At 49.2% G+C, this 69,402-nt stretch overlaps 4 protein-coding genes across 10 annotated transcripts in view; 2 read left to right on the forward strand and 2 right to left on the reverse strand.

Moving 5' to 3' along the window:
- Window positions 1–1,406: 1,406 nt before the first annotated feature.
- LOC146345277 (uncharacterized) lies at window positions 1,407–13,560 on the reverse strand. Its single transcript, XM_084859531.1, has 4 exons — window positions 13,240–13,560; window positions 9,305–9,431; window positions 8,738–8,851; window positions 1,407–8,117 (listed from the first exon to the last, which is right to left on the reverse strand). The coding sequence occupies exons 1-4, from the start codon at window positions 13,261–13,263 to the stop codon at window positions 6,070–6,072; spliced, it is 2,313 nt and encodes a 770-aa protein (XP_084715657.1). The 5' UTR covers window positions 13,264–13,560; the 3' UTR covers window positions 1,407–6,069.
- Window positions 13,320–17,467, forward strand: LOC146345278 (zinc finger protein 746-like). 4 transcript variants are annotated; one of them, XM_084859542.1, is made up of 3 exons: window positions 13,320–14,829; window positions 15,448–15,524; window positions 16,803–17,467. In XM_084859542.1, exons 1-3 carry the CDS (start codon window positions 14,771–14,773, stop codon window positions 17,393–17,395), a joined length of 729 nt encoding a protein of 242 aa, XP_084715668.1. In that variant the 5' UTR covers window positions 13,320–14,770; the 3' UTR covers window positions 17,396–17,467. The 4 variants fall into 4 exon arrangements, with proteins under 4 accessions (XP_084715668.1, XP_084715669.1, XP_084715671.1 ...); XM_084859543.1 differs by having other exon boundaries at window positions 13,327–14,829; window positions 16,612–17,459; XM_084859545.1 differs by having other exon boundaries at window positions 13,395–14,290; window positions 16,803–17,450.
- A 978-nt stretch (window positions 17,468–18,445) lies between these two features.
- On the reverse strand, window positions 18,446–57,719 carry LOC146345279 (uncharacterized). 4 transcript variants are annotated; one of them, XM_084859527.1, is made up of 11 exons: window positions 56,840–57,719; window positions 54,412–54,514; window positions 52,590–52,794; window positions 44,237–44,638; window positions 42,641–42,767; window positions 40,735–40,854; window positions 38,639–38,749; window positions 36,828–36,947; window positions 34,222–34,392; window positions 27,275–27,391; window positions 18,446–21,722 (listed from the first exon to the last, which is right to left on the reverse strand). In XM_084859527.1, the coding sequence occupies exons 2-11, from the start codon at window positions 54,432–54,434 to the stop codon at window positions 20,230–20,232; spliced, it is 2,889 nt and encodes a 962-aa protein (XP_084715653.1). In that variant the 5' UTR covers window positions 54,435–54,514; window positions 56,840–57,719; the 3' UTR covers window positions 18,446–20,229. The 4 variants fall into 4 exon arrangements, with proteins under 4 accessions (XP_084715653.1, XP_084715654.1, XP_084715656.1 ...); XM_084859528.1 differs by lacking the exon at window positions 56,840–57,719 and adding an exon at window positions 55,867–56,075; XM_084859530.1 differs by lacking the exons at window positions 54,412–54,514; window positions 56,840–57,719 and adding an exon at window positions 53,156–53,231.
- A 6,032-nt stretch (window positions 57,720–63,751) lies between these two features.
- The window catches only part of LOC146345280 (protein ZNF767-like), a 7,845-nt gene continuing 2,194 nt past the window's right edge, over window positions 63,752–69,402 (forward strand). Inside the window, exons 1-2 of the mRNA XM_084859838.1 lie at window positions 63,752–63,760; window positions 65,039–65,401. Coding sequence (XP_084715964.1) covers window positions 63,752–63,760; window positions 65,039–65,401 — 372 coding nt within the window. The remainder of the gene's footprint in view (window positions 63,761–65,038; window positions 65,402–69,402) is intronic.

Here is a 69,402-nt window from a genome sequence, read left to right on the forward strand (position 1 = left end):
CTCACAGTGGCCAACCAGCTGCCTCTGGGAAAACCACAGGCAAGACGGGAGCACAACAGCACCCTCCCTTTTTACCTACCTGTGTTCAAATTTCCACTTCAGTCAAAAAAAGTGACTTGGGTGCATCTGAGGTCAGTTCTGGGTAGGGAGGGAATGAAAGTACCAAGGCATGACCCTTTCATTTCATTTTCAAGGACTGGTTTCTAATATGACTGGAGAGTGCTGGACTAAATAATCCTCTGAAATGGCTCTTTTATAAGCCACCAAATTTCCAACAACACCCATTTTATCACAGCAGTTTTCTGTTGTTTATTCGTTCAGTCGCTTCCGACTCTTCGTGACTTCATGGACCAGCCCACGCCAGAGCTTCCTGTCGGCTGTCGCCACCCCCAGCTCCCCCAAGGTTGAGTCCGTCACCTCCAGAACCTCCAGAATATCATCCATAGTTTTCTAACTGTATGTAAAGTGGCAAAGTACAAAAAAGAATATACAGAAGCCTTGATATCTCTAACAGCGCAATCCTATGCATGTCTATACAGAAGTAATTCCCACTGAATTCAGTTAGATTTATTCCCACATAAATATATATAGAATTACAACCTAAGGAAGCTGAGAAAGATGATCAGACCAGGAAGCATTGTTTGAATTAGTAGAAGTTTCAGAGTTTTTCCCTGACCACATAAAATTCCGAGCCCGGACGTTGGTTCATCGGCACACTGTTCTTTCCATACCCCTAACAGAGTCTGCGTTCTGCAAAAACAAAATAAATCAAGTAACAACCCAGTTAACAAAGAAACAAAGCACTTTTAATTCAACATAAGATAATTTACCATCCATTTGCATCGATGTGCATAGTTTCTTTTACAGTGCAGAAGGTGAGTGGTTTGGCATAGCAAACAGCAGTGCAATGCACTATGAAAATTGGAGTGCCCCACACTATTCAAATACATGGGACAGAAGAAACCTTAAGGCACTGTGCTCCTCACACACCTTTTCCCATTTAAAACACTGGATGAAGTTTTATGGGGCGTTCTCAATAGCAACGTAGGTGTGGCAGTGGGGGTTATGCAGAAAATACATATACTTGCTATTTATCAAAGACTGGAAATGAAATTCAGTATATCCAGGATGACCATTAATGCATTTCCACACGTACGCTGGGCAGAATAAAATCTGTATCAGATGTTAAACCCTGCATATTTCAGCATGTTAAAAACATATTTCTACCTTGAGTCTATTTCCCGCCTCCCAGCTGAGTAGAGCAGAGCAGAGCAGAGGAAGCTGCTCCAGGGACTACAGAAGCAAGCAAGCTCCCAGAGAGCCAGTGGACAGGGGGAGCAAACAGGAGTCGGACAGGGGAGTTCGGCAGGGGAGGCCCCTAACATTTTTTTTCATTTATTTTTCTTGTAACACACAATCTATACCAGTGCTACTCTGTTGTTAACCTCCAGTGAAGAAAGGACAGAGCGCAGGCTATTCCAGTCCAATCAGGAACCTAGAAACATAAAAGGAATAGAGACTATGGTAGGAAAAGACTCTCCAGTGGTGGTGACCTGCAAGGTCTGTGCAATGTTAGTTTTCCTGCCTGAGATCAACATGGCCTACACCTGCAACAAGTGCAAGTTGATCACGCTGTTGGAACAGGAAGTAAGAGGACTGGAGCGGCGAGTGTTGACCCTCCAAGGAATAAGAGAACACGAAGAGTTCTTGGACAGAACAGTGGAACTACAGCAGCAAAGTGAAGAACAGAAGCTAGAAGAGCAACAGCAAGCTGAGGCAGAAGAGGAAAATGCTGAGGTGAGGAGAAATGAAGTAGAGGATACTCCTTGGAAAAGGTTGACAGGAGCAGAAGAAGCCACTCTGCACCAGAGGAGGCAGTAGAACTAGGGAACCGTTTCCAGGTACTTGAGGATGAGACTAGAGGACAGCCTGCAGAGGAAGAATTACAGGGGAACCTGCATGAGAGCGAGCAAGAGGCTGAAGGTCACTCAAGCAGAGGTGATGAAACCAAGGTCTACAACAAGAAGAGAACAGTAGTAGTAGTTGGAGACTCCTTGCTGCATGGGATCGAGACCCAGGTATGTTGCGAAGACCCGTAGACTCACCAAGTACTGTATGCTGTCTCCCGGGAGGACGGATTAGAGACGTGACTGAAGGGTTGCCTGCGCTCATAAAGCCCACTGACAGGTATCCCTTTCTTCTCATCCATGTGGGAACAAACGATACCGCCAAGCGGAGCTACGAAGAAATCACGTCAGACTTTGAAGCTTTGGGAAGGAAACTCAGGAACTTTGGGACCCAGATAGTTTTCTCATCCATCCTTACGGTAGTTAGAAAAGGGACAGAAAGGGAAAGAAAAATACTCCGGGTGAATGACTGGCTATGAAGGTGGTGCCGACGAGAGAGGATTCTGGGTCCATGGGCTATACTCCCTGGAAGATGGACTGTTGGCAATGGATGGGTTGCACCTCACAAGGGCTGGGAAGAATGTGTTTGGCCACAGCATGAAGAACTTCATCAGGAGGGCTTTAAACTGAATGCTACAGGGAAGGGAGACGTAAAGTTGGAGGTTAACACTGGACAAAGGCTCATGCCCCACAATGGAGAAAGCAGCTCTAATAGCACCCAATAATAGTCTTCACAAACGTGTAGGAAGAAAGCCAGACCATGAAGCACATGGTCTTCGATGTTGATATACTAATGCCCAGAGTATGGGAAACAAACAGAACGAACTTGAACTCTCAATACAGGAGGGAAATTTATAACTTGATAGGTATCACTGAGACTTGGTGGGATGACTCTCAGGACTGGAATACAGCAATTGAAGGATGTAACTTGTTCAAAAAGAACAGGAGGAACAGAAAGGGAGGTGGGGTTGCACTGTATGTGAAAAATACATATCTCTGCACAGAAATACAGGAGGAGGAGCTTGGTAGCCCCATCAAAAGCATCTGAGTTAAAATAAATGCAGCAAAGAATAAAAGGAACCTGGTGGTCGGAGTGTACTACCGGCCATCCAATCAAGGAGAAGATGAGGATGAAACTTTTGAAAAGCAAATTGCCAATGTTTTAAGGAAGCATGATGTAGTAGTAATGGGGGACTTCAATTTCCCCGATATTTGTTGGGAGACAAATTCTGCAAAACATGACCCCTCCAGGAAATTCCTGACTTGTGTGGCGGATAACTTCCTCCGACAGAAAGTAGAGGAAGGAACTAGAGGATCGGCTATCCTTGACTTGATCCTAACCAACAGAGATGACTTAGTGGATCAAGTAGCAGTTACAGGAACTCTGGGGGAAAGCGACCATGTTAGACTTGAGTTCTTGGTTCTAAAGGAAGCAAAAGCTGAGTGTAGCCAAACACGTACCCTGGATTTTAGGAAAGCTGATTTTAATAAAACTCAGAACAATGATCAGGAAGGTCCCATGGCAAGTGACTCTAACGAGAAAAGGAGGCCAAGATGGGTGGGAGTTTTTAGAAAAGGAAATTCTCAAGGCACAATTACAAACAATTTCAACAAGAAAAAAAGTTGGAAGACAACAGAAGAAGCCTATGTGGCTTCACAAAAAGCTTGGAGATGACCTGAAAACAAAAAAGGACACATATAGGAAGTGGAAAGAAGGCCAAGCAACAAAGGAAGAGTACAGGCAGGTAGCACAGAATTGCAGGGATGGTGTCAGGAAGGCTAAAGCTGGGAACGAGCTGAGGTTAGCGAGGAATGCTAAAAAGCAACAAAATGTTTTCTTTAGCTATGTGCATAGTAAAAGACAGAGGAAAGAAATGGTGGCTCAGCTATTAAATAAGGATGGCAAAATGATAACAGATGACAAAGAAAAGGCAGAAGTGCTCAATTCCTACTTTGGCTCAGTCTTCTCCCAAAAGAGGGTCTATGAGCTCCCTGGCAAAGGCGAAGTACAGGCTGAAGAAGCAGGACTGCAGCTTGAGATCGACAGGCATATGGTCAAGGAACACCTAATTACTTTGAATGAGTTCAAATCTTCAGGGCCAGATGAACTGCACCCTAGAGTAATAAAGGAACTGGCAGAAGAACTCTCAGAGCCACTGTCTATTATCTAAGAAATCATGGAGGACGGGGGAAGTGCCAGATGACTGGAGGAGGGCTAATGTTGTCCCTATCTTCAAAAAGGGTAAAAAGGAGGAACCTGGGAACTACAGACCAGTCAGCCTGACATCAATCCCTGGGAAAATTCTGGAGCCAGTGATACAGCAATCCATCTGTAAGCACCTTGAAAATAATGCAGTGATTACTCGAAGCCAACATGGATTTGTCAAGAACAAATCCTGCCAGACTAATCTCCTCTCATTTTTTGATCAAGTAACCTCCCTTGTGGACCGTAGGAATGCTGTGGACATCATATAACTCAACTTCAGCAAAGCTTTCGACAAAGTGCCCCATGATATCCTGATGAGCAAACTAGCTCAAAGTGGGCTAGATGAGACAACCATCAGGGGGAGCCACAGTTGGCTACAGAATCGGACTCCAAGAGTGCTCATCAATGGGACTTTCTCCAACTGGGGTGAGGTAACAAGTGGGGTACCGCAGGGCTCAGCACTGGGCCCAGTGCTCTTCCACATTTTTATTAATGACTTGGAGGAGGAGGTGCAGGGAATGCTGATCAAATCTGCAGATGACACAAAATTGGGCGGAATAGCTAATACTTTGGAAGACAGAAACAAAATTCAAGGTGATCTTGATAGACTGGAGTGCTGGGCAGAAAACAACAGAATGACATTTAATAGGGATAAATGCCAAGTTCTGCACCTAGGAAAAAGAAACCAAATGCACAGTTACAAGATGGGGGATACGTGGCTCAACAACACTATAAGCAAGAAGGATCTTGGAACTGTTGTCAATCACAAGCTGAATATGAGCCAACAACGTGATGTGGCTGCAAAAAAGGCCAATGCTATTTTGGGCTACATTAATAGAAGCATAGCTTCCAAATCCCAGGAAGTACTAGTTCTCCTCTACTCAGCACTGGTTAGGCCTTATCTGGAGTACTGTGTCCAGTTCTGGGCACCGCACTTTAAGAAGGATGCAGACAGGTTGGAGAGGGTTCAGAGGAGGGCAACAAAGATGATCAGGGGACTGGAAACAAAGCCCTACGAAAAGAGACTAAAAGAACTGGGCATGTTTATCCTTGAGAAGACTGAGGGGAGCTATGATAGCACTCTTCAAGTACTGGAAAGAGAGGAAGGCCAGGATCTCTTCTCGAACATCCCAGAGTGCAGGACACGGAATAATGGGCTCAAGTGACAGGAAGCCAGATTCCGGCTGAAGATCAGGAGAAACTTCCTGACTGTTAGAGCAATACCACAATGGAACCAATTACCTAGGGAGGTGCTGGGCTCTCCCACATTGGAGGCATTCAAGACGAGGCTGGACAGCCATCTGTCAAGGATGCTCTGACTTGGATTCCTGCAATGAGCAGGGGGCTGGACTCAATGGTCTTGTAGGCCCCTTCCAACCCTACTATTCTATGATTCTCTCCTTGTTAAGGAGCACATTAAATTAAAGAGAACTCCAGTATGTCTGTTACATTGAATATTGACATACAGTGAATATTGATAAATGTCAATAATACCAAATGGATTTCAAAAGTCAGTAAGATACACCAGTGAATGCTGACATTCATAAAATTTGTCTAGGATGATCAATGTTCACATGTGTGAACATCAACATTCAAATTTCATTATCCCAGGATAAGCGTTCACAGAATATATCGGAGGAGATGGGACCGTCCTAGAGGCAGCCACGAGTATGTCCATGTGGTGCATTGAGAAACTGAGCACGAACGGCCATTTTTCTTTACAGGAGAGGCACAGGTTGATGGCCACCAACAAGACTGTTGGGGCTTCTGGAGACATTATTCCATTTTGATCACGGCAGTTTGCCCTGAGTAGTCACAGAGGCTTCTGTTCTCACTTCCCCCGTTCCCATGACACCTCTCAGACAGGACGTGGCTCTGTTTCTTTAGCCATCCTCTCTTTCCCCTACTGCATGACGACTTGCCAGCCAGCAAACACCTCCCTTTCTCCAGAGGCAGTCACACACCCTCCTTGGCATGTATTTTCCAGTGTATGTTGAGATAACGACTGTGGATGAAACTCTTGCCACATTCAGCACATTGAAAAGGATATTCGCCTGTGTGCGCCCTGCGGTGCATTATCAGATGACCAAAGTAGGCAAAATCCTTCCCACAGTCTCTGCACTTAAAGGGCTTTGGGAAGCTATTCCGATACATCGGTTTATGCTTCCGTTTCCCTCCTGAGATGTGTTGCTTGAAGTGAAGGCGGCTCTTGGAAGGGATCCTCTCTCCATGCTTTGGATACGGGTACTTGGATGGAAAACCTCTGCCAGGCTGACTCATTTCTTCCTGATCGTGTGGCTGTGCCCCTGGTGTAATGTGAATTCTTTCTATCATGCAGCTGCAAGGCCTGGATCCGCCTATCTCCCTACACTTGAGACATTTGGAGAAATCCCCCTTATCCCTGTGGCTCTTGCAGTGTGAAACTGCTGTACTCTGGAAGTTGCATACCTTTCCACACAGAAGGCATTTGTACCTCACTCCCGCATGAAACGCCTGATGAATACGCAAGTAGCCTTTGGCAAAGCTCTTGCCACATTCACACTGATAAAGCGGATTCATTGTGCATGTTTTCCGAGCCGGCACGTCAAAGTCCTCCTGGGATGTGCCATTTTTACGGGTCTCTTCTTCCATGTGCATTTGACGGTGCTTCCAAAGGTTACTTCTGCTCCCCAATTTTTTCCCACAGTATAGACAATGGTAGCATTTTTCCTTTACGTGGCCCTTCAGGTGAGTGACCAGCTGCCACTTGTAAACAAACTTATCTCCACATTCCAGGCATTTGTGCAGCTTCTTTGTCACATAAGCTGTCTTGCGGCCACCCGAGCGGCCCTCAAGGCTGACACTTGTGCCATGCTTGGCAGCATCTGTTTGCTTCCCTGCTTCGTGCTTCCGCCGATGTTTGTGGAGCTTGAACTGAAGGACGAAGCACTTCCCACAGTCTGTGCAAGCGTGCTGAGCAGAGGTTTGCGAGGGAAGCTGAGAACTCCAGGAGGCACCCCGACTGCCCCCAAGGGCCGCTTGGTTAAGTTTTTGTTCCGCATCAACTTTCTGGGGCCATGAAAGGGGGGCCTGGGGGGTGCAATTTAACTCGCGTTTCAGCAGCCACTCCTTGTGGCAGTACCTGTAATGCACCTCAAGATTCACTTCTAACTTGAAGGGCAACCCACACTGCACACACGAATAGGGCTTCTCCTCTTCACTGTACGTTTCCTGCAACTGCTGCCCGTGGCCCTGTGAACCAGTCTTGCTACCACCCATGCTCTGCCCATGGTGGGATGCAAAATGCAGCAGGAGGGAACACTCACAGATGCAGTTCTTGCCACACGCAGCATGCTCAGGCAGTGCTTCCTCTAGGTGGCTCTCCTCATGCATCGCAAGATCACTTCGGTACATAAACACGTCCCCACACTGAGGACACGGCCAGGGCTTTGCTTCGTCATGGCCTTTCTGGTGTTGGAGGAGACCAAGGTATCTGCGGAAGCTCCCCCCACAGTCTGCACAACGGTGCAACCTGTCCAGTGCTTGACTCCCGTGGTGCATGCTCAGCCGATTCTCCCGAAAAGAGGCCTTCCCTCCCTCTACACACGCATGAAGGTGGGTCCTCTGGTGCATGCTCAGATGCGAGGTGCTAGGAAAACGCAGCCCACATTTAGGGCAAGGAAAGAACTCATTCTTCATGCTGATATTCTGATGTATCTGAAGCAGCGTTTTCAACCGGAACCTCTTGCCACACTCGCCACATTTATACCGCTTTGGTGCTGTGACTGTCCTCTGGGAATGGGTAGAAGTGGCCAAGCCTTGTCCACCTTTTTTATATTCTGTGTGTGGAAAAGGCTCCTCTTTAGTAGGGTTTCCTTGCTTGCCTACTGCCAAGTCCAAATGCTCAGTTTCCCTCACATTGCCATCTTGAGCTGTGCCTTTCTTCACTCTCTCACATATCGTCTTGACAGATCCCAGCCGTTCGGTATGTTTGTTACGGCACGTCTGTGCAGCTCTGCCATTTACTGGAATAAAAGGATAACCTGAAGTTATTACAGAGCTCAAAGGAACAGGCCAGAGCCACTGAGCTGGAATGAAATTGTGAAAGGGGAAGGGCACTGGTTCAGACTACCTTCTTGCATGAGTAAGCACAGCCCTGTGTGTTTAAACTAATTAAAACTTTATTCTGTGAACCTTAAGTCCAGATAGAGGTGGAACCAGTTAGACTTCCACGAGTCCAGTACAGAGGGAATGGGTTAAAGTAGCCTTCCTCAAGCTGGTGCCCTCGAGATGTGGTGGACTGCAACTCCCATCATTCCCAACCAGCATGGCCAATGGCACCACATCTGGAAGGCACCAGCTTCAGGAAGGCACGGTTAGCATATAACAGGAACTCCCTGCTGTCAAGCCCCTCATCCGAGCACCTGCCCCTTAGCCAAACACCTGCACGGTCATATTAAGAAAGCAAGAATTTGGTTGGATTAAGTCATGACATAAGCAGCTACACATTCTTGCAGATAATATGAATATCCGCAATTATAATTTGCAGCCAAGAGTTCCCCCTTTTGGTGTATTTGTGTAGATTTGGAGTGACACTCAGCCCACCCCAGACAGACCTCTTCCAGTTCTTTTCATTTCCACTCACTTGCACAAACAGTCCCAGCAGCGCCATTGGCTCTGGATTCCTGATTTCCTTTGACATTCAGGCGTTCACATTGTTCAACCCATGCCAAGATATCTGATTTGGTGACTGGATGTCCTGCTCACAGGAAAAGAGAGAACACAGTGCGGTAAGCAAAGCAAGATTGTAACAAAGGAGAAAACATTTAAATCAGTGGACCATTTTCTTAGTCTCCTTCTCCAGTTCCTCTTTCTCCTCCAGTTCCTCATTCAAAAATACAGCAAATTCTGAAAACCCAGCTTAGTTACTGCTGCTATATTCCCCAGTGTTACCATTTTATCAACACTGATCTGATATTTTTGGAGTGCAAAAAATTTTTTTTGGGTTGGAGATGAGAAGATTTCTGGCAATCAGCTGAAACAAAGTTCTAGGAACAATTTCCCTAGAGCAGTCATCGGGGGAAGTTGCAGTTACAGCACAAGACAACAAGGCTATTTGAGGACAGAAACGTTTGCAGTTTCTAATTTACAGAAAGCCGAATCACAATAATTGTGGATGTCTTTATTTCAGTGTAGGATTCTCTCTCCTTACCTGTAACGACCAAAGCTTCATAATTATCCGTCAACACTTCCCAGTACAGATCCTTCTGCCACTTCTCCAACATCATCCACTCGTCCTTGGAGAAATAAATAATGACATCCTCAAATTTCACTGGTGCCTGAAACAGAAAATGCTTCCATTTTAAAAGCAGAATGAGTCATTCCACTCTATGGTTGATAAAAACCAATGATTCTCTTTAAAAATCAGTTTTTAAAATTTAAATCAGATTTTGAAATTTTCTTAAAATAATTAGTAAAAAAAAGAGCCTAGGTCAAAGATATCATCATGAATACTAATTATACAACTTCTAATTCTATGAATATGTTAACAGCAGTTTATGGAGATGAGAGATAACCTGATCAGTTCTATTCTGCACTGCAGGTGGTGTAAAGAACTGCATGCTCTTTTGCGCATATGCGTGTGCTCTTGCCCTGTCTCTCGCTCTGTCTCTAGACCTTGGCCTCTAAGTGCAAAGACAGAGAAGGTCAATGAATAGAGAATTGGGGAGATGGAGTAGTTCTGAACGAGGAGGAGGAGTCTGGATATAAATGCAATGGGTAGGGTAGGGGAATAGAAACCAAAAGCGAAAGCAAAAGTGAATGGAACATGTTCATGCAGTCCTGACTCCCAAAGAAGCTTCTGCTGCATGTATCCTCCACTGTGTACCTACCTTCTAATGAAACCTACATCTCTGAATACCTATTATGGTTATATTAAACAATAACTTACTTCTACTAAAAAAGATGATTAAATAAAATCTTCCTCACTAGTGATTTAAACTGTGATCCAAATCATTAAAATTGAGTCCTTCAGAAAAGCGATTTAAAGCAATTTGATTTAAACCAAATCAACCCAGTTCCATTCACTGATCTGAGCTTAAAACAAAAACAAAAAAACACCACCATGGATTTTAAAACACATCCATGATGAAAGGGGGAAATTCCATGGAGCTGTGTTGTAAATAACATATGTGTATTTCTTGCTGAAGCAATAGGTTGAACTCATGAGAGTTTAGGCTGCATGCTGGGGAATCACATGATCGAATCTTTCCTGATAGAAAACATGTAAAATTCTAGCATATCAGGGAAAAAGCTAGGCTAGAATTTTACTAATGTGATTTATTTTTGAATGGGCAAGGAGAATGTCAGTCCTTCACAGTTTAAAAAAGCATACAACCTAGAAACAGCTTTTACCGCCTCATAAATGTTTCTATAGATTAGACCTTAATCATGCTCTAAACCCATGCAATTAGTTCCATGCTCCTGAGGGAAACTGTGACTTCCTTTAAAAGCACCCCCCCCCCCATCCCCTTCTCAATGCCACATAGCAAAGTGATTTGGAAAACCTCAGGGGCTCTTAAATAAGTTATTTGAATCTAGAACTGTATGTTTAAGCCTTAGCATTTTCATCCAACCTGAAGAAATGTTACTTGGAGCAGATTTTTTCAGCCAGGAAGTTGTCTTTGCAGAGTCACTGAAAATCTCCCCTGCCCTATGTACCCCTTGGGCAGAAAACTCATATACCATGACAAAAGGAAATAATTCCTGACCAAACAAAAATGAAGAACCGAGTTTGGTAGTTTAGTGAGAGTTGTAATTTCTGAGTGGTAGTAATTTGTTATCACTTGTACTGAGGCAAACATTTAAAAACAAAACTAACTCGCATAGTCCACATCAATTAGAGTAAACTATTACCTCCTGTTTCCTCATTCAAAATCTCTTGCTGTAAATTAGGATACCCATTTAACATATAGCCACAGAGGGAAGAGGTGTGGGGAAACATCCCTTTAAGTTCCCTGATGTACTCCCCAGAAGAATAGGAAAATGGATTAAATGGCAACTAATTCACACTTGGCCCTGTGAATCATACTTTTCCAGGCATGTTCAAGGATAGAGTGGAGGCTCAAAACAACATTAGAGATTCTAAGAAATTCCACCCAAAACCGCATGAGGTCAGATTGACTTGGTCAGCATTCCCCAACCTGGGGCCCTCATATGTGCTGGACTACAACTTTCATCATCCCAACCAGCATGGCCAATCCTGGACACCCTGAACTCCAACACTGTGCTCCAACACCCTGAGGCAGCATCCTAGAACAAACATTGCCTGAATAAAACATCATGCTCTTGCTGCTAGAAGTTGTCACATTTATCCCTGCCGACCCACCTTTTTCAGCCATTACCTTATGCTGACTGACTTCTTCCCATATTTTTATGTTATTTCCTTGTTATATTTATATCCTTCCTGCATGAGAAAGCATCAAGACAGCATACAGGCAGTTCTCAAAAACCAAAACAAAGTCAGCCATGTTGGCCCATAAGAAAAACGCCAAAATCCACAACTGGGCAATACCTTGAGTAGGACCAACCAGCTTATAAAACAGTGAGCAAGTTTTCAGGTTCTCCAAAACGCTCCTTCAGGCACGATGTTAAGCAATGGGGGGCGGGGGCAGGGGTAGAGGAGGGAGAGGAAACACTGACTTGCATGTTGGAGCGGGACATACTAAAACAAATGACAGTATTTGCCCATAGGGAAACCATGGATGCCCAGAGGGAGATCCTGAATGCCTATAGGGAAACATAGGCTTCTACTTGCCCATAGGGAAACCTGGGCTCCTACCTGCCCATGGGGAGATCCTGAATGCCCATAGGGAAACATAGGCTTCTACCTGCCTACAGCGAGATCCTGAATGCCCACAGGCAAGCCTATGCTTCCCTATGGGCATTCAGGATCTTCCTATGGGCAGGTAGAAGCCTATGCTTCCCTATGGGCATTCATACTTCCCCTATGGGCAAGTAGTGACATATGTTTTAGTACGTCCCTGTTGCAGCCATACAGTCTGTGCTGGTCCCAGTCTTGAGATAAGGTGCAGGAAGAGGTGGCAGCCTTGAAACTTAAATTAGTCTCCCCTAGATGCCTGCTATACAAAATTTCAGGCTGCACCTAGGGATGGTCAGCAGAGAAACACAAAAGGGCCAATTCACCATTTTGGATCTACAAAACCCAGCAGTTGCCCAAAATTGTCTCCAGCCTTTAAGTGCATTTTTCAGTAGTCCCCCATGCGGGGCACTGAATAGACCTGGACTGATTTTACTTAAACAAGATGGGTGCATCCTGTGCCTTCAGGCCAAACTCTGGGACCGAACATCCCTATTTCCCATCGAAGGCCTAAATGAGTAATAAACTAAACTTCCTTTAAAACCCAGCTACAATTCCTCCCCATACACACCTGCTTCTCAGACTGTCACAAAGTGCCATTGTAGGCCTGCTCTAAACATGCGGATGAATGAGGTGGTCAAGTCCTGAGCAAAATGGACAGTCCTGCTTCAAACGTCAGTTTTGGGTGTATGAGTGTGTGTGTGTGTGTGTGTGTGTGGTGGTGGCGGTGGCGTGCCATTTCCAAAACTTCTCCCATGTAAAAATAAAAATAAACCTCCAAGAAAACACACACATCCCCCCACCCCCGGCACACCAGACATGAAGTTTCGAGCCCAGTCACTCCCCGTTGAGCTATTTTTCTTCTTGCAGGGAGGACTAAGACTCCTTCCCCTGCCGCGCTTGTTGCCTCCTTGCAGGGAGTTCGCCTGCGCGTGTTTTTTAGGGCACAATCCTATGCATGTGAGACAGAAAAAAGCCCTGCAACCCCCCGCACCCCCCAGCCAGCTATGCGGTAGGGCTTTTTCTGTCTAAACGCGCCTAGGGTCGAGCCCTTAAAGCCTAAGGACGCACTATCAACCTGACTGCCCCGTCAGCGGTCTGAAACCGCGCAGCCCTCTGCGCCGCCATGGGGCTGTGCCACCCCCTGCCCCGGCTCAGACCAAGCGGCAGACCCGGGAAATCCAGCTCCGGCCGATGCCGGGCAGACAGCTTGCGAAGCGACCATCCCGCCGCCCCGGCGCACGAGGCTGCCCGGGGCGGCACCGTACCTGCGGGCTGCCGCCTCCGGCCATGGCGCCCGCCCGGCAGCCCCCGCCGCTCGCTTCGCTCGGCCGCAGCTCCGCCCGCCGGGGCGCACCGGGGCGTGGCCGGCGGGCGCTGCGCCTCGACGCGCTGCCCGGAGCGGAGGGACGGGCCGCCTCTCGGAGCGGGGCGGGAGGCGAAGCCAGCGCCCGGCCAGGCCGCGCCGCTCTGCGGAGCGCCCTCGGCCCCGAGCGCGCTGTGACGCCGCGCGCTGGCCGAACCGGACGGGGTTTTCGCCCCGTGTTTTTGGCAGCCTCCCATCCAGATCGCGACCCTAGCGTGGGAGGCAAGGGCAGGGGCTTCTAAGATCCAGATCGGGGCCCCTGCGCCTACCGTGGAGTAAAAACCAAGAGAGAGAGAGAGAAAAAGACGGATCTTCCAGACGCGGATTTAGGGCGCAGGCCTGTGCGCGTTTAGGCAGAAAAAAAGCCCTACCGCTCCCAAGATTATGGCTGGGGGATGCTAGGAGTTGTGGGGCGTTTTCTCTCTGAGCATCCTACAACTTTTCTGGCTAAAAGTTTGGAATGCTGGGAGTTGCCGGACTTTTTTCTGTCTAAACGTGCATAGGCTCGCACCCTATCTGTGTCGAGCAGCTGCATCTTTTTCTGCCTTCATTTTTACTCGAGAGTAGGCTCAACCCCCCCCCTCCCAAGCTAGGGTCACGTGGCTGGCTGGAAATGCTTGGGAATTGTAGGTCTTTTTTCTGGCTAAACAGGCATAGGGTTGCGCCCTTAAAGTAATGTCCGTTTTGGCCCCTAATAGTCATCAGGATGGTTACAGAGTGGCATTTCCACCATTCCCAACACCCAGGCCCAAGTTGCGATCCTACACACATGCTTACTTCAGTGGTGAATTCATGCTACACCACTGAATTCAGTGGAGCTTACTTCTGAGTAGACATGCCTGGGTTTGTGCTCCCAGGTCTTGGCAGCAGGGCTACACAGTCGGAGCGCCAACGTGGTATTTCTTCAGCAGTAAAGCGAGCACAGGGTTCCAGACTTTGGGGAACAAGCTGTGGTGTGTATAATGAGGCAGGGAAGGGTCTTGACAATGAGCTTATACTGAGCGGCGGTCAAGTGGCTGTTACTACTGGGCAAATGGTCAGTGGCGCCACTACTGCTGGACTTCAGGGCAGGACTCCAGGGTGCCATGGCCCAGGGGGCCCCAAATGATCACCCAGAGAAGGGCAGGTGATTGGGGGCAGCAGTAAACAGGCCCAACATCCACACCTGGGCCTGCCAAGCCCCACCAGTCCTGATGCAGCACGCCTCAGCATTCGTTCTTTTTATCGTTGGGCAGCCAGCCGAGCATCTACATGGTTACAGATGCTCGTTTCATTACTGTTTGTTTAAATATATCTTATCCTTTCCTGCAACAAAGTGGTGCTTCTTAAGTAAATGTGTTTAGCATCAGGGCAGGAGAATCATAGAATAGTAGGGTTGGAAGGGGCCTACAAGGCCATCGAGTCCAACCCCCTGCTCAGAGCATCCCTGACAAATGGCTGTCCAGCCTCGTCTTGAAGGCCTCCAGTGTGGGAGAGCCCACCACCTCCCCAGGTAATTGGTTCCATTGTCGTATTGCTCTTACAGTCAGGAAGTTTTTCCTGATGTTCAGCCGGAATCTGGCTTCCTGTCACTTGAGCCCATTCTTCCGTGTCCTGCACTCTGGGATGATCAAGAAGAGATCCTGGCCTTCTTCTCTGTGACAACCTTTCAAGTACTTGAAGAGTGCTATCGTATCTCCCCTCAGTCTTCTCTTCTCAAGGCTAAACATGCCCAGTTCTTTCAGTCTCTCTTCATAGGGCTTTGTTTCCAGTCCCCTGATCATCTTTGTTGCCCTCCTCTGAACCCTCTCCAGTTTGTCTGCATCCTTCTTAAAGTGTGGCGCCCAGAACTGGACACAGTAGTCCAGATGAGGCCTAACCAGTGCTGAGTAGAGGGGAACTAGGACTTCCCAGGATTTGGAAGGTATGCTTCTATTAATGCAGCCCAAAAGAGCATTTGCCTTTTTTGCAGCCATATCACATTGTTGGCTCATTGTTGGCTCCCTCTCTCAATCTCTCGCTCTGTTTTTGCCGTTCCCTGGACCAGCCCTTTTCCCGGCTCCCAGAGACCGCTTGGTGCTTCCCGCTTTCCATCCACTGATCCTTTCTTTGCATTTGTGTTTCCCTACAGAGTGGGACCCTGCCCCCCGTCCCTCCTACACAACCCAACACCAAGCAAAGGCTCAGCACCATGGCTAAATGGTCCAGGTGAGGACTGGCTTGCGTGAGGCAGAAGGTAGCAGGGGGCGGGGTGGTTGTTGCTGGGGGAAAACACAGAACCCAAAACTGAACCAGGGAAAGTGATGTCGACCTTGCCCCATCAGTGTGCAGGGTACTTTACACAGTGAAACATTAAAACAGCTCTCTGCATCAATGAGCTTCCAGTAACGTATCTGACAAGGGTAGCTATAGGCAGAGGGCTTTGGAGCATAGCTATGCTACACACGCAGAAAATATGCTTGGGTGGGATACTTCAGTGTGAGACCGTCATTTTGCCCAGCAGACATATAAAACAGCCTCCAGATGTGTTAGACTACAAGGCCCATTGTCTGCAGCCAGGTGATGGTTGCAGATGATTGGGACTGTAGTCCAACACATCTGGAGGGCCCTGGGTTGGGGAAGGTTATTGATGACAAAAACATGGATAACCTACAGTGTAAACTCGCATTGTTAAAACAGGCCTGTCTGTGCATTCCGGGATGGCGGCACTGTTGTTTCCCAGGCTCACATAGATGACCCTTGAAAGACATGTGTCTGTCATTCACACTTGTTGTGTTTGTTCTGGGTAACACCACGAAATATGCAGGAGACACTTCTGCATCAAGGACGCCTCCCTTCCCACACCTAACAGCAGCAGGACAATTTATGCAAAAGACGGACACTGGTACAGATGTTCTGCACTGATGTAATTTGCACAGATCACCACTCGGCTTTTAGTGGTGCACAATTTGGGTTGCGCGTATGTTCAGGCCTGGCCATGAAACTGGGGCCCAAGGGGAATGTTCTATAATATCAGGCTTGTGGAATAGTCTTGGGGTTTTGCTCTAGAACCCCAGGCCCCCTGACTGGCACCTGGTGCAAAACAGGGGCACAGGAGCTGCTGGGAGGCAGAGCCAGGCACAAAGTGCCGGGTCAGAGGGTGGCGTCAATTGCCTTCTACGCCCCATGAGCCACGCATGGGGATAATCACGTGTAAAAGTACACATCACCTCTGAGTTACTGCAGTTCAGGGATTCTAGCAGGCTCATGTTTTTAATGCTACTGTTATTGCTGTTCTTAAAAACTTGGGAATCAGAAAGCCGTGCAGTCTGAGGAGTGACGAGTCTGTCCGCACTTCAAGAGCTTCTGCTGATGCCCGTCTCTGAGTGCCTCTGGAGGGGAGGTGGATATCGAGTGAGGAGGGACCCTTTCAGATGTGTACCATTATTTTGCCGTGTTAGAGAACAAGATTCTCCTCTTCTTTTCCCATTCATCTTTTGGGAACAGTCCTCAAGATGGCGTTCGGAGGCACAGGACCCTCCGTTGGCCGAGGTCAGCTTCCCCAAAGAGACAGCCGCCATTTCTCTGTGGACAGTGGTAGGGGCCGTCCAAGCCATGGAGAGGACAGTGGAAGAGCAGGTCCTGCGGCTGTTGAGCCTGGAGCAGAGATCGGGACAGCTGAGAAGAGCTTTGCTGACTGCGAGAAGGCAGCAGCTGAGCTGGGAAGTCGGCTGGACAGCTGGTGGTCAGCACTGGGAACCGTCCTTCAGGAATATGGGCAGCTGCAGCGGAAGCTGGAGAACATGGAGAGCCTGCTGAAGAACTGGAACTTCTGGGTCCTGAGGGTTCCCGTGGGCACGACCGGAGAAGGTTCAAAGGCAAGTGGAGCCCTCTGGAACAGGGGCTTGCTCCAGTGGGAGGGGCACGAAGGATACTCTAGCCGCTACAGCCTAGAAAAGAGAGTGAACCAACTGTTCATCACATGGTTGGCTCATATTCAGCTTGTGATCGACAACAATTCCAAGATCCTTCTCGCTTGTAGTGTGGTTGAGCCACGTATCCCCCATCTTGTAACTGTGCATTTGGTTTCTTTTTCCTAGGTGCAGAACTTGGCATTTATCCCCATTAAATGTCATTCTGTTGTTTTCTGCCCAGCGCTCCAGTCTATCCAGATCACTTTGAATTTTGTTTCTGTCTTCCAGAGTATTAGCTATCCCTCCCAATTTTGTGTCATCTGCAAATTTGATCAGCATTCCCTGCACCTCCTCCTCCAAGTCATTAATACAAATGTTGAAGAGCACTGGGCCCAGGACTGAGCCCTGCGGTACCCCACTCGTTACTTCTCCCCAGAGAAGCGAACTCTATTCCTGTTGTTGGTGCTATGCGTTGAGTTTGAAATGGGAAGCTGCACATGCCCCAAGTATTTCTTCTTTTATCATGGTTAGCAAGCAGGGTTGGGTTTTGAGTGTTCTTTTTCCTTTAACATAAACGGAATGTAGACGTTGTAAAGCATGGAATGGCAGTGAGGGGGCGAGGGAGAATGTTAGTTGTATGCTTCACAACTGAAGTAAAAGTATACATGACTGTCAAAGGGGGGGGGGTCTTGTAAGATCTAAAATTACTAGCTGCACCACTGCAAATGGCCATCTGACTCATTTAGGGCACAATCCTATATGTGTTTAGACGACCCCCCCCAAAAAAGTCCTACAACTCCCACCATTCCCCAGCCAGCATGGCTAGCTGTGGAATGCTGGGAGCTGAAGGACTTTTTTCTGTCATAGGATTACATCTTTAAAAGCTTGAGCAAGGTGGCAGGGTGTGGGCGTAGGGGGAGGAGATGAAGAAAACTGGAATCCCAAAGAACAAATCCAAACCAGCGCTCAAGGATCAAGGCAGGCAAAACATTTTTCACTGCTGCCCTAGAGATGCAGCATCTCTAAATCTGCACAGCAGCATTGACTATGGCGCCAAAATGGCACCCAAGGTTCAAAAACCAGCCTTCCAGCTCTGCAGAGAGGATTCTGGGAGAGAGCCAGGATGGTCATATAAGTTCTTTGAGGGGGTGGCAATAGAGGAAGGTGAGGAGGAAGAGAAGAGGGAAGAAAAATACCTCTCTACAATCATACCAAGATTTAAGATAGGATACTTTGCCCAATTAACAGGAGATTTATTATTTTGTAACCATTCAGAATCCAAATGCCTCAATCTTTTCCGTATTTAGTTTAAGGATTTTACCAGGGAAAGAAAGTAGTGTTGTTACTTCCATGATGGCTGGATCTCCAGGCCTGAAGTCATGACCCACGCCTAAGTTTTCTGTGACAGTGTTACCGTTTGGCCTCTTCCCTTCCTCCCAGACTGAACAGGTTAAGCTCACTTTCAAGACCAAGGCTCAATATCCAAATGCAATTTTTTTTTTGTCCCTGGGACAGAAGGTAGTTAACTGCTCTGCAGCACTATAGGCAACAAAACTTTGTATCCTGCCTTGCTGTTATATTTTCAAGCCAGTAGTCTAATCCTGCACTAATTTCAGCATTAATGTGCTGTACTATTCATGGTGACACATATACTGTCTATTCCTCTCTTTGTCTCTATGCAGAGAAGTACAGCTTGGCTCATACTCTCTCGTGTCAGGAAGTGCATTTCTGTTTTAAAAGGGAGCTCTATGGCAACCTGGTATCCTCCCGATGGTTTGGACTACTACTCCCATAATTCCTGGCCATTGGCCATGCTTGCTGGGGCTGGTTAAAGTCATAGTCAAATGCATCTGGAAGTCCGCAAATTGCCTACCCTTGCTGTCCAGAACCATTTTGTAGACCAGTTCCCCCCAACAGATGTGTTGGACTGCAAGTCCCATAATTCCCAGCCAGCAAGGGTAGTCCAACACATCTGGAGGGCATCCGTTTGGGGAAGGCTGCTGTAGCCTTTAATGCTGTTTCCCCTAAGATGCCCAGATCCTCCAGTGGTGATTTAATGCCCAACTACCATTTGTGACATTAGAACTCTACAGTGGTGGAGGGTATCTCATGCATTAGTTCCAGTTCTCCATTAGGGCGATAAAAGACTAAGGAAATGCTAGCAAGTGGGGTAAGAAGCCTTAACTGGCTGTCCAAACACAAAGGAGGTTATCTAAGATGAACCAGAAAACAGCTGCTATCTTTCGCTTTGGAACCGTTGTCCATATAGCTGGAACAAATTGTATTTCATCAGTTGTTCTCTTGTGGCTACTTGATTTCTGCCTGAAGTCAGAGTTCCCATATCCTGCCCCAACTTGGCGCCCTTCAGGTGTGTTGGACTTCAGTTCCCAATGGCGAGCATAGAGCCTTGTTTTCCCATCTTTATGCACATGGATGGGTACGTGTAGTCAGCACAGGGGTGAATGGAAGGTCTCCGATGCATCCCCATTCTCTGTCCAGCCTTTGTATTTTAGAGGATGAGTAACGTGCGCTGAGCAGAGCGGAAGGTCTGGGTAGGGGATGTAGAAGATTTGCACACATGCGTATGCATGTAGAATATGTGGGGAGGGAGTAGAACTACAACGTGTGGGCACCGTCCTGCCAATAGACCCAGTCAGGCCTGATATAAGTTGCATTTTAAGTACATTCAGTCGAAGTAAGATATTAATAGTCTCACTGCTCATTAGCTGGTGTGGGGTAGCATATTCACACAGCAACCGCTGAGGACGTATTCGTTTGGGTAAGATTATTACAGTCAAAACAGATAAGATCACAGATTTAGTCACTTCCCTGGTAACCTGGGCAGCCATGGACAACGCCACATGCCTCGACTCAGTGGCAGTTTTGCTAACCCAACTGGTGACTCAGTGGAAGAGTGACAGCCATTTTTGATCTCAACTATGGCTCGCGTGTGGCAGCCATTTTGTGACAAAAGACTGGAGATGGGAGCGAGGTCTTGCCTCTGCCTGCATGCAGGGTTCTCAGGCGGTCCACGGGGGGCTCCTTGCAGTGGAAGCAGTGCCCGCTTTGTGCCTCTCTCCCAGGTGGACACGCTGGTGCTTCAGCAGGTTCTGCTTGCGGATGAAGCGCTTGCCACAGGCCTGGCACTGGAAGGGCCTCTCGCCCGTGTGCAGCCGCTGGTGGTATTGCAAGTGCTCCCTGCGGCTGTAGTTTTTACCGCATTCCTCACACTGGTAGGGCTTCTCCCCTGTGTGCAGACGCTGGTGATTCTGCAGGTGCTCTTTGCGGCTGTAGTTCTTTCCGCACACAGTGCAGAGGTAGGGGCGCTCTCCGGTGTGGATCCGGATGTGGTAGTTCAGCCGGGAGCGGTGGAGGAAGCGCTGGGCGCAGTGGGGGCACTGGTGCTGCTTCACCCTGCCGTGCCTGCTTTGGTGAGCCGTCAAGTCCTGCCACCTCTGGAAGGCCTCTCCGCAGTCATCACACACGTGGGAGGGCTGATCTGGGGGAGCCACCGGGGTGCTCTTCTCCTCACAGAGGGGCCTCCCTTGGGTAGTCAGTTCCTGCTCGGCCACTGAGTTCATGGCGTTCTCACTGCATCGCGGGGGTACGCCGGCCCCACGGGGCTCTCCGTCACACTGGTGAATGGGCGCCTCTTCTGCAGGCGCCACCGCCGCCCACTGCAAAGAATCTCCTAGCAGGTTTTCCTGCTGAGTCTTCAGCCTGAGCTGTTCTCCAGAATCTCTCGGGCGAGGGCCCAAGATTTGTTCCAAGTCTGCGTGATGGTTGTTGAGAGTCTCATCCTCTACTTTAATCACGATTGCCGTGTTCCCTTGGAAAGCCATGCTTCCGGCATGCATCCGCTGGTGGCTCTGCAGGTGCTCCCTGCGGCTGTAGCTTTTCCCACACTCCTCGCAGCGGTAGGGCTTCTCCCCAGTGTGCAGACGCTGGTGGGTCCGCAGGTGCTCCTTCCGGCTAAAGCACTTCCCGCACTGACTGCAGCTATAGGGGCGTTCTCCGGTGTGGATCCGGGTGTGGTAGTTCAGCCGGGAGCGGTGGAGGAAGCACTGGCCGCAATGAGTGCACTGGTGCTGTTTGGCCCGGCTGTGGGTGCTTCGGTGGGTGGCCAAATCCTGCCACCGCTGAAAGGCCTTTCCGCAGTCACTGCAGCAGTGGGGGGGCTGCTCTTGAGAGGGCATCAGGGTAACATCCTCGCAGCAGAACCTCATCTCTTGGCTAGTTAGTTGAGGTTCGGTGACTGGGTTAGAGTGACCCTCCCTGCACTTCTGAGATATGCAGGCCCCATGGGTTTGTCCATCACACACAAGGGTAGGTTTCAGCCCCACGGACTCCAGGGGTCCCGGTTGCAAGGGAGCCTCTGGTGTGTTTCCCTGCACAATCTGTGCCCTGGGCTGGTCTCTGGATTCTCTCAGACAAGGTCTCAGGATTTGTCCCAATTCTCTGTGATCTTCATTGAGGTCTTGCTGCTCTGTCTTAATTGTAGTCCCAACATCTCCTGTAAGAGAGAATGGGGGGCGGGGGGGGGGGAGGAGAGAGAGAATGCTGTGGGAGAGAAACAGACAGCCCAAGGAACAGAAAATGGTGATTTGGGGAACCGGGACCATCAGCCTTCCCCAACCTGGTGACCCTCAGCATAGGAATATGAGAAGAGCCGTGCTGGATCAGACCAAGAGCCCGTCTCATCCAGAATTCTGTTCACACAGTGGCCAACCAGCTGCCCATGGGAAACCCACAAGCAGCATCTGAGTGCAACAGCACCCTCTGCCCATGTTCCCCAGCAACTGGTGTACACAGGCTCACTGCTTCTGGTACTGGAGGTAGCACAAAGCCATCAAGATTAGCAGCCATTGATAGTCTTCTCCTCCAGGAATTTGCTTAACCCCCTTTTAAAGCCATCCAAATTGGGGGCCATCACTACATCTTGTGGAAGTGAATTCCATACGTTCACTCTGCGCTGTGTGAAGAAGCCCTTCCTTTTATCTGTCCTGAATCTCCCACCAATCAGCTTCATGGGGTGACCCCATGGGGTTCTAGTATTATGAGAGGGGGAGAAAAATGCCTCCCCTTACTTGCCTTTTTCTAAGCTAACCAGTCCCAGATGTTGTAACCTTTCCTCAGAGGGGAGTTGCTCCATTCCTTTCATCATTTTCGTTGCCCTGTCCTGCACTTTTTTCAACTCCACAATGTCCTTTTTTAGGTGCGGAGACCAGAATTGAACACGGGCTGGGGGTAATGGGAATTGTAGTCCAACACAGCTGGAGGGCACTGGGTCAGGGAAGGTTGCTTTAAGTTTACCTTGGGCGTAGCTTTCACATAACCATATGACCACACTCAGTTTCAGTTACTGCAAGATAAAGTGTGAAGTGGCTCTTGGTATGTCAGCCAGAAGCTTTGACTATACAGAGTCTCCTCTTCTGAATTATGAATAAAAGGAGACAAAGGAGGCATGGAGTGCAAACTAGCCATTAAGGCACACTTGCTGGTTCAATGGCCATTTCAGAGATGTCTGTGCCTTCTTTTCAGGATTCCAGGCACTACTGTGTGTAGAGATAAGCTTCATAAAAAGAACATGAGACCCAGCCCAGAATATGGTTTCCTGGCAAAAGAAAGATAGTCAGGAAACACTAATGTCTGCGAGGAAAGTTGAAGGCACGCTCGTGCTTTCTGTAGAAGGCCCAGGAATGGCGCCTTGATGTCATGAGAGAGCAGGGCTCAATGAACACAGGCTATAGCAGAGTAAGACCAAACAGTCACTGAATAACCCCAAGTGTTTTGAGCATTTCTTCAGGGGAAAAATTAAATTCAAAACAGGGTTTTATTTAGCTTTCTGGGGAAAACAAAATGATCAAGAGGCTGGAGCAACTTCCCCATGAGGAAAGGTTACATGTGGGAGGGGGGGTAGCTTAGAAAAAAGCGAGTAAGAGAGGGGACATGACAGACGTGTATAAAAGTATACATGGTGTGGAGAGAGGAAAACTTGGAGCACAGAGAACTTTTGAAGAGCTGTACTGGATCAGACCAAAAGGCAATCTAGTAACAGATATTGAGAGGCCTGCTGCCTGTGAAAACAGGAGGTAATACATCTGTCATGTAAAACCACATAATAGTCCCCGTGGAGTGAATGGGTTCCCGAGGATTGAGTGGAGAAAAGTCACCAGAAGAAATGTGCAAAGTTACCAGAACAAAAGAGGCTGAAGACGGGTGTATGTACGTGCAAACCTGAACACAGAATTGCACAGCAGACTGTAAAATGTGAACAAGATGCAGTTAATTAACTGAGCTTGGGAATAACACTGGACAGAGGAATGTCCAAGATAAAATAATCCCAAAACCTGAGGCAGTGGTCATATAATTCAGAAATGTTGCTAGCAGGTGAAGTGACAGCCAGGCTTCTGGTTGAAAGGTGATGTTTTTTCACATCGTGGAAGGACTTGGGGCGAAGGTATATAGGATACACTGAAGTCAGCAAAACTTTGAGGGGAAAACTGAACACCAAAGGGAAAAAGGTAGTGCACAGCACATCGCCTGCTTCTGAGTATACAGCCTGAGTTGGCGGCCAAGTTATGTTGCTCTAACAGTGGTCACTATTTGAGGGAATGTGGAAAGTGAATGGATTGGAATCACCTATAGTTAGTCTAAATAAATGTGTTCTAAACATTGCATTTGGGTTTTGAGTAGCAATCTATATCTCACCCCATGATCCCAGCAATTTCTAATATATAGCCATTGGGACTAGGAGCCATTGTTCGCTTATCCTCCATGAATTTGTCTAATTCCCTTTTAAAGCCTTCCAAGTTGGTGGCCATCACTACATCTTGTGGTAGCAAATTCCATTGTTTATGTACTTACTGTGGGAAGAAATCCTTCCTTTTATCTGTCCAGAATCTCTTGACTATTCAGCTTCATGGGATGACCTCATTGGCTTCTAGTATTATATGAGGGAGAAAAACTAATCCTGACCCACTTTCTCAACAACCTTAAAGGTGGCCTAAAATAAGAATATAAGAGCCATGCTGGATCACACCAAGGGTCCATCTAGTCCAGCATTCTGTTCACACAGTGGCCAACCAGCTGTTGACCAGGAACCCACAAGCAGGGCATGAGTGCAACAGCACCCTCCCACCCATGTTCCCCAGCAACTGGTGTACACAGGCTCACTGCCTCTGGTACTGGAGGTAGCATATAGTCATCAGGACTAGCAGCCATTGATAGCCTTCTCCAGGAATTTGTCTGACCCCCTTTTAAAGCCATCCAAATTGGTGGCCATATCTACATCTTGTGGTAGTGAATTCCATAGTTTAACTATGTGCTGTGTGAATAAATGCTTCCTTTGATCTGTCCTGAATCTCCCACCAATCAGCTTCTTGAGATGGCCCTGTTGGGTTTTAGTATTTTGAGAGAGGGAGAAACATGTCTCCCTATCCACATTCTTCACACCATGCATAATTTTGTACACCTCTATCATGTCTCCCCTTACCCTCCTTTTTTCCCAGGCTAAACAATCCCAGCTGTTGTAAACTTCTCTCACAGGGGAGATGCTCCAGCCTAACTAAATTAATTCACCTCTATCATGTGCCCCTTTACTAGCCCTTTTCCTACGCTAAATAGCTCCAAATGTAGTAAGCTTTCTTGGTGGTGTTTAACCCTTTCCTGCCCCCAATTTCCCATTTCAACCGTGCCCTCAAGTGGTTTTTCTCTCAGATGTATGTGAGGACAAACATGGATGGGAAACACCACAGGGGACAATTTGAGGTGGCGGAATGGGTGGTATAGCTGAGGAAAGAAGGGAAGCGAAAAGCAAGGGAGAAAGGGGAAGATATACCCAACTGAATGCAGAGTTCCAGAGAATAGCAAGGAGAGACAAGAAGGCCTTCTTAAATGAACAATGCAAAGAAATGGAGGAAAACAACAGAATGGGAAAGACTAGAGATCTCTTCAAGAAAATTGGAGATCTCAAGGGAACGTTTTGTGCAAAGACGGGCATGATAAAGGACAAAGAAGGCAGGGACCTAACAGAAGCAGATGAGATTAAGAAGAGGTGGCAAGAATACACAGAAGAACTATACAGGAAAGATCTGAATGTCCCTGATAGCCATGATAGTGCGGTCACTGAACTTGAGCCGGACATCCTCGAGAGTGAAGTCAAGTGGGCCTTAGGAAGCATTAGTAACAACAAAGCTAGCGGAGATGACAGTATTCCAGCTGAGCTATTTAAAATCCTAAAAGATGATGCTGTTAAAGTGCTGCATTCAATATGCCAACAAATCTGGAACACTCAACAGTGGCCACAAGACTGGAAAAGGTCAGTTTACATTCCAATTCCAAAGAAGGGCAACGCCAAAGAGTGTTCAAACTACCGCACAATTGCGCTCATTTCACATGCCAGCAAGGTGATGCTCAAAATCCTACAAGCTAGGCTTCAGCAGTATGCGAACCGAGAACTACCGGAAGTACAAGCTGGGTTTCGAAGAGGCAGAGGAACTAGAGATCAAATCGCCAACATTCGCTGCATCATGGAGGAAGCAAGAGAATTCCAGAAAAATGTCTATTTCTGCTTCATTGACTACGCTAAAGCCTTTGATTGTGTGGATCACAACAAACTGTGGCAAATTCTTAAAGTGATGGGAGTACCAGACCACCTTACCTGTCTCCTGAGAAACCTGTACGAGGGTCAAGAAGCAACAGTAAGAACCAGACATGGAACAACCGATTGGTTCAAAATTGGGAAAGGAGTACGACAAGGCTGCATATTGTCACCCTGCTTATTTAACTTATATGCAGAGTACATCATGAGAAATGCCGGGTTGGATGAATCAGAGGTCGGAATTAAGATTGCCGGGAGAATTATCAACAACCTCCGATATGCAGACGATACCACCCTAATGGCAGAAAGCGAAGAGGATCTCAAGAGCCTCTTGCTGAGGGTGAAAGAGGAGAGTGCAAAAGCTGGTTTGAAACTCAACATTAAAAAAACTAAGATCATGGCATCTGGCCCTATCACTTCCTGGCATATAGAAGGGGAAGAAATGGAAGCAGTGACAGATTTTACTTTCTTGGGCTCCAAGATCACCGCAGACGGTGACTGTAGCCATGAAATTCAAAGACGCTTGCTCCTTGGGAGGAAAGCTATGGCAAACCTAGACAGCATAGTAAGAAGCAGAGACATCACCTTGCCAACAAAGGTCCGTCTAATCAAAGCTATGGTTTTCCCAGTAGTAATGTATGGCTGTGAGAGCTGGACTATAAGGAAGGCTGAGCGCCGAAGAATTGATGCTTTCGAACTGTGGTGCTGGAGAAGACTCTTACGAGTCCCCTGGACTGCAAGGAGGTCAAATCAGTCCATCCTCAAGGAAATCAACCCTGAGTGCTCATTGGAAGGACAGATAATGAAGCTGAAGCTCCAATATTTTGGCCACCTAATGCGAAGAGAAAACTCCCTGGAAAAGACCCTGATGCTGGGAAAGACTGAAGGCAAAAGGAGAAGGGGACGGCAGAGGATGAGATGGCTAGATAGCATCACGGATGCAATGAATATGAACTTGAGCACGCTCCGGGAGAGAGCGCAGGACAGGAAGGCCTGGCGTGCTATGGTCCATGGGGTCACGAAGAGTCGGACACGACTGAACGACTGAACAACAACAACAACAACAATGGGTGGTAGCGAACATGTTAAGCACTCCCCCACAACTTCCATGTTTCTCATCAGCTCTGTGGGGAGTGGCTTCACCTCTTTCGACTCTTAGGATATACCCTTGTGAGGAACAGTCATTTGGGCCTTTGGCAGAAGCAGAGTCATTCCAAGATTCTCCTCACTGGGCCTCTGGTTTGAATCAATATATGTATGGCCTGTTAAAATGTAGTTGCCAGATAAGGGCTTACAGCTAATGGCAGGAGTGTTGTGGTTCTCCGAAATGGAATTCAGCCCTCAGGCTGACAGAGGTCCAACATTCCTGGCTCATGGTGATTCTTCCGTATTCCTGCGTAACCTTATGCTGGCATTCTACACCTGACTGTACCCATTCTTTTTAAGCCCCGAGTCTCACTGACCTCTTCTGGATCCTAGAGGGATTTCATTCTTCATGGAGACTTCTTGACCAACTGCAGACAACTCTTCTTGGCTCTCTATCCAGGGCAGTGTGTAGGGCAGCTTGGAAACAGCATCGTCTATTCAGGGGAAAGAACATCAGAAACATCATTCATATGCCCGGGATGGCTGGTCTTTAAAACAAATATGTGCATCTTCTACACAAAGTGCCTCTCACTTCTGTGAACTTTCAGTATTTCTGCAGCTCCGTGACTAACACTCTAATCTTCAGTCATATTCACTCTTGCTACCAGAAACAATGTTCACAGATATTCTTCGACACACACCTACCTAAAAGAATAAGGTTTTGTAAATCCAACCTGCCCGCTCACCTGCAGGAGATCCCTAGTCACCAGAAATCAGCGGGGGGATGGCTTGACTGAAGTCAACTCCATTCAATTGGGCCTAGTACTGCAACTACATAATTGCGTATCGTTTTCTTGTGGGGAGTGTTTCTGTGGAATGTGCCTACCTGTGGTGAGACCCTCTGTTTAAGAACATAAGAAGAACTGTATCAGACCAAAGCCCTCCCTAACAGGGGTGCAGTGGAGCCAGAGCTTACAGGGACGCAGCATTTTTTTGTTAGTAGGGACGCTGACTATTGGCTCACACAACATGACAATCCAGAGTACAGTTGAGTGTGGGTTGTCATTGAACTGTGGGTTATTGGAGAATCATGGGTTGTTGTGTTGTATGAACTCAGCCGTACTAACATACCATGGTTTGTTAATCATTAACAACCCACAAAGAGAACCCATGGCTTGTTGTTGGGTTGTAAACTGTGTGTTGTCCGTGGCTAACAAACCGTAGTTTGTTAGGACAGCTGGGTTGAAACACAACAACCCATGATTCAGCAACAACCCACACTCAACCCATACTCTGGCTTGTCAAGTTGTGTGAATCAGGTCATTATCTGCCACACTCTTTCAGACGTCTGAGTTTAGCTGCAACCCTCACAGCAGCTGGAGGGGCAGTGAGTTTCCCCAGCACCAATATATTGTTCCCCGTTGTAAGACAAAGTATTTTGGGGTGGCTTAAATGGGCAATGAGGACCCATTAGCTTTACAAAAGACCTGCTCCTAGTGGAGAGGAAAAACTGGTTTTGTGATATGGCTCAATATCACTGCCTGAATGTTTTGACTTTCCTTGGAGACATGGCTACAGGAACCGTCACAATGTCTGCACTTCAAAATTTACCACTAAACCACTGCTATGTAGTTCAGCATTCTGTTCCCACTGTGGCCAACCAGATGCTCCAATGGGAAACCCACAAGGACATGAGCACAATAGCAGCCTCCCACTCATGCTCCCCACAGAGGCATACAGACTCTGAATTTCCATTGGACATAACCCACTGGGAAGTTCTGTGGTCCAAGCCCCACCCAAGTGACTGGGAACTGTGCAAGCACAAAACTTCCCAATGGATTCCATCACACTATAGTCAAGGATCCTGTTTGCATGTAATGACAACCCATGGCTTAATTCATTGAACTGACGACTGTCGTTACATCCGAATGCGGGACTATGGGTTAACTGTGGCTTGTTAACCATGAACAACCCTCAGATTGTTGGGGTGTCAACTGTGAGTTGTTCAAGCCATGGGCTGTTATGTCCGAACCCAGAATCATGGGTTGTGTGTGACTTGTTTTGTCAGGCTACATCGGTGGCTCTTTCGTGTTGCAAAGTCTCCCAGGATATGGGCTGGGAGCCAGCAAGGGGGCTGAACAAAACAACCCACAAATTGGAAAAACAATCCATGATGTGTTTGATCGTCTGGTTGCCGTATTGTAAGTTAAGTCAACAACCCATGGCTTAATTAAGCCATGGGTTTTTGTTACATGTGAACAGTCAGGTGGAAATTGTCTTCCTGACAAGGCACACCTCACATCTCAAAACGTGTGCTGAAAAAGGCAGATAGGCACATTTCAAAAATCTGTGGGGAGGCAGAAGCTGAGTCCAAGATGAGCATTTTATCCAGGGGAAAATAGTTGTCCATTATAAACAAGTCAATATTTTATAGAAGCGACCACTTAAACCAATTCCTTGTCATTCGGACTTGGCACAAGCTTTCAAGTAGGTCTGTAGGCCGGATCCAGGAAACTCCTTCAGCCATTGGCCTTGCAGAAATGTTCTAAGCTTCTGGTTTTTACCCTGCTTGCCTCAAAGAGTCACTTTTGAAGAGGTCCCTCCTGCAGTGGATTTGACGCACAATGCACTAAATACTAATACGACTCTTATAGCCCCACTGGAGCAAATAGGAGTTGTACAGGAGCTGGGTCAGTAGGTTGTTCCGCTGTTGAACGGATGGATCTTCTGGTCATCACCCTCCACACATCAAAGAAGCACAGCCAGGACATGGAGAAATCCTCTCTCAGTAGGTTGTGTTCCCTCTGGAGTTTAGGCCAAAGTCCAAGGCTCAGCATTTTCTAGAAATTCCATGCAATGCTTTAAAATGTAACTTAAAAAATAAGGTTTTAGCCTGAGGATAACTAAGGCCGAAATCCTATACCTACTTACCTAGCCATTAAACTCAACGGGACTCACTTTTGAGTAGACATGCATGGGATTATGCAGCATGTTTGATATTTTAAACCTGGTTGTCTCTTTGGTGTGTGCATGTGTGGGGGTATTCCTAATACAACTGATTCAAAGGCAAGTATTCTCTGATGTTTGGCAAGAGATGCAGGGCCTTTTTGGTGGTAGTGTCATCCTTCTGGAAGTCCCTTGGCAGGGGGGGCATTTGGTGCTGGCCTGCAGGTCAGTGAAGTTTATTCTGCTCCCGCAAACACTGGGCATTTTTCTTTTCAGTCCGATTTTTGAGATCTTACTGTGGTTTTACTGGGACTTTCTGCAGGCGGATTTTATTGTTGTAATGTTCTCTGTTGGTCCCCTAATTTTTAAAAGATACTTGATTATATGCTTTGTATTCTATATGGCAAACTGCTCAAAGAGCTCTTGTGAGCCGTTATGCAGGGCCTATATATTTTAAAAGAAAAAACCAATACATGTTTTCATTATTGCACTTAAAAATGGTTGCTACTCAACCTGAAACTACAGGATAGGATGATACAGAAAACGTAACTGAATTACTTTCCTACCCTATACATGTCCATTCCAAAGTAAGTCCCATTGAGTTTAATGAAGCTTACTCCCCGGTGAGTATAGGATGACAGCCATATGTATCTACAGCCATATGACAGCCATATGTATCTACACCAGCCTTCCCCAACCTGGTGCCCTCTAGATGTGTTAACTACAAACCCCATCATCTCCAGCACTGGGGGTGTAGTCCAACACATCTAGAGGGTGCCAGGTTGGGGAAGGCTGATCTGCACACAGACATGCATACACTGGTGGTGGAAGGCACCTTGTTATGGTTTGGCATTGGCCTTTAAGAAATCAATGAAGATTATTCTGGGCCAGTGCTCACTGGGTGGAAGCTTATGGCTCATGCATATCAGTGCTGAAGATGAAATGGAGACAGGAGCCAACACTGGTTCCAAAATCATGCTCCATCCCAAGTTGAACACTATTAGGCTGCAACCCCATATACACTTACCCATAAGTAAGCCCCATTGAACACACTGGGACTTATGCTTTTGAGTTAGATATGCATAGCATGGCACTGTTAGGGTGCAATCTTATGCACACTTAACTGGGAATAAGTCCCATTGAATTCAGTGGGGCTTACTTTTGAGTAGACATGTATCCAGTTGCATGGTTAATATCGACTGTTTTAACTGGGAGAGATTTAGGCATGTGAAATCAATGAGACTATATAAAAAATGTAACTTTCAGTGCACGAACACCAGTTTGAAAAAGCTCTGAGATATTAACTCACAGGGTGTGAAATATGCACCAGCCATTTCCTAGTTACCCCCATCTCAGCGGAGCACATGAAGTGCGGTTCACAAATGGCTCAGATTTTAGGGTAAAGATGTTTAATGTTTGTTATATTCCAATTTTTAAGTTTTTGTAAGCTGCTCTGGGAACCTGCTGCAGGGTATAAATCCCTTCAGTAAAGATAAAAATAAAATGGCCCATCAGCTGAGATGCAGCCAGATGGTTCAAGTGTCATCATGTATGCCCCAACTGGGACATATATGTCCCAATCTCAGAACGCACTTGTGCCGCTTGGACACATCACATATGGGGAGCCAGCTAGTCAGATCAAAGTAGCAAGATTAGGTATGTGGGGCCAACCAAAGCAGGCACAAAGAGTGTACCTCTCAGACTCTGCATACATGGTGGGTGCAATGCTAACCTGGATGCTATCATTGGCAGGGTTGAGCGTATTCTTTGCGTCACCAAATCTGGAACCTGCTGCCATAGATGGAGCCTTGAGGATCTCAATTCCTTTTGAAAGCAAGTCCCTAGTCCTCTTGGTGGCTGAGACAAGACTAAAAACACAGGGAAGGGGTTGCTCTTCTAAAGGCTCAGAAACCAGAGGACTGGGCAGCATTTTTTCCAGTAGCCAGGGAAGAGGGTTTTCCAGCAGCCTGCTTGGGAGGGGTAGGGACAGCTAAGCAACGAAGAAACAGAAAAAGATTGAGATTTGCGTGCTATCAGAACTTCCCCCGACTCCACTGCCCCAGTTGCTTTCCCCTGGTATTCAGTGCAACTACCCAACCCTTTCTCATGGTTTTCCCTTTAACACCCAACAACCTGCCCCCCCAAACATTGCAGAAGTCCAAAAGTTGCAGCGAGAAGAGTTGCCGTTTATTTTGCCAAAAGGAGCTCCCAGTGAAATCCCATAAATCTCTACTAACAAGTAAGTCCCACTGAGTTCAATATGGCTTACTCCCAGGTAAGCGGGCATAGAATCGCAGCCTCTGTTTCCTTCACACAGAGGTTGCGTTACCTTTTGGCATACAATTCAGCAGCCTTACAGGGAATAGGTCACCTATCCCCTACTGAAATCAGGGGCAACATTGCCTTTGCATTCACCCTTCCCACACTGATTGCCCCAAGCTACCAAAGACTGACTGGCCCCACTGCAACCAGGGTGGTGCTGTGGACCGAGGGTTGCGAGGGCCATTTCATACATCATGCACAGATCCAGGTCTGCTACAGCACACGCACACTCAGCAAAGGCCAACAGCCAATCCCAGTTTTCTGATGAGTCTTAGCTGTTTGATTCACATCTTTTCAAACATTTGTTTATCACTTTCACATGTTACATTTTTAGGTGTACATTTAAAAAGGGATTATCATAGGTGTACATCTAAAACACACACACGCGCGTGCTCAGATATGGGAAACCTGGTTGCGCATTCCTGTAGATGTACTGCCATGGAACTCCGTGGGCCTTTTAACATCAAAATGTGCTCCAAAACCAATTTATTACAAATACAACCTGCACGCTTTTCCTTCTCATTTTGTTTGTCTTTATTTGCATTGCACCTTTGATACAAAACTACACCTGGAAATAATTTGTGTTTTTTTCCATTTTATTTTTTTAAAAAAACAGAGCTGGACTGCATCTTGATGAGATAAAAGGAATTTTAAAATAATCGCAGCATTGTGGGAGGAGGGAGGCGTCAAGAATGAATAAATATATTGGCAACAGATAGAGAAATGCAGGGATTAGGTGGGGTGAGTGACATCAGGAGAAGGTGCTTGCAGTGAAACAGTTTGGAGGCCAGGAATGGAAGCAGGCACTGTGGGAAAAGAAGAGAAAGCAAGAAGCCAATGGCTCAAACCAGTCCTGTGGAGTGTGAGGCGAGGAACACACACTGGTTACTCAGGGAAGGGAGGAGGGAGATGCAATGTTCTAACTTGTACATGTAGCAAAAAAGAAGCCATTTTGAGCAAAGGTCCGTCCTGAGGAATGTTGCTCCAGGACTATCAAGGTACATCCTGCCCAAACAGTGATGTATTCCTTCTGAAGCTGCCAGAATAAAAAGTATCACTTTATAAATGTGGGGTGAGCGGGTGGGTTTTGGAGTTTGGTTTCTGAGCCTTTAGAGCACACGCGGCTGCCGCCATGCTTTCACAAACCCCTAAGAGGGCTAGAAACACTGTTAAGCCAAATCGTGAGATCCTCAACATTCATCAAAAGTCTAGCGATCTCAGCTTACGCTAGCGAGCACCCGCAACCTCTCCAGTCTCCGGTTGGTGGGTTTCGTTTTGCCCAGGCCACGAAGACCAAAGGGAGGGCAACCCGCCCTGTCGGTATATATTTGGTACAGTGTGACTGGCCTAACCCTTAAGAATGGCATTCTGCTCAAGTCGCAGCCTGATTTAACACCGCCTCCCCCTCTGCATCCAGCTGTTTTTGTAGTGGCTGTCCCCCATGTCAGGCACTGGACTTGGCAGGGGGAGGGGGCCGGGAGGAGGAGTTGAACGGAGACAGGGAACTGGGCTGCGTGGCATTAAGAGAGCGCGTCCCCGCCCAAGGAGGGCAGGAGCCGCTGCGCGGGCGGCTCCGCGCTGTGAGTCCTCAAGTGGTCCTTGAGGGACTCCTTGTAGCGGAAGCTCCGCCCACACTCCGCACACTGGTAGGGCCGCTCCCCCGTGTGGATCCGCTGGTGCTTGAGCAGGTTCTGCTTGCGGATGAAGCGCTTGCCGCAGACGGGGCACTGGAAGGGCCTCTCGCCCGTGTGCAGGCGCTGGTGGTTCTGCAGGTGCTCCTTGCGGCTGTAGCACTTGCCGCACTCCTCGCACTTGTAGGGCCGCTCGCCCCGGTGGGTCATCTGGTGCCGCACCAGCCCCGAGTGGCAGTTGAAGCTCTTGCGGCACTCGGCGCACTCGTAGGGGCGCTCCTGGCCATGGTGGCTCCGCTGGTGGACCTTGAGGCTCTTCTTGACCCCAAACATCTTGCCGCATTCGCTGCAGCCGTGCGGCCGGTCGGCGGGCCCCTGCGGGGCAAAGAGGCCTTGCAATTCACTGTCTAGCTCAAGGGGTTTACCCGGTCTGCTCCTGGCCGGGCTCAAGGGCTGCGGGGCCGAGCCACACTGGCCCACGTAGGCTTCCACCGCGGCTGCTGGGGCATCACCCTGGAACATGGGCTCCCTGGGCCGCGCCGCTTCTTCCGGGCATGGGCGCTGCTCCTCTGCTTTGACCGCCATTCCGTCGCCAGCTGGGAGAGAGGGAGAGAGAGAGATCAGGCCAAAGTTATTAATCCCAGCAACCTGAGATAAAGGAAGCCATGTCGATAGCGGGATTAGCAAAGTCTCTTGGGGAGGAGGATTTCCTGGGAGCATTCAACTACATTAGCAAAACCTATCTGTATTTTGCCTTTTGGCCCAAATAGCTTCAAGGGAGCTCACAACCAGAGATGTGAAGGACTGGAAAAAACCCAGAAACATTTGCGGGGCTGAAGTTGCCTCTGGTCAGACATAAAGTGTGGATCTAAAATGTATTATGTATAACTTGGTTTGCTCATAAAATGATCACTTTTGGTACATTAAATGTAAAAGTATATTCAAACAATAATTACAAATGTACTGAGTTTGCTTTTAGATGTTTTTAGTTTTAATGATAATTTAATGAGAAAACCAAGTTATACATAATACATTTTATGTTGCTAAAGTAACAAAGTTACAGCCCTAAAAATAAGTGATGAATATTTTTCAATGTTGACAAAATTTCCATCTTTCCTAAAAATTTCCAGGGCAAGAAAGGTTTTTTTTTAATCCCCATGACATAAAAATGTCAGGAAATTTTACACCTCTGCTTACAACAATGGAGAAAGCAATAAAATCCAATTAATTATCCAATTCTCTCAAACAGCAGCAAAACCACAAAACAAACGCAACAAAGCAAGTAGATAAAACATAAGTTGGGGGGGTGAGGAATACTAAAAGGGTCTCTCAAGTACCATTAGAAACAGAAGAACAAGATGGATTTTCAATGGAACCCAAAATATAACAATGATGGTGCTAGGTGAACATGCCTAGGGAGAGAGTAATGTAATTTGGATGCCTGTACAGGAAAGTCCCTTTCCCTGATAGCCACCCGCCCAACCTCAGGAGACAGGGATACCCTGAGTAGGACCTCTGGAGAGGATCTTGTTCAGTGGGCCAGTTCTTGTGGGAAAAGCTGGTCCCGTAGAGATATCATGGCTTCCTGGGCAAAGGATGTCTAAAGTGCCATTTTAGCCACCCGTGGGAAATCAGGGGGAAGCACAGGCCGACGTAGGCCTAGCAAACCCAACAAGCATTGCTCTCAGCGTAATGCCCCAGGCAAAAGCCACGGCTGTAAGATCTACTAAGCCCAGCTCAGAGGCAGAAGGTATCAAGTGCAGGGACTCTCGAGGAGACACTTTTTCAGAACTTTCTGAAGGGCCCCCTGCAGGTTCCCAGCTCGATCTCTACAAAGGGGTGGCCTGCACGTGTGAAAACGGTGGCCGCAGATCAAATGTCACCAACACCCCCCTCCCGAAATACAAGGCTTTGTAAAGAACGTAATTCATGCATTCAGCCCAGCACTGCCCTGCTTCTGAACTGTGTACGGGGAACAGGAAGGAGCTGCTGATGACGAGAGTTGCGCTTGGCCCTACCAGAATTTTTTTTTTTTATTGCCCCCATTTCCTATCCTAAATCAGCAACTCCTGGACGGACTGTAAACCTCGGATCATTCACAGATCACTGTGTTTGCACAGGAAGCCTCTTCTCCACCCACATCTGTGTACCAAGTGATAAGAACCCCAGTCATTTATCGCAGGATGAAGAGAAGCAGATCACAAGCTCCTGATTTTGGGGGGAAGGGGGAGGTTTTTCTCTCTTTCCATCCACCTCAGGCTCACAAATGACTCAAGAACCCAAAGGCTGAAATTAGGGCCACAGCACAGTGGTTGCAATAGGTCCCAGATCCAATCCCTGGAATCTCTAGTTAAAACAGTAAATAAAAGGATCAGGTCACAGGTGACCTTCCCTGCCTGAGACCCTGGAGACCCAGTCAGAGTAGATCAGAGGCGGGGAACCCGAGGCCCAAGAGCCCATTCCAGCCCTCCTGGGGTCCCAGTTGGGTCCTCTGGGTTTCCCCAGATGGCCCCACCCCCTTTCCCCCAACTACCAATCAGTTGGAGGTTAAGCTACAATATGCTGGTGTTTTTTTGTATTTTTGGCCCCACCCATTTCGTCTTTTGCCACGCCCCTTTACCAGCAGGTCCACTGCCGTGCCTGCCAGTGGAATGCAGCCCCCGAGAGCTTTTCCAAAATGGAATTCGGCTCTCAGCCTTAAAGAGGTTCCCCATCTCTGGAGTAGACAATACCGGGTTAGATGGACCAGCGGTGCAAAGCAGCTTGCAGTGAGAAACAGAGTTCAATGAAGCAGGATAAGCAATTGTATAACAACAATCTCTGCAAACATGAGGACCGGATACTTTCTTCCTTTGTTCTGTACCAGAGATTGGATTCTGTGTGTACTCTGTATATGGAATTTTTGAGAAGGCAAGGCCCTGGGCAGAGAGTATGAGCGAGTGCCAGAAGAACAGGCCTAAACTTGATCATCCCAAAGGGTTTTTTTCTGAACCCGCTTGGCGTATCCCGTTCGGCAGATGCAGCCACTCACCTGTGCCGGGGCCTGTGAGGATGTCTCTCTCTGCCGACTCCCAATGCTCCCGGACGCACGGCTCCTCCTCTTGCTTAATCCATGATAAGAAGTCGTGGGCGGACATGAGAGCCTCAGCACCTACGTGAAGAGCACAAAAAGACGCGTTGCACAACTGAAAAGGAGGTTGTAGTGTTGGTAGGCTAAATCAGAACAGCAGCATGGCTGCAAAACAGCAGTTAGATTCTAGGGCAGAAAAGGAAAGAGAGGTTGGATGAAGATTTATTTGTATAATTTAATTCATCAAATCTATATCCCGCCCTTCAAAGCTAACACAAGGCATATGTGCTCTATATATGTGGTATACAGCTTCAGCTATTGGGCGGCAGAGAAATGAAATAAATAAATAAATAAATAATATCTATATCTCTATCTACATATATCTATCACAATACACAACGTATCATTTCGAACCCGATAAAACTGCACAGCGGTGGGCTTATTCTACTAAAAAGCAAACTTTAAAAACAACAGATCTCCCCAGCAGAAACATTAATGGTCATAAAACACGCTAAACTGCCTTACACTTGGAAAGATTTCAATAGGGAACATCTTCCACAGATTTGGAGCCATTACTGAGAAGGCCACACTCTATCCCCCTAATGAGCCAGTGTAGTGTAATGGTTAGAGGTGGACCAGGGAGCTCCGAGTTCAAATCCCTCCCAAGGCTTACTGGGTGACCTTGGGCCAATCACACACTCTCTCAGCCTAACCTACCTCACAGGTTCTTGTGAAGCTAAAATGTAGGCGGGAACCAGATAACAACCCTGTACGCCAAGCATGTCATACCTCTTTCAGCTCAAGGGCTGGTTTCAATCTTGGAGAAGCTCTTGGGGGGCTGCATTCCAGCGGTGGCTGAAGGCAAAAGGGGAGGGGCCAAAATACCCCAAAGACCAGCATATTGCAGCTTAAAGCTCTTACTATGTCCCAGGAGAGGCATTTCAAACTTTTAGGACAGGAAAAGAACCTTTGCAAAAGCCAGGAAACCACCGAACTACCAGCCATCGAGAGAAAGGGGAAGGGAGCGGGACCATCTGGGGAATTTAGGACGGGCAGGATCAGGACCCCAGGTGGGCTGGGTTTGCCCCGTGGGCCAGATATCCCACACTTCTGGTGTACGTGGTCCTGAGCTGCAGGGAGAAAGGGAGGAATAACAATGTAATAAAAAGTTCTAATTTCTCTTGTGAAGTGGAACCACACTGGGTTTTCAAGCTGCTTGGGGCCAGAACACAGGACCTCAGAGTGGAGGGTTGTGTAGGTGGTGAGCTAGCAGTGACAGTGGGTGCTTAGGCCTCAAAACCCTCTGTAGGTACAGAGCGTGCAACGTTCGCCCCTGCAACGGGCAGGCAGTGCTAAGCCACATGGTTGGCCAGGCCTGGTCCAAACCCTCGAAGCCTGGCCTTCAGCCCTTACTGGTCAACGGAGTGACACATTCTGCTCACTTTGCTTAGGCCTCAGCCTGAACTAGGGGGGTCTGGATTTGGGCGTGGGTTCCCACAGCTCCGGCCTAGCCCCAATTCAGCTGGGCTCTCACGCAGTTCCCATTAAAATTCACTGGGGACTGCACAGGAGAATCTCCCGGCGGGTTGCGCCCTATAACTATGAAAACATATTGCGAGTACAAAACCATGCCAAGCTCCGCAAAAATGGAGGGAAACGCAAACAGCCAAAATAAACGACACAGGCCAACTTGCACGTGCCCAGCGGCGCCACCCGGTTTCCTGAAATACAGGACGTTCGGGGTGTTATGATCCTGTGGTCACACAAGTCACCTGCACAAGCGTCAGCTGGGATTCCTCTTTCCTGTGGAAACTGCCCTCCTCCAGCAAAAGGTTCCTCTTGCTTGATGCGGGTCAAGATGTCAGGTGTGGACATCAAGGGTTCTGTGACGGGGAGAGAAGAGGAGGGAGGAGCAACTCTGACAGGTCTGAGGAAAGGACAAGCTCCGCGCCCCTGACAAATCCATGTCATACAGAACCCAAATGGACTGGCGGTTGGATCTCACTTCAACGCTGGCAGTGGGACGACATTTCCCATAGCCCCTGAGGGCAGCAGGCTAGCTTAGGGGTGTTGGACAGGCCACATGGCATTCAAAGGTCTGACCTACATCATCTTATTGCTAGACTGGAACTAGTTTAAGTTTCTAATACAGGCTGCCTGAATAGTTTTGAAGCTGCACTGTCCTATCATATTTGCAAGATGCTTCCTGCTCTGTCAGAGCTGCGATACCAAGATTTTTCTCCCCTCAGCTGTGATCACACCCATTCTCTTGAAGGCCCACATTGGCTCACTGTCACATTCCATATCAACTTCAAGTTTCTAGTCTTCATGGGCAATGCTGGAACCTCCCAGCTCTCTATTCCTGACATAAGGACGTAAGGATTACCTTGCTGGAACAGACCAAACATCCATCTAGTTTAGGGCTAGATGACTGTTTCTGACAGTGGACAGCAGAACATGAAGGCAAAAGCCTTCCCTTGCTGTTTGTCTCCAGCAGCTACAATTCAAAGGTACACTGCCACTGAACATGGAGGTTCTATCTCCCTACCATGGCTGATAACTGTGGGCTGTACCTGTTGGGTTCCTTGAAGGGTGCATGCATTTTTTTAAGCTCTTGGAGGGATATTGTCTGATAGCACCCGACAAAGTCATTATCCTTTGAAGTCTCCTTCCAGTCTTATCTAACGGGGGGTAATTGCCATCTCGTGCTTTACACCTGCTGGAAGAGCTAATTGGGTACTCACCCTGGTCCTCCCTTAGCTGGGGAATAAATGAGGAAATACAGCTTCTCTTAATGGGATGTTTGGAACTTATGCTGCCTCTCTGAATGAATTCCAGTTGCTCAGGCTAAGAAGTTTTGTATTTTGTTGTAGTGCCTGCCTTGTTTTCCTTCCTGTCTGTTATTTTCTGTTTGTAACCAACCCTGTCCCTTGACTCGGAGCGTGGGAAGTGATTTCAGACCAAACTCAGGGGAGGGAGTTGTGTTTTCTTCTCTCTCCACGTTACCAAAGGGGATCAGGAGGGCGGGAGAGTCGGCTCATTGTTCATTGCCTTCCAAAGGGCACAATAACCCCCCCAAAAGATCACAGGAGCCATTTAAGACAGCGCCCATCAACACTTCTGGCGGCAACAAATTCTGTAAGTTAATTATGCACTGCACAAAAAAAGTAAAGAAATGCTTAGTTTGTCTTGAACCAACTAGTGTGGGGGCGAGGTGGTGTTGCAACTGCTGATTTCAATTGTGTCTGCTGAGCCGATTCTGCTCGCCTGTTTGATATGCAAATCATGTTAAATAATATGCAATGGAGGTATGCAAATCAGCTAAAGTCCTCCTGGCTCCTTGAATGCTTGCGCTGGGCTATGCTGCACCTGCCCCAGTACTGAACTGAACCGGGCAGCTCATCCCTGCAGTACAGGGATGGGGAATCTATAGCCGGCAAAAGAGTCCCCCTTCCAGACTGCAGAGGCCTGGCCTCCCTGTGTGGCCCCCACCTACTCTCTGGAGGCTACTGATGGGCTTGGGGAGGTGGCAGAGAGACGAATCCCCTTGTTATCTCCAAGCTGCAACTGGAGATAACAAGCGGATCTGCCTTTGTGCCTCTCGCCCTCCAGCTGAGGCTTCAATTGGAACCCAATGACATCAGGGGGGCATGGCCACAACCTCTGACATTCGGCCTATAGACAGCTGGGGGGGGCATCCAGCCCCACACCCAAAAGAAGTTCCCCATTGCTGCAGTAATAGCATCTATGAAGGAAAAACCCGGAGCCCCTTTAAGAAAAGGACATCTTTCAAATGACCACAGGACACTGGAGATATCTGGCAAACCCTCACCAAATCCCCCAATCTCTTCTGAACGGTTTTCCTCACCTGTGCAAGGATCTGTGGCAATTTCCTGCTCCTTTGGGTTCTGCTGCTCTGGGATGCACGGTTCTGCTCCCCGTTCGATCCTTGGATGTGCCTCCGCCTTGGAAACATTCACCTCTGCTCCTGGGGAAGGTGCCGAGAGAGGGAACAATGAAGGGCTGAAGCAGAAAGATTCTCTTTAGCTACCTTTCTCCCCACTCCAGAGTGGATCGAGTAATATTCCATCTCCAGGCAAGATCTCCTTGCGGATCCTAAAAAATCTCACTGTGCTAAGCAGTTTTCAGCTGTCGGAATGACAGTTCAAAGACTCAGGCTGGATCCTATGTGAGATGCCGGTAGTTGTCTCAGTCCCTCTGGTGGAGCTTAAGGGCACAATCCTATGCATGTTTAGACAGAAAAAAAGCCCTACAATTCCCAGCATGCCTGGCCATGGCGTTGTAGGACTTTTTCTCTGTCTAAACATGCATAGGATTGCATCTTAAGTCATGCCTGCACAACTTGCAAACCCATCAAAATGAATGGGGCCTGCCATTGGGAAGCAAGAAGCTGTCTGCCTCAGATTGTAAAAGGGGGCCGTCTCTTAATATTGGTCTTGATCAAGGGTGGGGAACCTCTTTCAGCCTGAGGGCTGAATTCTTTTTTGGAAAAGCTCTCGGGGCCTCATTCCAGTGGTGGGCGGGGACAAAGGAAATGGGTGGGGCCAAAAATTCCAGCGTAGTTTAGCTTAAAGCCAGTAACACAGCCTTAGGAGAGGCATTTCAACCTTTTAGAAGGGGGGGGGGACTGCACAAAAGCCAAGAAACCCCCAAATGACTGGTGGTTGGAAGAAAGGGGGTAGAATCATAAAATAGTAGGGTTGGAAGGGGCCTACAAGACCATCAAGTCCAACCCCCTGCTCAGTGCAGGAATCCAAGCCAGAGCATCCCTGACAGATGGCTGTCCAGCCTCATCTTGAATGCCTCCAGTGTGGGAGAGCCCAGCACCTCCCTAGGTAATTGGTTCCATTGCCAGGGGTGGGCCAGAGGAAGGCAGCACAGCCATCTGGGGGACCCTGGAAGAGAAGTTTGGGGCCCCTGGTGGGCTTAAGGTTCCCCACTCCTGGTCTTCACTAATATCAATAGGGCTACTTAAGTGTAAATTAAACTGCCCTGGGGCCGCAGAGCTGAAGGGAAGCATACTCTATCCTCTGCCACTGGCTAGAGGACCAAAGGTCCATGGGTGGTTGTACCCCCCCCCCCCGAAGAATGTCACAGCATGGGGGAGGCCAACCTGGCCCCTTCCACCAGCCAGTGAAGGTGTGGCTGCTCCACCGCTTGCTTTCCTCTTCCCTCTCCATCCCTTTTTCCTTTTGTATCTTTGTCTGTCTGATTCTGAGCCTTCAGGCAGGGACTGTCATCCTTTCGTCTCTGTACAGCACTTAGAAAGTTTTTAGGCGCTTTTATATGTGATCACTCAAGCATCATCAACTGGTCCAAGAACCACTACCTAGAAGAGGCCCCCTATCGTGCAGGCAAGGATCACCACAGCGGGCAGGCCCCCCACGAACCTTCTGGGATCATCCTGACACAATTCCAGCTAAAGTCAAAATTACCGAACAGAGCTACCACCGACCGTGGAATGTTCCAGGTGTCCTGGCCATTCTCAACAGACAAGCAAAACAGTGCACGTTTAGGCCAAGTTTAGCACGGTCGATAAGCAGCGTGACCTTGAAAGTCCCTAGTTCAAATCTTCCTTCTGCCACAAACTCACGAGGCCGCCTCAGCCAAGCCACTACCCTCTCATCCCCATGTAACCGGAGGGTAATACTCGCCTGCCTTACGGCAGTGTCGTAAGAATAACAAAAGTACTATCTGTGACATGCTTTGAACACTCCAAATACGATGCAAGTGTGCGAAGGATGTCGTTATACCCAGGCTCAGCAAAGACTCGTAGTTCTCTTTCACCAGGTTATTGTACAGGTCTTTCTGCCATTCAGCCAAGTTCTTCCACTCTTCGGCAGAGAAATACACCGCGATGTCGACAAACGTCACCGGCATCTGTAAACAAAAAAGCGCTCAGACATATCAGTGCCCGTTGCCCTCCGATTGCTGGTCGGTACAGCAGCACCGTACTGATTCGATACATGAGGAACGGATGATGACGACAGAGTAGAATGCCACCTCCTGACTTTTAGAAACCCATTTTCTTATGATCCTTGCCCCACACACGTACTTCTAAACACCCCTGCCAAACCCTATAGGGAGGAGCCATAGCTCAATGTGACAGAGCACATGCTTTGCACGCAAAAGGTCCCAGGTTCGATCCCCAGCTTCTCTGGGTAGGGAGAGGAAAGAATCCTGCCTGAAACCCTGGAGAGCTGCTGCTGCCAGTCAGTGTTGACAATACTGGACTAGATGGGCCAGTGGTCTCACTCAGTATAAGGCAACTTCCTATGGTCCTTTTTTGGTGCAGGTTGTGTGGTAGCATATCGCTGATTGTAGAGCTCCTGCTTTGCATGCAGAAGGTCGCCGGTTCGATCCCTGGTATCTCCAGTTAAAGGAGGATCGGGTGACGCGAACGTCCCTTCTCTGCAGGCTGCTTCCAGTCAGGGCAGACAATACCAGGCTAGAGTCTGACCAGGCACAAGGCAGCTTCTTAGGATTCTGTGAACATTCAAGTGCTCTAAGCCAGGCATGCAGAACCTCTTTCAGCCCAAGGGCCAAATCCAGATTCGGAGAAGCTCTCGGGAGCTGCATTGCAGTGCTGGGCAGGTCCAAAGGCAAAAGGGGTGGGACAAACTTCCTCTCCCCCACCCAAATACCAGCATATTTTAGCTTGAAGCTCTTAGGGCACAATCCTATTCATGCTTAGACAGAAAAAAGCCTTACAGCTCCCAACATTCTCCAGCCAGCCATGCTGGCTGGGGAATGCTGGGAGCTGTAGGACTGTCTTTCTGTCTAAGCATGCATAGGATTGTGCCCTTACTGTCAGTAACTAAACCTTAGGAGAGGCATTTCCGCTTTTTAGAACAGGAGGAAAAACAGCGCAAAAGCCAAGAAACCACCAATCAGTGATTGGGAGAAGGGGGGGTGCCAGAGGGCATGGCCTTTGGGGAATCCTGGATTAGGAGCCCTGGAGGGCCAGTTTTGGCCCCCAAGCCTGAGGTGTGCACCCCTACTCTAAGCTGATACGTAAATCCTTGGCTGCTCTTCCTGCCCCCTCCCATAACCAACAGCCCTCAAGCCCACATCCATTTGATGCCGGTTGCTGAAGACGAAGAGATGGCTCTAGCTCAGCCCTGAGGATGTACAGCTTTTCCCTTTCCCCGAGTCCCATGCTCCACTCCCTAGATACCACGTCCCAGTGGAGGCTGGTGGCTCCGATGTCAGCGGGGCAGTGAATCTGCCCCGGGTTTCAATTAGAACCAGTCAGAACTCTAAGGGAGCTGTCTAAGGTGCTATCACCGCCCCACTGTACCTGCAGCCACCAACTTCCCCTGCCACATGCCCTTTCTTCTTGTGGTTACCTTAGGGATTTCTCCCTTGGTGCCTGGAGGGAGTCTCAGAACCCAGAAGTTCCGGTTCTTCAGCAGGTTCTCCATGTTCTCCAGCCTCCGCTGCAGCAGCCCGTACTCCTGGATCAGGGTCCCCAGCACGGCCCACTTGCTCTCCAGCTGGTTCCCGAACTCCATGGCTGTCTTCTCGCAGTCCAGCAATTTCTTCTCAGCGGTTCCAGATCGGCCCTCCAGGCTGAGCAGCCGAGTGGCCAGCAAGTCAATCTTCCTCTCCATGGCCTGGACGGTGGCCACGACGCTCCAGAGCGAGGCCTCAGCCGTGTGCAGCTGAGCTTCCCTCATGTGGCTCAGCTCGGGGACAAGGGGCGGCTGCAGTGGCATGAGGTGTTGAGCCTCGACATTCCATTCCTGGATCTGGAGGAAGATTGGAATGGTCAGAGAACCTGGGGCTTTCCAAGCCAGCCAACCCTCTTGGCGCCACTGCTGCCCACTATGGTGTGATGGGCAGCTACCACGGAAAGCGCCTTCTCTGTGGTGGCCCCGCTGTCTGCAGAATGTCCTGCCCAGGGAGATATGCCTAGCCTCTTCACTGCATACATTTAGCTACCAGGTCAAGCCCTTCCTCTACCAGCAGGCATTTAGCCTTTCATCTGTTGCTCTGATTATTAACTTTACTGATGGCTCAGTAATATTTTTACTGTTGTAATATTTTGATGCTTTTGTTACATTTATTATATTGTTGTGTTTATTGTATTTATTATCTTGGCTGTTATTTTAAGGCGCAATCCTATGCATGTTTAGAGAGAGAAAAGCCCTACAACTCCCAGCATTCCCCAGCCAGCCATGCTTTTCTCTCTCTAAACATGCATAGGACTGAGCCCTTAGTGTTGCTTGGGGGTTTTAGGACTGTAAACCACCCTGAGGGTATTTGCCGTTTCGGCCGGGCAGTATAGAAAATACATAAACGAACCAACCCTTGCTAGACAACGAAATGTTGGGAAATTTGACTGAAATTCTATAGAACCACACCGATGGAGGAACACAGGAAGCTCCCCTATACGGAGTCAGACTTCTGGGTCCATCTAGCTCTGAACGGTCTACTCTGATTGGCAGCACGTCTCCAGGGCGAATGGCTCTTTCCCAGGCCTACCTGGAGATGCCAGGGTTTGAACCGAGGTCTGAACCTGGGACCTTCGGCATGCAGCCATGAGCTCTAGCGCTGAACTGTGACCCTGAGGGCAGCCAATAAATCATCTGGCCTTAATCAGTGACTTAAGACTAGATATTATTGCCTCCAAGGAAAGAGATCTTCTAGTCTTCCTGGGCGGCATATTTCATAACCAATTAGGAATTTCGCAAGGAGCAGCCAGATCTGTCTCTTACAACAACAAAACAACAACCACCAAAACACAAGAGACCTGGGGCTGCAGATGTTTTGGATGACACCCTCGTCAGCTCTGGCTAGCATGGCCAATCGTCAAAGATTATGGGAGTTGTAGTCCAAAACATCTGGAGGGTACTGGGATGCTTACCCCTGCCTTAAAGGTTATCCAGTTTACTGCAGAACTAGCCCACAAAAGCTTAAGCTATGATAAATCCGTTTGCCCTTAAGGTGCCCCAGCACTCTGTTGTTCTTATAATTTGGATGTTCTTCCTAGCGTTTACCCTAAACCTGCCTCTTTGTAGTGAGAACCCGCTTCTTCTTTTCAGATCCTTGGAGTAAAAAATTAAACCACCCACCGAAACGCTTTCTGACAGTCCTTAACAGCTAAAGCACTGGGGGACCCTTCCCCAAACTCATGCCCTCCAGATGTTTTGGACTTCAACTCCCATCAACCTCAGCCAGCATGAGCAATGAGCAGGGATGCTGGGAGGTGTAGTCCAAAATATCTAGAGGGCACCAGGTTGGGAAGACTGCATTAAGGTCACCCATGTGGGGAGGAAATCCCTTATATGGGAGATTGCCAGGACCAGCCTAGGATTGAAATACGAACTTTCCTGGCCTGCCTCCCCACCAGAGTCTCCACCTCATCAAACGCATCATGGGCAGGCCGTGTTCTCTCAACAAACTGCGCACTTGGCTCCACCCACAGCTTCCTATTGGTCCCTAGGAACCCTAGTTGGCTATAAAAGCTTCCAAGTCCACTCTCGCCCCTTGCTTGCCTGTGCACTGATAACATTCAGACTCTGTCGGGCTGGTTTGCTATTGTCCTGGTTCCTGCTAGACCCTGTGGAGTTCTTCCTCCTCTTGAAGCTGCCTCATCAGTCACTGCTACTGCCACCTAAGCTCCTTTTTGCATCTTTCTGTGGACCGACCCGCCACCCCTCTTTGCTGAAATGCCTGTGGTGCAGCTCTTAAGTCCCAGTTCCCAGTCAAAAACAAAACCAAGTCCAGGTGGCTGCATTTGCTCACGTTCATCCAGTGCCTCTTTTCCCAACTCCACCTCCATCAAAATGTTTACTGTAAATGCCTTGTGGTGGGGGCCATTTTGCATATGCTGTAAACAACCAAGTATATGCCTGGTAAATAAGTATACAGAAGTGACTAGCCTACTATGAGGCTAGTAGCCTGCATTTCCATCCAGGCCACTGAGGAAGGGAAGGCCTGTCCTCTGTGGCCAGCATGGAGATGCATTCTTCTGGCCTTTTAGCAGGCTAGTAAAAAAACCCTGTTTTCTACCAAGCAGACTGGCAGAGAAAGGACGGAGTGATCTGTTCCTCCGTCACCAGGCTGCTGTGTTTCTGTGGGTCAAAACAGACGTTACTTTAAAGATGTAGCTAGCACCTTTTTTCATTTTTATTCTGGAGTAAATGCTGGGCCCCAATCTGGATTGGGACCCTAAGCGGCAGGGGGGGGGGGTGTTAGGGGACTTTAACCACCACCACCCCTGCTATGGGACCAATCTGGATTGGGGGCCCTGCACCTGCAATTTCTTTTGCAAAATAGTGGCCCATTAAGGATGCAATCCTATGCACATTTAGACAGGAAAAGGTCCTACAACTCCCAGCATTCCCCAGCTAGCCATGCTTTTTTCTGTCTAAATGTGCATAGGATCGCACCCTTAATGGGCCGCTATTTTGCAAAAGAAATTGCAGGTGCAGGGCCCCCAATTGCAACAGAAACTGCAGGAGTGCCCCACCCGATCTGGATTGGGTTTATAGCACGTGAGAAAGGGTTAAAGCCACCTCTTGCCAAGGTCCCAACCTGTATCAGAGGCCCTGTGTCTACTCTAGAGTAAATATGAAAAAGTAATGTCTGTGTTGCCAGAGGCAGAGGCTCCTTCCTGCACTGTCAGCACAGAGACCAGGTGGGCTTGCAGAGGACAGACGGAGCAAGCCCTCCCTCCACCGCCAACCTGCTCGCTCGCCTGCAAGGAATTCTGTGAGGTTGGCAAATGCAGGGCCGCCATATATACCCATGGTGCCACAGAAATAACAAGCAGTAGGAGTATGAAACAATGGTAGGTATGTATCACCCTTACAGCAGGACATTTTATTACTGAGGACTTTGGGGGGAACACCCAGCACTGCCAAGGGATGGCTGTTGACCTTTCTGGATGTCCTGTCCCTGATTCTGATGGGACTCACAACATCCTGATGTTCTGATCCTGACAAGACTGACCATGACTCAGTTGCTGAAGATGCCAAGGACAAAGAATCAGAGCACTGGAATGCACCCTCTGGATCAGGCTTCTCCAACCTGGTGCCCTCCAGATGTTTTGGACTTCAACTCCCATCAGCCCACTCCCATTAGCCAACATGACTAATGATCAGGAATCCTGGGAGTTGTGGTCGAAAACATCTGGAGGGCAAGGGTCGAGAGAAGGCTGCTTCAGATTTTGTGGACCAAATAGCAGCCCTAAAAGAGGGCATCCTAGGTTTGGAACTTTGCTAAGAGAAATGTGTCCCACCGTCTCTTAATGCATGTTTTTAGCCCTCATGCATGTTTCTAATCTTTCCCAAATGCCTTTCTTGCTTAAAAGCAAGTTTCTAGCCATTCCTCTACTTCCCCTCAGTAACCTGCACTTTTGGTAAGCAATTCCAATTTATTTGAAAACCTGAATAAAGGAAGCGAAAGGCACAATCCTATGAAGATAGTTGGCAGCTTCTGAACTCGGAGGCTGCTGAGTATCCAATGCAGGGCCACTGGAGCGCGGAGGCAATCTTCACCTCCACTCTCCAGCTGCCCTACATTTCTGCCAGAGGGGCGATTTTGACCATCTAGTAGCTGCGCTTCGGAGCAGGAGAGAAGGAGCCTGGGGCGGCCACAGGAAACATCACAGGGCTGATGCCTCGGTCTCCTCCCTCCCCACCCCTGGGAAACTGCCTTTCCCTGTCTCTGCACTCTGTTTCCGAGTGCGGGGAGGTGGCCAGAACCACAGTGGCTCTGAGGGGGAGGGGAGCACGGTTCCTGAGCTCCAGGTTCGGAGTCCTGTTTCCGACTTTGGAGCCCTGAAACCGAACAATCCTAAGTCCCCACAGATGCCGTCTAGGGAACATAGGATTGCTCTCTCCATAACTCATGTAAATGTATTCAAAATGATTAACGATTTGCTTAAATCATGCCAATCTGAGACTATCTGGGGTTTGAGATTATTATTATTATTATTTCACCTGGGGATTAGGAGGTAGGGCTTCTAGGGACAGAGGAGGCAGAACTGAAGTCCAAGCAGGCTTGATCAACAGCAGATTTTTCTAGAAATTAAAACTGGCATGGCCAAACTCTTCCTTGTGCTCAGAAGTGCCTTAGCAGATTGAATTACAGCTATCACATTGGTGTGACTACTGAGGGTAGTTTGGGGCGGGGGGGGGGGCATATTACGTACGTAGAAAATCTTCCCTTGTCCAAACAAGCTAACATTTTAGGCACAAGATAACAAGACACGGTCTAATTAGAAAGGAACAGCTAAGCAAGCTGAAGCAAAGAGAATGGTGAGCCAAGGCAGTTCAACAGATGGGGTGAATGGACCTACGTTGATTTCCCAGCTTATCCAAACAACTCCCCACCTTTCAAATGGGGAATAACTACAACCTACTTGACCCGACTGGAAAGAGCCACGCAATGGGTCACATAACCCACCCTCTCCACCCCCAGGGCCAGATGTTGTTGTTATTGCAACTGGGCTGGGCTTGCTGTTCCATTGGCAAAGGGCTGCCTTATTTCCTTCATTCCTAGTCCCAGCAGCCATGTTTGCCTATGGGGCAAGAGTGCCAGTGCTGACTGCAAAGCGGAGGAAAAATAAAAAAAGCAACGATAGCTGGAACAAAAGAGTCAGAAAGCCAGTTGGAGGGGCTCAGCGGACTAGATGTAACACATGGGCCTCCAGCGACGGGGCCTGAAAGACATCAAGGATTCGAGTTGTGCGCCACCACTCAGTTCTGGCCAAAGAGGGAACTGCAGGAAGAGCGGCACGGAAGCCCAAAGGCAATAGGCCAGGATGAGTCACATGGCATCCTCCTAGCCCTATAAAATGCTTGATTAGTGGATTCGGTCTTACCACTCAAGCAAGTCCCCAGTGTTGGTTAAAATAAATATTGAAAAATAAGGCCAGTGTGGCCCAATGTTTAGAGATGTGGACTTAACTCTGGAAGATCTGGGCTCAATTTCCGCCTCTGCCACAGGCTCGTTGGGGTTGTATCGACTTACTTATTTGTACCCACTGAAATCAATGGGACTTAAGTCACAACTAACTTTTCACACTGATTTCAATGGCAACTAAGTGCAACTAACTTGGGGTTGTTTCCAAACATAGTCATCTCAGAGCAGGCCCATTCAAATCAATGGGTCTTAAGTTTGTCACAAGTAACTAAGCCCCATTTATTTCAGTTGGTTTACTCTAAATATAACTATGTCTGGCTCCAACCCACTGTGTTTATGTAAGTCACAATCTCTTAGAGAATAGGAAGAATAGTCAGGTTTGGGTATATTAAACCAAGCAAGTACAGAATGTAGCATCCTGACAGCCTTGGTTTTCATTTTGAAAGATAGAAAGAAAAACAATTTTCTAGACTTCATGACTACAAAGTAGGCTCAGAAGTATAGCATATGCCTGGAAAAAAATTCTAAAGTTGCAGGAATGGAATAGGATTTCCAGTAGTCAGTGGATTTTCAATGGTTAGCCAAAGCTAAAAAATATTATACAAGATAAGAAGTATGCAAATTGTGTTTAATTTGCATTATTTAGGATGCAATCCTATGCCAGTTTAGACAGAAAAAAGTCCAACAACTCCTAGCATTCCCCCCCAACTCCAGATTGCAGAATCCATTTTTATATTTTTAGTACAGTGGCATACAAAGCATATTAGGGATCTACTTTACTAAAAAGATTCTAATGTTATCACAACCTCACACATTTTGATTTAATTGGTGGATTAACAATTTCTAGAGCTTTAATGATAACTGGAAGCCAATATTAATTGGTGGGGCTGTATGTTAAAAGGAATCCTTATTTTCCTTTCTTTAAAAGTTTGGTTCTGGTGTGTAACTGTAACAGGGAATGAAAAATAAAAGTTTTAATGATGGTTCTTTTCTCCCAACAGAGTGTTATCTTTAATGAATAAAACTGTCACATTATTTCATGTGTCTTAAAAATTGCAGAAAGGTCCCTATACAGAAGCAAATGTATTTAATTTAATTAACCAGTTATAGGGCAGATGGTTAATAAACTAATTCTTCCACAGAGTTGAAAGCCCAGCAATCAGAAAAATAGGGAGTGTCCAGGAAACTTCTGCCTAGAGCAGCTTTCCCCAACCTGGTGCCCTCCAGACATGTTGGACTGCAACTCCCATTATTCCATGCTGGCTGGGAATGATGGGAGTTGCAGTCCAACACACCTGGAGGGCACCATGTTAGGGAAGGCTACCCTAGAGTAGAGTTGCTTGCAGAAGAGTTCAAAGTGCAATCAGCGAATGGTGCCGTGACTACCCCTCTCAGTCAAGTATATTGCACGGGCGCCTCCGTCAGACCTGAAAAACAGTTGCCATCTTCTTCTTATCAGGTTCTGCTTGAACACCGAGAAGCAGCAAAACTCTTTTAATAGAGCTAGAAGAGCCACCTTAGAATGATCAGACCACCCTGCCCCCTGGGCCGCAAACGCACTACGGTTGCTGTGCCTCACTCCAGAAGAGGCTGCAATTCAGTACGGAAAGCAGAGGAGACCCTGCTAGATCTGACCAAAGGTCCATCTAGTGGACCGTGTGCGCATGCTGCACAAGAAAGCGCACAGGAATTCCGTGGAGCTAAAGGCATTGGTTACATTTGTGTATAACACTCAGTTAAAACTCTGGAGCCTGCCCTTGCGAGTCAAAGCGAGAAGATGCCTTCCTCATGGGCCGGAATTGCATGAGGGGTCCGCAATGGCTACAAAGGTAATCGAGTTGTGCAACCAAACTGCATCACTGCAGCGAAGAGAGCCCAGCTACTAATTTCTGGGAGGCCCTAGGAGTCAGTGCGCAGGAGAAAGAGACCATCACAGCGCGCAGGGGAGAGAGACCATCATCCCCCACTCCCAGAAGCAAAATCTTTGTCCAGACAGCTGTGAATCAGAGCATCTCACCACAGGTCCCCAAAGTTGCTTCAGCATAGCCAGAGGCTGATGCATGGCATCCATGCACCCTCACATGTGTGTGTTCACTCATCAAAAATGCTGACTCTCCTCCCCAGGCATCCCCTCAAGGAGTTAAAGGGCGTGCGTGGGGGGGGGGGGAGATCCTTAAGCAGGCTGGGCCCAAAATGGAAAATGGGACCAAGGAAAAAGCAGGGGGGCTCTGGCCAAGGAGGGCTTAGGGGAGCGCAACCCCTGCCTCACCCCCATCTTTTGCCCTGGGACTCTTCCATTTTCTCATCACATCTCCCTCCGCTACAGTTAATGCCAGCAGAGCCCCCCCCCCCGCCCCCACTCCCATCCCGGGCAACCCCCCCCCGTCCCTTGCTCTTTCCCCATCTGATGCATTCCACCCCCACCCGCCGCTAAGAAGAATCAAAGTGACCAGCGCCCCCAGGGAAGGATTCTATTGCACCAGCCCCCCTTCTCCCCAGATATTTTTCCACGCCCCCCCAACAGCAGTGAAAACACCCAGATCCACTCTTTACCCCTCCCCCAGGGGGAAAAAGCCTTCGGCGTGTGCGATGGGGGGTGCCCCCCCCGGGAGCCAAGGCCTACCCCCTCTTCCCCCTAGCCCGCACCAGCAGCCAAGGGTCCAACTTCTCCTCCCACTATTGTGCCCCCCCCCACCTGCTCGGAACTCGGCATCCAACTTCCTGAGCGAATCCACCCCCCCCAATCCAGGTCTGTGCAGCTTCTAAGCACCCCCCCCAAAGGACCCTCGCGCCTGCCCCGCCCCAGCCTCCCGCCGCCCCACTCACCTGGGCGGGGGCCCATTCAGCCATGGCCCTTCGCGGGGGGGTCTGCGCGTCGGAGAAGGGGCCGATCCGGGCTCCAGGGCAGGGCGAGGGGCGTCCCGGGGCGCGCAGGCAGCACCGAGCAGGCGGAGGGCGAGGGGGAGCAGGAGAAGGACGCAGGCCCGGCGGGGCGGACGCGCTGCTGCTGCTGCTGCTGCCGCCGCCGCCGCTGGTTACATTGGAAGGAAACATACAAGGCGCAATTGTAGCGATTTGGCAAAAAACACGCGCGCCCGACGGGGGCCTGGCCCGGAGGCGCGCCCCCTGCAGGGCCGCGGCGGAGCGGCGGCGGCTCCCGCTGCCCCCCCGCTTGGTCACGCATACGCAGTACTTGGGGGGCTCTCCGCGCCGTGCCCCCTTGCCCCCCCTTGGGCTCGCGGAGGAGGGCCGATTCACACGTTGCGCTCCCCCCGCGCGGGAAACCGGGCCAGAAGAGGCCGCCCCGTGCGGAAAGCGCCCGCGCCGGCAGCAAGGGGCAGGTTCCCACGCGCGCCAGCTTGGGCTGCCCTGCTCTGCGCCCCCTCGGGTACCTGAGCCCGGCTCTGCGCTGGTGCGCAGGGCAAGCGAGGCAGCACACGTGTTTCGCGTCTGGAAGCCCTGGCTGGGCGAGAAAGCCCGGACGCGCGCGGGGATGGAAGGCTTCCGGCCCTCGAGAAGGCTCCCGGGAAACGGGTCGGTGCTTAAGCTGGTCTGCGGTGCAAATGCCAACCTGGCACCGCCGGCTCGACAAGCACCGCCAACTGGCATGGCAACATCGAGGGATTGGGGGGGGGGGTCGTTTGCTCTCTGAACAGCTAAGCCCGAGTAGGAGTTATTTGTAACTCTCAAAGGCCTCCCCCCCCCTTTGAAACACGCCTTTGAACACCCAGAGCTGGGAATGCAGACGCTTCACAAGTATTTCCATTTTACAGCTGTGCCACTGAGGCCAGTGACAGTGACTTGCCCAAAGCTGTGCAAGCCCATGGCGGGGCTCGGTCGCTGGCCCAGACAAAACGGGACCAGACAATGCGGATCCCTCAGAGAAGGGCCTGCTTCTCCCAGTGGGGTTGGGGCAGAGGATGGTTTCCCCTGAACAGCTTGCTACCCCTACAAAGCACCGTCACAGGCAATTCTCTACATGCCTGCTCCTCGGTGGCAACTGTAGTCTGTAACACCAAGGGGTTACTGGCATGTGTGAAACAGCCCCAGGGAAGACCTTCCATAATCTGCATCATACTGCAGACTTCTCCAACCTGATGCCCTCTAGATGTTTTGGACTACAACTCCCAGCATTCCTAGCCATGGGCTGTGCTGGCTTGGGCTAAGGGCAGTTGAAGCCCAAAACATTTGGAGGGCACCGGATCGGGGAAGTCTGCCATACTCAAAACACTTCAAGCAATTCTTTCCGACAATGGGGGCTGTTTGCATGTCCAGGGCTGAGTTGTCCAGTAATACGCTGGCATGCTGAGGACTAGATACCCAGTGACGTGAATTAGCCCTTACTGGTGATCTGGGGTCACAATTTCGCCAGGCTTAAGCCCTCCTAAGCCCTCTTGATTCCATATGCTTAACACTCTCCCCCTGAAGCCAACTGTACTTAAAATGCTTAACTGTGGCTGGATCGTCTAACAATACATTTGCCTATAGAATTTTGCAGCTCTGGAAATGACACTGGGAAAGAAACACGTAAGACCCAGTGCACAAAACATGCTATCGAAAGCATGAGAATGTTAGGAAAATGTAAGAATTCCACAAGCAAATGCATTGCATATTCTCTGACAGGGATGCCATCACCTGGCCCACGTACCTTTGTGTCCCAGCGTGGTCCATGATGTGCTGGTGGCTGGCTAGGGAATGCTGGGAGTTGTAGGACTTCTTTCTGTCTAAATGTGCATAGGGTTGTGTCTTAACTGTAGGAAAATATGGCAGCGCCCGCAGAAAAAGTGATAACTTATCAGACTGAAAACAGAAGTCTGGTTTTTCAGCAGTTCCATAGAGGCCTGAGACTGTAATGTAACTTCATTATCAGAAGCCTCTTTTACCTTTGTACCACCCAAAGGGACAATATATGTTGCTCAAAACACCACATCTTTGTTCTAATAGTAGTTGTCAACCTATCATCATCATATATTATAGCAAACTCTTATGTACCAAAAACAGCATCACAAGAGTGAGGTATCAACGGGGGACGGGGTGGGGGAATACAAAATGCGGTGTGGGGGAGAAAACATAAACAGTCTCAGTGAGGAATAAGCATGCTCAGTGGCCACAGAATGCTGAGCATTAGGGGGCAGGAATGGAAAACTAGGGGGAAGTGGGAATGCAGTGGCCGAACACATGATCAGGAAATTTCCACATAGCATACTGCAACATTTTGTTGCAGGTCTCGTTGTTGTTGTTGTTCTAATTAACACCTTGCCTTCTACAAGTGTACCGGAAGTGGCTAATGAAAAAACATACCTTCTCACCCCCCAAACCAGCAATTACCCTGCCCTCCCTCCCCATTCCTTCTTCCCTTCCCAAAAGTCATCCAAAGTTCCAGCAGTGAAGAATGGCAGTTGGGAGAGAGAACAGTTCCCATGGTAGCCAGTTGTTTTCCCTGCCTGGGTGCCTATGCCAGCCTTCCCCAACCTGGTGCCCTCCAGGCATGTTGGCCCATCATCCCCCAGCCAGCATGGCCAATGGTTGCAGTCCAAATTATCTGGAGGACACCAGGTTTGGGAAGGTAGACATATGCCATTAACAGCAGCAGAGCGGGAGGCATGGTGATGCAACAGTTGAAATAAACACCCTTCTGTTTGCTTTGGGCTCTATCCTCCCAATAATTAAGTGTATTTTAAAACTGCCCAATAACCAATGTTATATAGTTTGTACTGTGTATTTATTATGGATTGTGTAGCACATTCTTTAAAAAATATGTAATTTATTACATATTTTTGATTACATAATCCTACCTTCCATGTATGATTTCTGTATCATCTTGATATTTAAGTTTTATATTTGTATTTATAGCGTATGGAAGTATTTATTTCTTGGAGGTTCTTCATTATTCCACCCAATCTGGCCCCTGTACGTTTGTGAGAACACCTCCCTTCTGTTTTTCACCCAAGAAAGGCCCACCTTACAGAACGACCCCCTCCCATTAAAGTTTTATTTTTAAAATCAGCACGTTAGGCGATCCTGTGGTTTAACAGAACATGGAGCAACGGAGCATCTGGACAAGAAACCAAGAAGCCGCCATCCCCGCAAGCCTCCCCATTACCCCCTTCCCGGCTCCACTGCAGGCACTGGAACCCGGGTGCGGTGGGATGGGGGGCCGGGAGGAAGGATTTGCCGGTGGCACCGCTGGCAGCCCCACCCTGGCAGCACGAGCGCTCCTGCTCTCTCATGGCCTAACGGTCTGGGCAGGAAGGAGTTAACCTCTCCTCCGAATTTAGTTCTGAAAAGAGGCTGGAAGAGGCGGAGCGAGGCGAAGGGCGGGGAAATGGATCCTATTGGTCCGATCGCTCTTCCGGGGCCCGGTTCCTCGCCGAGCAAGGAGTCCACGCGGAGAGCACTCCTCTGATGGCGGCGGCGCCACCTGCAGGCGGGAGGAGAGGGCGGCACCAAAGCCTTGCCAATTCCCTACAGCCGCCAACGGCCACGCTAACTGTGAATGATGGGGGTTGTAGTCCAGCACATACGGAGGGCGCCACCTACAGCCGCCTTCCCGACCTGTGCCTCCAGACGTATTGGACTACAGGCCCCACCATCCCCAGCCAGCCTGGCTGGGGATGATGAGAGTCGTAGTCCAACAGCTGCTAGGACTTGTGCCGGGGTGGGGCCAGCTTCCTTCAGTTGCATTCACGGGGATCATCCTTTCATTCCTAGGAAATGGCTCATTCGCAGGGATCGAGGGCCGGCTCCGCGCTGAGCCGGCCTCCTCTGCTCGCTCCCGCAGCAGCGAGGCTGCAAAGCGAGGGAAGGCTGGGACGGACCGAGAGAAGGGGGCGGAGAGAAACCTTCCTCCGCCTACAGCCAGGCCGCCCCGGCTGCGCCGGACCCCGGCTGCCCGCAGCTGAGCGGGGTCGCGCCTGGACGGGGCTGCCCGGGGCTGTAAGCCTTTCTCAGGAGCCCCGTCCTTTCCCCGTTCGAGGCAGGGCTCCTCGGCCCTTTCCCCACACCCAAACTGGCTGCAAGTCAGGAGCGCCTTTTTCAGACCGCCCGGTAGTGGGGGAAGGGCGGGATATACATACATGTAGTGACAATTGCGCTGTGGGTCGTAACCAACGTTAAATCGTAGCGCGGGCCCACTGACGTGACCGGGGCTTGCCCCCTCCGCAGTCCGAGGCGGAGGCGCCTCGGCGACCCGTGCTGCGGGGCCGTTTCGTGCCGCTCAGACTGCTGCGCTGCACGGAGGGCCCCGACCGCGGCGAGGAGGGCAGACGGGCGCGAGGCAGCCTCGCGCTGACGCGCCTCGCCGCCCCGCCCCGCCCCGCCCCGCCCCGCCGCTGAGCAACGCGTGTCCGCTCGTCCGCCTGGCGTGGCGCGTGAAGCAGCCCCCAGACGCCCCTCGGGGCTGCCGGAGAAGGGCCCGAGTCTCCAGCCCCGGCCCCACGCGCGGACCGGGCGCTCGCGCGCAGTCGGCGCGGCACCGGCTGGGCGAGGGCGGCGGCTGCCCCCCGCCCTGCCCGTCCTCCTCCGGGACGCCGGCCCGCTCCGGAGAAGCCCGAGGGAGCTCCCCGCCAAGGCGCGTCTGCGACGAGGCGCGCGTTCGCCCGACGACGCTGCCGCCGCGCTCCGCCCCGGGAGACGAGGCGGGCGCGGAAACGGCCCGCCGGCGGCGCGGAGCAGGGCGGGCCGGGCTGGCGCGCGGGGGCCGCCGCCTGGGAGCCGGGCTTCCCGCGCCGGCAGCGCTGGGCCCGGTGGCCGTGCGGCCCGCCACCCCGCGGCCCGCGCTCCTGCCCCCCCCCCGGAGAAGCGCGCGTGGCGCCGGCTCGCGCGGTGTGGCGCCGAGGCACCAGGGGGCGCGCCGCGCTCTTCGCAGCCCAGGGGCCCCGCCTGCCTGTGCCGGCGGCTGCGGGAAGCGGCGCGACCCTCTTCCTCGGCTGGCGGCCTCAGTGCTGCAGCGCCTCTGCGGGTAGGAGGTCTTCACTACAGCCTCAGATGTTCGGTCGTTCAGTCGGGCCCGACTCTCCGTGACCCCATGAGCCACAGCACGCCCGGCCTCCCGGTCCTCCGTCTCTCCCGGAGCGCGCTCGAGTCCATATTCACTGCATCCGTGATGCTATCTAGCCATCTCATCCTCTGCCGTCCCCTTCTCCTTTGGCCTTCAGTCTTTCCCAGCATCAGGGTCTTTTCCAGGGAGTTTTCTCTTCGCATTAGGTGGCCAAAATATTGGAGCTTCAGCTTCAGCATCTGTCCTTCCAAGGAGCAGTCACGCTGGGAACTTCGTTTGCTGGGGGTCACGGTGCAAGAGATATCCACGCACCCGCACTCCTCCTTGGACACGCAGAAACAAACACATGGGTTGGATCCAGATTTAGTTTTGCTTAGGGTAAATTATTATTATTAAAGTTATTAATCGCCCATCTGGCTGGTCACCCAGCCACTCTGGGCGATGTACAGCATATAATAAATCAGTGTAAAACAAAATTCTACAATAAAAACGTTTTCTAAAATACCCTAACCCACCCCAAATGCCTGCCTGAACAACCACGTTTTTAATGCACGGCGGAAGCTCATTAAAGAGGGGGCATGGCGGAGTTCCCTAGGGAGGGAGTTCCACAGAGCGGGGGCCACCACAGAAAAGGCCCTCTCCCTCGTCCCCACCAGTCTAGCTGTCCTGGCTGATGGGACAGAGAGAAGGCCATCCGAGGCTGATCTTGTTACACGGCCTGTCTGGTGTTGCTGGAGGCGCTCCTTAAGATAGGCTGGGCCGGAACCATATAGGGTTTTGAAGGTGAAAACCAACACCTTGAATTTGGCCCGGAAAACAACTGGTGACCAGTGCAACTCTTTCAGCACTGGAGTGATGTGATCTTGCCGGTGGCTGCCTTTAATCAGGCGAGCTGCCGCGTCCTACACCAGCTGCAGTTTCCGAACCATCTTCAAGGGTAACCCCACGTAGAGCACATTACAGTAGTCTAAACGAGAGGAGACCAGGGCATGTACTACCGATGGGAGCAGATGGTTGGGAAGGCAGAGGCGCAGCCGCTGTATCAGATGGAGTTGATACAGCGCTGTCCGGCTCACAGCTGACACCTGAGCCTCCATGGACAGCTGGGAGTCCAAAATGACCCCCAGGCTGCGGACCTGGTCTTTCAAGGGTAGCCGTACCCCATTCAACACCAGGTCAACATCCCCCAGCCTCCTCTTGTCTCCCACCAAAAGTACCTCGGTCTTGTCAGGGTTCAACTTCAGCTTATTCCTCCCCATTCAGCCACTCACCGTTTCCAGACATTTGGACAGGGATTCTACAGCCAACATTGGTGAAGATTTGAACGAGAGGCAGAGCTGCGTGTCATCCACATATTGATGACACCGCACCCCAGACCTCCTGATGATAGCCCCCAGCGGCTTCACATAGATATTAAATGGCATCGGGGAGAGGATGGTACCCTGTGGCACCCCACAAGTGAGTGGCCACGGGTCCAAAACCTCCTCTACCAGTACTACCCCTGGTACCTGCCGGAGAGGAAGGACTGCAACCACCACAATACGGTGTCTCCAATGCCCAACCCCTCCAGGCGGTCCAGGAGGATACCGTGGTCAACAGTATCAAAAGCCGCTGAGAGGTCGAGGAGAACAAGGAAGGAGCATTCGCTCCTATCCAGAGCCCTCCTCATATCATCCACTAATCCATTGAAATCAATGAGACTTAAACCATCAAAGAGTCTTCTGGCACCTTAAAGACTTAACACATTTAGGGCACAACCCTATGCATGTTTAGACAGAAGAAAGTCCTAGAACTCCCCGCAGGCTGGGGCAGGGTGGGAGTTGTAGGACTTTTTTCTATTGAAACGTGCATAGGGTTGCACCTTTATTGCAGCATTAGCTTTCATGTACTATAGTCCATTACTTCAGCTGGGCTATTATTTATCATTATTTATCATTTACATTATTTATCATTTACATGCCCCTACGTAAAACTTAGGTTAGTTCTTTATTTCAGTTGGCCGACTCAAGTATGACTCAGTCTGGATCCAACCTAGCATACTTAAAATGCAGGCCGGTTAATACTTTATGGAGGTGGGGGAGGGGTGCGTAATTTGTGGGGTGGGTTTTGCAATTGGGCATTAGGGGTCAGTATCTTGCAATATCCCCTTCATGGATCACTGCCTTGTTGTGGCGAGGGGGCATGCGTAACTCAGTGAAGCCATAACCTATGCCCTGCAGGGCCACCCAAGACGGACAGGTCATGGCAGAGAGTTCTGACAAAATGTGGTCCACTGGAGAAGGAAATGGCAACCCACTCCAGTATTCTTGCCAAGAAAACCCCATGGAACGTATCACAAGGCTAAAAGATACGACGCCGGAAGATGAGCCCCTCAGGTCGGAAGGTGTCCAATATACTACTGGGGAAGAGCAGAGGGTATTTCCAAGTAGCGCCAGAAAGAGTGAAGCACCAAAAAAAGATGTCTTCTTCATCATAGGGGATAGGAATGCTAAAGTAGGAAGTCAAGAAATCACCGGGATAACAGGCAGGCATGGCCTTGGTGTACAAAATAAAGCAGGACAAAGGCTAATAGAATTTTGCCAAGAGAACACGCTGACAATAGCAAACACTCTTTTCCAACAGCACAAGAGGCGACTCTACACATGGACGTCACCAGATGGTCGATATCGAAATCAGATTGATTATGTCCTTTGCAGCCAAAGATGGAGAAGCTCTATACAGTCAGTAAGAACAAGACCTGGAGCTGACTGTGGCTCAGATCATGAGCTGCTTCTTGCAAAATTTCGGCTGAATTTGAAGAACGTAGGGAAAACCACTAAACCATTCAGGTATGACCTAAATCATATCCTTTATGAATATACAGTGGAGGTGAGGAACAGATTTAAGGGATTAGACCTGATAGACCTGAGGAACTATAGAAGGAGGTCCGTAACACTGTTCAGGAGGCAGCAACGAAATCCATCCCAAAGAAAAAGAAATGCAAGAAAGCAAAGTGGCTGTGTGATGAGGCTTTACAAGTAGCTGAGGAAAGAAGGGAAGCGAAAAGCAAGGGAGAAAGGGGAAGATATATCCAATTGAATGCAGAGTTCCAGAGAATAGCAAGGAGAGACAAGAAGGCCTTCTTAAAGGAACAATGCAAAGAAATCGAGGAAAACAACAGAATGGGAAAGACTAGAGATCTTTTCAAGAAAATCGGAGATCTCAAGGGAACGTTTTGTGCAAAGATGGGCATGATAAAGGACAAAGAAGGCAGGGACCTAACAGAAGCAGATGAGATTAAGAAGAGGTGGAACGAATACACAGAAGAACTATACAGGAAAGATCTGAATGTCCCTGATAGCCATGATAGTGCGGTCACTGAACTTGAGCCGGACATCCTCGAGAGTGAAGTCAAGTGGGCCTTAGGAAGCATTAGTAACAACAAGGCTAGCGGAGATGACAGTATTCCAGCTGAGCTGTTTAAGATCCTAAAAGATGATGCTGTTAAAGTGCTGCACTCAATATGCCAACAAATCTGGAACACTCAACAGTGGCCACAAGACTGGAAAAGGTCAGTTTACATTCCAATTCCAAAGAAGGGCAACGCCAAAGAGTGTTCAAACTACCGCACAATTGCGCTCATTTCACATGCCAGCAAGGTGATGCTCAAAATCCTACAAGCTAGGCTTCAGCAGTATGCGAACCGAGAACTACCGGAAGTACAAGCTGGGTTTCGAAGAGGCAGAGGAACTAGAGATCAAATCGCCAACATCTGCTGGATCATGGAGAAAGCAAGAGAATTCCAGAAAAACGTCTATTTCTGCTTCATTGACTACGCTAAAGCCTTTGATTGTGTGGATCACAACAAACCGTGGCAAATTCTTAAAGAGATGGGAGGACCAGACCACCTTACCTGTCTCCTGAGAAACCTGTACGAGGGTCAAGAAGCAACAGTAAGAACCAGACAAGGAACAACCGATTGGTTTAAAATTGGGAAAGGAGTACGACAAGGCTGTATATTGTCACCCTGCTTATTTAATTTATATGCATCATGAGAAATGCCGGGTTGGATGAATCAGAGGTCGGAATTAAGATTGCTGGGAGAATTATCAACAACCTCAGATACGCAGATGATACCACCCGAATGGCAGAAAGTGAAGAGGTTCTAAAGAGCCTCTTGTTGAGGGTGAAAGCGGAGAGTGCAAAAGCTGGTTTGAAACTCAACATTAAAAAAACTAAGATCATGGCATCTGGCCCCATCACTTCCTGGCATATAGAAGGGGAAGAAATGGAAGCAGTGACAGATTTTACTTTCTTGGGCTCCAAGATCACCGCAGACGGTGACTGTAGCCATGAAATTAAAAGACGCTTGCTCCTTGGGAGGAAAGCTATGGCAAACCTAGACAGCATAGTAAGAAGCAGAGACATCACCTTGCCGACAAAGGTCCGCATAATCAAAGCTATGGTTTTCCCAGCAGGAACGTATGGCTGTGAGAGCTGGACTATAAGGAAGGCTGAGTGCCGAAGAATTGATGCTTTCGAACTGTGGTGCTGGAGAAGACTCTTACGAGTCCCCCGGACTGCAAGAAGGTCAAATAAGTCCATCCTAAAGGAAATCAGCCCTGAGTGCTCATTGGAAGGACAGATACTGAAGCTGAAGCTCAAATATTTTGGCCACCTAATGCGAAGAGAAAACTCTCTGGAAAAGACCCTGATGCTGGGAAAGACTGAAGGCAAAAGGAGAAGGGGACGGCAGAGGATGAGATGGCTAGATAGCATCACCGATGCAATGAATATGAACTTGAGCACGCTCTGGGAGAGAGCGCAGGACAGGAAGGCCTGGCGTGCTATGGTCCATGGGGTCACGAAGAGTCGGACACAACTGAACAACATCTTGCAATATGCCACACCATGCAGCCTTCCCCAACCTGGTGCCCTCCAGATCTATTGGACAACAACTCCCATCACCCCCATGTGATGGGAGTTGCAGTCCAGCCCATCTGGAGGGCACCAGGTTGGGGAAGGCTGAAGGTCAAACCAGCGCCTTTCTCTGTTTGCCCCTGATCAATACTTGGATAGCTGTGCTGCTTGAGTTTTCCCCTCCCTTCCCTGCCTAGCTGCGGCTCTACAGATGGTGCTGTTGCATCTTTCCTCTCCTTGGCTGCAGCCTCCGCCTTCATAGAATCATGGAATAGTAGGGTTGGAAGGGGCCTACAAGGCCATCGAGTCCAACCCCCTGCTCAATGCAGGAATCCAAGTCAGAGCATCCCTGACAAATGGCTGTCCAGCCTCGTCTTGAAGGCCTCCAGTGTGGGAGAGCCCACCACCTCCCCAGGTAATTGGTTCCATTGTCGTATTGTTCTTACAGTCAGGAAGTTTTTCCTGATGTTCAGCCGGAATCTGGCTTCCTGTCACTTGAGCCCATTATTCCGTGTCCTGCACTCTGGGATGATCAAGAAGAGATCCTGGCCTTCTTCTCTGTGACAACCTTTCAAGTACTTGAAGAGTGCTATCGTATCTCCCCTCAGTCTTCTCTTCTCAAGGCTAAACATGCCCAGTTCTTTCAGTCTCTCTTCATAGGGCTTTGTTTCCAGTCCCCTGATCATCTTTGTTGCCCTCCTCTGAACCCTCTCCAGTTTGTCTGCATCCTTCTTAAAGTGTGGCGCCCAGAACTGGACACAGTAGTCCAGATGAGGCCTAACCAGTGCTGAGTAGAGGGGAACTAGTACTTCCCGGGATTTGGAAGGTATGCTTCTATTAATGCAGCCCAAAAGAGCATTTGCCTTTTTTGCAGCCATATCACATTGTTGGCTCCCTCTCTCAATCTCTTGCTCTGTTTTTGCCGTTCCCTGGACCAGCCCTTTTCCCGGCTCCCAGAGACCGCTTGGTGCTTCCCGCTTTCCATCCACTGATCCTTTCTTTGCATTTGTGTTTCCCTACAGAGTGGGACCCTGCCCCCCGTCCCTCCTACACAACCCAACACCAAGCAAAGGCTCAGCACCATGGCTAAATGGTCCAGGTGAGGACTGGCTTGCGTGAGGCAGAAGGTAGCAGGGGGCGGGGTGGTTGTTGCTGGGGGAAAACACAGAACCCAAAACTGAACCAGGGAAAGTGATGTCGACCTTGCCCCATCAGTGTGCAGGGTACTTTACACAGTGAAACATTAAAACAGCTCTCTGCATCAATGAGCTTCCAGTAACGTATCTGACAAGGGTAGCTATAGGCAGAGGGCTTTGGAGCATAGCTATGCTACACACGCAGAAAATATGCTTGGGTGGGATACTTCAGTGTGAGACCGTCATTTTGCCCAGCAGACATATAAAACAGCCTCCAGATGTGTTAGACTACAAGGCCCATTGTCTGCAGCCAGGTGATGGTTGCAGATGATTGGGACTGTAGTCCAACACATCTGGAGGGCCCTGGGTTGGGGAAGGTTATTGATGACAAAAACATGGGTAACCTACAGTGTAAACTCGCATTGTTAAAACAGGCCTGTCTGTGCATTCCGGGACGGCGGCACTGTTGTTTCCCAGGCTCACATAGATGACCCTTGAAAGACATGTGTCTGTCATTCACACTTGTTGTGTTTGTTCTGGGTAACACCACGAAATATGCAGGAGACACTTCTGCATCAAGGACACCTCCCTTCCCACACCTAACAGCAGCAGGACAATTTATGCAAAAGACGGACACTGGTACAGATGTTCTGCACTGATGTAATTTGCACAGATTACCACTCGGCTTTTAGTGGTGCACAATTTGGGTTGCGTGTATGTTCAGGCCTGGCCATGAAACTGGGGCCCAAGGGGAATGTTCTATAATATCAGGCTTGTGGAATAGTCTTGGGGTTTTGCTCTAGAACCCCAGGCCCCCTGACTGGCACCTGGTGCAAAACAGGGGCACAGGAGCTGCTGGGAGGCAGAGCCAGGCACAAAGTGCCGGGTCAGAGGGTGGCGTCAATTGCCTTCTACGCCCCATGAGCCACGCATGGGGATAATCACGTGTAAAAGTACACATCACCTCTGAGTTACTGCAGTTCAGGGATTCTAGCAGGCTCATGTTTTTAATGCTACTGTTATTGCTGTTCTTAAAAACTTGGGAATCAGAAAGCCGTGCAGTCTGAGGAGTGACGAGTCTGTCCGCACTTCAAGAGCTTCTGCTGATGCCCGTCTCTGAGTGCCTCTGGAGGGGAGGTGGATATCGAGTGAGGAGGGACCCTTTCAGATGTGTACCATTATTTTGCCGTGTTAGAGAACAAGATTCTCCTCTTCTTTTCCCATTCATCTTTTGGGAACAGTCCTCAAGATGGCGTTCGGAGGCACAGGACCCTCCGTTGGCCGAGGTCAGCTTCCCCAAAGAGACAGCCGCCATTTCTCTGTGGACAGTGGTAGGGGCCGTCCAAGAGGACAGTGGAAGAGCAGGTCCTGCGGCTGTTGAGCCTGGAGCAGAGATCGGGACAGCCGAGAAGAGGTTTGCTGACTGCGAGAAGGCAGCAGCTGAGCTGGGAAGTCGGCTGGACAGCTGGTGGTCAGCACTGGGAACCGTCCTTCAGGAATATGGGCAGCTGCAGCGGAAGCTGGAGAACTTGGAGAGCCTGCTGAAGAACTGGAACTTCTGGGTCCTGAGGGTTCCCGCGGGCACGACCGGAGAAGGTTCAAAGGCAAGTGGAGCCCTCTGGAACAGGGGCTTGCTCCAGTGGGAGGGGCACGAAGGATACTCTAGCCGCTACAGCCTAGAAAAGAGAGTGAACCAACTGTCTTTGAATTTACAAGTGTGTCCCTGCCTAGCTGACTAGAAGCGATCACACAAATGTCCCTCAATATGCCTATTCCAAGTAATAAAATAATAAATGCTAGGTATCCCCAGAGCTGCATGGCCATTTTGGAGGCTTTGTGGGATTTGCCATAGGTCCTGGGGAGGCAGGAACATGGAGTGGAACCCTTTGCCACATCTCCCTGCAGTTGATTAAGGCTGCAATTCTAGATGCCCTTACCTTGGCATACGTCCCACTGAATTCACCAGGACTTAGAATCATAGAATAGTAGGGTTGGAAGGGGCCTATAAGACCATCGAGTCCAAACCCCTGCTCAATGCAGGAATCCAAGTCAGAGCATCCCCGACAGATGGCTGTCCAGCCTCATCTTGAGTGCCTCCAGTGTGGGAGAGCCCACCACCTCCCCAGGTAATGGGCTCCATTGTTGTATTGCTCTAACAGTCAGGAAGTTTTTCCTGATGTTCAGCCGGAATCTGGCTTCCTGTAACTTCAGCCCATTATTCCGTGTCCTGCACTCTGGGATGATCGAGAAGAGATCCTGGCCTTCCTCTCTGGGACAACCTTTCAAGTCCTTGAAGAACGCTATCCTATATCCCCTCAGTCTTCTCTTCTCAAGGCTAAACATGCCCAGTTCTTTCAGTCTCTCTTCATAGGGCTTTTTTCCTGTCCCCTGATCATCTTCATTGCCCTCCCCTGAACCAGATTGTCTGCATCCTTCTTAAAGTGCGGTGCCCAGAACTGGGCACAGTACTCCAGATGAGGCCTAACCAGTGCTGAGTAGAGGGGAACAAGTACTTCCCGGGATTTGGAAGCGATGCTTCTATTAATGCAGCCCAAAATAGCATTGCCTTTTTTGCAGCCACATCACATTGTTGGCTCATATTCAGCATGTGATCGACAACAGTTCCAAGATCCTTCTTGCTTCTGGTGTTGTTGAGCCATGTATCCCCTATCTTGTAACTGTGCGTTTGGTTTCTTTTTCCTAGGTGCAGAACTTGGCATTTCTCCCTATGAAATGTCATTTATATGTTGAAAAATGTTGTTTTCTGCTCAGCACTCCAGTCTGTCAAGGTCACCTTGAATTTTGTTTCTGTCTTCCAGGGTTTTAGCTATCCCGCCCAATTTTGTGTCATCTGCAGATCTGATCAGCATTCCCTGCACCTCCTCCTCCAAGTCATTAATAAAAATGTTGAAGAGCACTGGGCCCAGGACTGAGCCCTGCGGTACCCCGCTTGTTACCTCTCCCCAGTTTGAGAAGGTCCCATCGATAAGCACTCTTGGAGTCCGATTCTATAGTCCGATTCTGTGGCTCCCCCTGATGGTTGTTTCATCTAGCCCACTTTGAGTTAGTTTGCTCATCAGGATATCATGGGGCACTTTGTCGAAAGCTTTGCTGAAGATGAGGTATATTATGTCCACAGCATTCCCACAGTCCGCAAGGGATCAAAAAATGAGATCAGAGTCATCTGGCAGAATTTGTTCTTGACAAATCCATGTTGGCTTCGAGTACTCACTGCATTGTTTTCAAGGTGCTTACAGATGGATCGCTTTATCATCTGCTCCAGAATTTTTCCAGGGATTGATGTCAGACTGCTGGTCTGTAGTTCCCAGGTTCCTCCTTTTTACCCTTTTTTGAAGATAGAGACAACGTTAGCCTTGCTCCAGTCATCTGGCACTTCCCCCATCCTCCATGAGTTCTCAAAGAGAATAGACAGCAGTTCTGAGAGTTCTTCTGCCAGTTCCTCTATTACTCTAGGATGCAGTTCTTCTGGCCCTGGAGATTTGAACTCATTCAAAGTAATTAGGTGTTCCTTGACCATATGCCTGTCGATCTCAAGCTGCAATCCTGCCCCTTCAGCCTGTACTTCGCCTTTGCCAGGGGGGTCATAGACCCTCTTTCGGGAGAAGACTGAGCCAAAGTTGGAATTGATTACTTCTGCCTTTTCTGTGTCATCTGTTATCATTTTGCCATCCTTATTTAATAGTTGCACCACCATTTCTTTCCTCTGCCTGTACTCTTCCATTGTAGCTTGGCCTTCCTTCCACTTCCGATACGTGTGCTTTTTTGTTTTCAGGTCGTCTCTAAGTTTTTTGTGAAGCCACATTGTCTTCTTCTGTTGTCTTCCAACTTTTCTTCTTGTTGGAATTGTTTGTAATTGTGCCTTGAGAATTTCCTTTTTTAAAAACTCCCACCCATCTTGGACTCCTTTTCTCGTTAGAGTCGCTTGCCATGGGACCTTACTTATCATTGTTCTGAGTTTATTAAAATTGGCTTTCCTAAAATCCAGGGAACATGTTTGGCTACACTCGGCTTTTGCTTCCTTTAGAACCAAGAACTCAAGTCTAACATGGTCGCTTTCCCTCAGAGTTCCCGTAACTGCTACTTTATCCACTAAGTCATCTCTGTCATTTAGGATCAAGTCAAGGATAGCCGATCCTCTAGTTCCTTCCACTACTTTCTGTCGGGGGAAGTTATCCGCCATACAAGTCAGGAATTTCCTGGAGGGGCCATGTTTTGCAGAATTTGTCTCCCAACAAATATCGGGGAAATTGAAGTCCCCCATTACTACTACATCATGCATCCTTGAAACATTGGCTATTTGCTTTTCAAAAGTTTCATCCTCATCTCCTTGATTGGGTGGCCGGTAGTACACTCCGACCACCAGGTTCCTTCTATTCTTTGCTCCATGTATTTTAACCCAGATGCTCTTGATGTGTTTCTGAGTAGTCAGGCTTGTGCTGCATATCCCTCAGATCAGTTAAAAGCATATAGATTTCTTGCTTTTGCATAAATGTGTTCATTTTTTAACACGGTACTTGAAATTTTGTAGTCTTTAGATGTTTTGGCTGAGTCATTGTAAGGGGAAAGCCTTAGGTAGGAAAGGGGCAAGAAACAGTTATGGGCTGAAGGTGTTTAGAGGAGGGGAGAAATACGCTGGCAACAGTTATCCATGTCTTGGTCACATCATGTTTAGCGTACCGCAGTGCACTCTATGCAGGGCTACCCTTGAAAAGTGTCTGGAAGCTATAATTGGTGCAGAACGCAGCAGCTAGGCTGCTAACTGGTGCATGGTGCCAAGGCCATATTACATCTGTCCTTAAAGACCTACATGGGTTGCTAAGGCTCAATTCAAGGTGTGTTTGAACCTTTAAAGCCCAAAACCGCTTTGGTGATAGCATTCCAAGGGAACCGCTGCCTCCTTATGAACCTGCCTGGTTATTAAGATCTGCAGGAGGGGCTCTTTCGAGGCCGCCAGAGGCCCAGTTGCAGGGACACATGAGAGGGCGTCTTCCTGTCTTGCCCCCAAACTGTGGAGGGCGCTCCCTCCAGAACTACGAAGCCCCTCGCTTGGCTTTTAGAAGGAGTGTGGAGACACATCTTTTTCATTTAGCCACTGAAATTAATGTCCTGGCATTTTACTGGTTTGAATGTTGTTAGTATTGTTTTAAGGTTTGTTGTTTTAGATCGCTGTGCACCGCCTTGATGGCTTTTCAGCAATAAGGTGCTGTCCATGAGAAATGGGAAATACATAAACAGCCATGCCTGCAGCACCTTGAAGACACGAGGCACAGGCTGCCTCAGCCCTGCTATCCAGTTATGAAATGCTCGCTGTATGATATGCATAGAAAAGGGATGCAGCTGCAGCCTCTCTTCTGCGGGCCTGCTGAGCGTCCTTTGCAGGCAATGCTGGGTAGCAGAGTTGGAAGTTGCAGTTCAGGACCTGCTCTTTGTCTTTCATCGTCATTACCGCAAGCAGGTGTAAATATGAAAACGTCACATGGCGCACCCACAGGCACAAGCATTTCCTGGTGTTGTTTTTGTACGTTGTAGTCTTTGCACAGTGTATCTACAGCCTGGTTATATTTTAGGAATCTTCTTTTTTCTA

This window comes from Heloderma suspectum, chromosome 5 (assembly GCF_057233095.1).
Source record: "Heloderma suspectum isolate Gila_16-S chromosome 5, 16-S_ref, whole genome shotgun sequence".
Lineage (NCBI taxonomy): Eukaryota > Metazoa > Chordata > Lepidosauria > Squamata > Helodermatidae > Heloderma > Heloderma suspectum.

Coding starts and splice junctions, on each gene's coding strand:
- LOC146345279 (XM_084859529.1), bottom strand. CDS start 53,372: ATGCCAGTTGGCGGTGCTTGTCGAGCCGGCGGTGCCAGGTTGGCATTT. Junction 42,768..44,236: donor CCAAGGGAGAAATCCCTAAG/GTAACCACAAGA, acceptor TTTTGTTTACAG/ATGCCGGTGACGTTTGTCGA. Junction 38,750..40,734: donor TGCCACAGATCCTTGCACAG/GTGAGGAAAACC, acceptor TCCCCGTCACAG/AACCCTTGATGTCCACACCT.
- LOC146345277 (XM_084859531.1), bottom strand. CDS start 13,263: ATGGCCGGAGGCGGCAGCCCGCAG. Junction 8,852..9,304: donor TGAAGCTTTGGTCGTTACAG/GTAAGGAGAGAG, acceptor TCCTGTGAGCAG/GACATCCAGTCACCAAATCA. Junction 8,118..8,737: donor TGCTGGGACTGTTTGTGCAA/GTGAGTGGAAAT, acceptor CTTTTATTCCAG/TAAATGGCAGAGCTGCACAG.
- LOC146345278 (XM_084859542.1), top strand. CDS start 14,771: ATGGCTGTCCAGCCTCGTCTTGAAGGCCTCCAGTGTGGGAGAGCCCAC. Junction 14,830..15,447: donor AGAGCCCACCACCTCCCCAG/GTAATTGGTTCC, acceptor GTTTCCCTACAG/AGTGGGACCCTGCCCCCCGT. Junction 15,525..16,802: donor ACCATGGCTAAATGGTCCAG/GTGAGGACTGGC, acceptor TTTTGGGAACAG/TCCTCAAGATGGCGTTCGGA.